Source organism: Symphodus melops (genome assembly GCF_947650265.1).
Source record: "Symphodus melops genome assembly, chromosome: 13".
NCBI lineage: Eukaryota > Metazoa > Chordata > Actinopteri > Labriformes > Labridae > Symphodus > Symphodus melops.
Window position 1 is genome coordinate 410,150 of NC_136703.1, and position 62,712 is coordinate 472,861.

Genomic DNA, 62,712 nt, shown 5'->3' on the forward strand with positions numbered 1-62,712 from the left:
TCCTGTGAGGTCTTCAGATTCTTTGGAAGATCTGGAAAGAAGTGGACCGAAGTCTTCTTCAGACGTGTTATCATCCACACAGTGTGCAAGGTTGCTGCTCACCTCCTCAAGGATCATCTTGACTGCATTAAAGGATCACATGTATTTGCTTTTCACAGAAAATGATTTCTTCTTCTGATCAGTTGGACTGTGTTCAATGTCCTCATCAGAGTTGATTCAATTTATATTTTATGTATAATTCTACTATATATTTTATATTATAACAGAATAAGATGTTTCTATTGATTTCCAGAGGAAGTGAAAACTATTTGGTTCTACTTTTAAAGCTTTTATTATTTTTTTGAAAGATTTATTTTTGGCCTTTAGCTAAAGCTTTTATTTTGAAGGGCTCGAAAACGAAAGCTGAATTTGGGATCGACGCCATTTGGTGCTTGAAGGTAACGGTCCGTGTTTTTCTCACCACATTTAAAGTAACACTTTGAAGGATTTAGAGATTATTTAATTTATACTTAAAGATGAAAGTAAAAACTACAAGAACATTATAAAGAAGTGTTTAAGTAGATCGTTGTTGTGTTAAAGTTCAAACTTCCGGATCTGGAGACACTCTCAGTCTGTGTGAATGTCCTCAAACATCAGGACAGACATGATGAACACAACAACAAGACTCTACACAAAGTTAAAGATATTACTGAACATCAAGTTTCCGTCCAGAGAAGCTGAGTGTTTTTCTGAAACGTTGCGCGTGCTCATGTTCACGGGAGCGCGCACAGAGATATCCCTGGTCTTTGTGTCTCTGTGAGTCTGTGCACTTCATCACTGTTGGATGGTAGATTAGTTAATGATTAGGAGAGTGTTAAACGTACCAGTCCCCAAACTAATTTACAAACGACAGAATTAAAACTGAACGAACGTCTCTCATTGGACGCTTTTAGGAGGAAGCAGACCACGTGACTGTAGTTGTTTTCCCTGATATGTCTGTGAATGATCCTGACGCACACTTGAAGATTAGTTATTTGTCTTTTAAATGAAGCTTAAATAAAGAATTCAAAAAGGGAACAGACCACATGTCAGAAGTGACTGATCGAGGGGTCTTAATAAAATATCTATACTTATAATCTGTTTTATTGATGACAAGACAATGTACAGAAGAAGAACAGAAAGGATAGAGAGACTAATGTTGGAGTGATCAACACATAAAATCTGACATGAGGACGAGGTGCTGGAGAAATAACACAAACAGGCATGACACATGAAAAGAACTCAAATATATCTGAATCAAGTTTGTCGGCCTTTCTGTTCTTTTCTCAGATATTTAAATCATTTATAGTTATTAAATAACAGAAAAAGAGGGCTTGATGTTTTTTTCCATTTACAGGTATGAAAATGATATTTAAATCAAAGGTGTCCATATAATAGGTGATGTCTTTATAAGATAATGTAGGAATGGCTCTTTGATTGACTTCAGACCAGGAGAGACGGGAACACACGGACTCTATGACAAGTTATCTTGGCAGGGTTTATTTTCTAAAGACTGAAGTGAGACGAACACACTCACAACTTTTTTCTTATTGGACACTTTTTGAGTTAAATTTGGTGAAGATCACCTTTTTGTTTCCTTTCACTTCCTCTCTTTTCCACCTCCAGTGTGGACACTTCCTGGTTTGTCTCCTTCTCCCTCTTGATTGGTTGCTGTTTGCACTCTGCGCTCAGGTTCAGATCTCCACATGGGACAGAACTTCAGCGCTGCACTGATGTTTTCTGTTTCCCATCCTTAAAGACTGATTGGAGGAAATAAACCTGTGAACATTAAACTCAAGTTTCTTTGTTGGAGTCGTGCGTCCTGACCCGACCGACGCCCACGATGATGGTTTCTCCTCTTTGAACCGTTCTTAACAAACATGCAGTTAAAAGAAAATAAGACGGGATAAAGGGACATGTCCTATAAATGTCTTCATGTTGACATTATTCCCACTGTTTCTCCTCTGTCAGGTATTAAAGTGATTCCTCTTCATCAGGTACTTTCATCTGCTCTTTGTCTTCACAGATCAGACTCAGATCAATGATCCATGCTGTGAGAAGTGTCCACCTGCTGAGATCCAGCTCTGAGGCGTTTCCAGCTGCTTCATTAGTCTTGGTCCTGAGTGTGCGTTGGTGGACTTGAAGCAGACGATCAGTGTGTGCTGCTCTTCTGTTAAAGAGACGATGAGAGCTGGATCAGCTGCAGCCTTTCTGGTAAATGATCTGATTGGATGATCTGAGCACACATTCACATCTTCAACATTTCTTTCTGTTTGTTCTCAATGATTCTTCTTCACATTTACAAACAGACAAACTTCAACTCTTTCCCTCTTCTCTCTTACATGGACTGGACCATGAGTTCACATTTCTCTCTGTGTTCATTTACACTTTGTCTTCACAGATTCTCCTGATGAGTGTCCTCTCAGCTCAGACTCTGACATGTCGTCCATACCAGTATGAGATAAATGATCGATGCTGTGCTAAGTGTCCAGCTGGTAAGATCACATCCTGAATGTTTTGATTTAGCTTGGAATATTTAAGTGTGTACTAAACGTGCTGTTAGGACACAAATGTTGGGACTCAATGAAAAACGGTGATTACGCCCAAATCTATTCTTAAACTGTTCAAACTGGATTCTGAGGTTCATCAATATGTTCTGACTTGAATCAGATCTTACTCTGTGAAAGAAGTTCTTCAGACTGTTTTCACACACAGGCCTCCAGAAATCTCCTGATAATCTGTGTGGATTATCTGGAGGGGAGGTTGGTGGCTGCTGAGGCCTTGACATGAACACATTTATAGAGTAGCTTAAAGTCATCTTTCATTTGGCAGCTTGCACATTGACTACTGGTTTCATTTCTCATATCAGCATTATTTACACACTGAGGTAAGGTAGGCCATTACAATTCCACAAAACACACTCATTGATACTCATCCAATATAAAACAAAAGTGTTTTTTTTTAACTGTGTATTCAAAGTCTTACTAATTTACCTGTAAACAGAGTCCATTCATCTATCCTTCATTTTTCACTTCAGTGTTTGGTTGAACATCCAGTTTTGAGAAATCTGTAAACTTAGATATAAAATCTTCCTCTTCCACTTTTAGTTGGAGATTTAAAAATAAACAGACTCTGATTGTAGTGAACTTAATTCTGCATCGAAGAGGAGCAACATCAAACCAAGCATGAACTCTTAACCACTGTTGCCAAGTCTGCTTATTATAAGCGACTTGTTTTACTGTAAAATCTCTTGCAAATATCTTCAGTCACGGGTTTCAGTTTTTTGGGCGTGTTTTCTAAAGTGTAGTTTCTTATTTGAGCTTGCATGAACTCCTCCTGATTCTCTACAATAAAGAGAAACGTGGTATTTAGTTTGTCTTTCTCCAGGATCTGTCTCATGTCTACAACCCCGTTTCCATGGTTACTATGCACGCCTGACCCGGCACCATAGAGGTCTATGCCCGGCACTCTCTCACTCACTCACTCACTCACTCACTCACACTCTCTCTCTCTCTCTCTCTCTCTCTCTCTCTCTCTCTCTCTCTCTCTCTCTCTTTCACACACACACACACACACACACACACAACAGAGTGACAATGCCCATCAATAAGAGGGGAAAATATGTTAGAAAATATAATAAAGAGTACGAGCAGATCGTCTCAGTGTTGAAGCAGAGAGTTCACCTTTTCTATCAACATTTAAAGTTAACAACTTTGTGTACTATTAACAAACAGTAAATATAATTAAATCAACAACTAAAGTCTATAGCTAGCTATCCAGTCATGGCAACCTCACAAAATCAAGATTTCCACAAATGTGTCGTCATCAGCCTTCAGAGGGGTCATTTATTCCTGTGATAATTCATAAGTTGGTAAAGAAACTTTTTGACTGCAGTTTGAGAGCAGACGTGACTAGGAGTGAAAATGTAAAAGACGTTTCAATTTAATATATCATTCAATGCATAACAGCAAAAAAACCCCAACCTGTATAAACAGAAGAAAATCCGTTCAGCTTCACTCAGTAGAAGGAGGAAGAAAGCAGAATCCCAAACAAAGAGAGTCCATGAATGGGAGAAGCTCAGCGCACACTGCCTCCTGCTGGCCACAATGAAGTGTAGTGTTATCTGGTTATTATAGCACATCAGTGATAAACTTTCCTGGTATCATTATTTCCTAAATAAAAACTTAGACTCATTACATAAAATGTGACAACACATGTTGTGGGTGTCACCGTAGTCAGATACATAAAACTCTGGATCTCTTCTTAATGAAGCTGTCAGCATTGTGTAGCTGTGTGCTGGTGCATGAAGTGTACCTTCAGGCATCTGATCAGGATCCTTCTGGACGTCTTTCTCTGAGGTTCTCTGGGAAGAGACCCAGAGTTGGCTGGAGGGATTATATATATATCCTGTCTGGCCTGGGAACACCTCAGAACCCCCCAGGAGGAGCTGGAGAGGGAAGTCCAGGTTGACTTACTGCGCCGCCAACACCACGACACAACAATGATAAGCAGAAAAAAAATTCACTAACATGTTTGATGAATATCTCTTATGCTTCTAGTAACCACAGACTTTATGTCATGTATCATCAACCGGCGCAAACCATCGGTTTTATGGCAAACTGCCCCAAGGTGCTAAAATGCTAACTTACTTCCTGGTTTTAGAACTCATTTGACTGTCTACAGGGCATGAAGCGAGATAGTACACCCAAGCCCTTCCAGAGAGGGGGCGTGGTCATACACAGCTCATTTACATATTTAAAGCTACAGACACAGAAACAGCCTGTTCTGAGCAGGGCTGAAATAGAGGGGTTTATAGACATGATCAAATACAGGATCAGAGTGGATTTACAACAACACACTTCACACACATGATGAAGAGGAGCGAGGACACTGATTTCACCTGAAGAAGAGGAGGAGATCATGTGACCTTTAATAGTTGTCAGCCCCCTGGTGGTCTGGGGCTCTATGCAAAGTCCTGCTACTCCAGATGACAAGCAGCACCTCTGTTACTACAGGAAGATTAAGAAAATCAGTCTGTTCTGATTGTTAAGAAAAATAAACACAAAATTAACTTCTTCATGTTGTTTCCAACAGGAGGTCGAGTTCATGCAGACTGCACAGAGGACAGAAGTACTCGCTGTCTGCCCTGCCCTGAAGGAACCTTTATGGACCAGATGACTTCCCGTAGAGTGTGCTACAGCTGTTCAGAGTGTGATGAAGGTAGATCTGTCTCTTTATTGATCAAACTAAATAAAGATCAGAACATGTTACTAAACAGTGGTCAGTCTAAAAGCAGCTTTCTAACCTTTGATTCACTTCAGCAGAACTCAAACACACAGATGATCCTCAGAACATCTGACCACTTCTTCTTTTCTTCAACTCTTCTTTAGATTCTACTTCATCAATAACCTCTGTGTTTGTGTCCACAGCTTCTGGTCTGAAGATGAAGACGTCCTGTTCCATCATATCAGACTCAGTCTGTGAACCTCTGGAAGGATTTTACTGCTCAGAGTTTAGAAAGAACGACTGTTCTAAAGCAACGAGACACAGACGCTGTGCTCCAGGAGAATACATCAGACAGAAAGGTTAGTTCATACCTGTAATTCTGATACTGAACACCAAACTACAGCATGCTAACACAAGCTAGCCGCCAGGCTTTGGGACCTGCCTGTCCAACAGAAAGCAGATCAAAGGAACTACACTACATCCATCATATTTCCTAGTCTAAATGGCGTCCAATCACTGAGCTGTATCCATTCCTAAACTCGCCTGCTGCGCTGTCATTGGCTGGAGGAAACACACCAGCCCCGCCCAGAAGCATCCTGAGTCCACCAGAAAAAATCAGAAGAGTGAAATCCAGTGTAGGGACCTCACAGGGGCGGCACCATTATGTTGGGGTTTTCAGGAGCGAATACCTGACCAACGATTAGGTTGGGTTTTATGATGTAAAATTTAGTTGTCAAATTAAATTTAATAGTTAATTTTACTTAATTATTAATAAAAATCAATAATTATTATTAAACTGAGTTTAATAAAAACTCGGGGCACCACCCTGTAAACAGGGAACAACCAAAATATTACAACTATCAGTCTCAAATTGATTAATTAAATACCACTATCATTAATTAATTAATAATCTGTATTTAATTGAAGGTGTGAAATCCGAACACAAAGCCCTTTCATCCAGCCTGAGTCACAATGCAAATACACAGTGATCACAAACAACTGCTCTTTAAATTATAACAGAATTTATTTAACAAAGAAACATCAAGTTAATCAATGAAACTCAATCAAACAAACAACTATTATAAACTAAACTACAGGTAACAAACATAAACAAACAAGCATGGCACGTATGTGTGTATGTGCGTGCGTGTTTCTCTGAGAGTGAATGAGTGAGTGAGAGAGAGAGAGGGGGGGGGGGGTGGATGGATGGATGGTCAATCTCAGCCTGGAACTCACGCACAACTCAGAGCATAGTTTACTTCACTACCAGAAGCCAGCGGCCGGATTTGTATCAGACGGCGGTCTGATACAAATCAGGAATGGGCCCATTGGGCTTGCTGCGCACCAAAACTTTTAAACAAAGAGAAGCAGATGGTATTGCGGCTATATCGGCCTTTGCAGGTCGTCACAAAAAAAGGGTGTCACGAGGGACTAAACACGGGAGGAAAGGCTATGACGCACTGTCGTTATGAATGACTCTCCATCAATATGCTTTCAGTCATTTATTCGTCCCAACAATCAAAAACAGACGAGACACTGACTGCGTAAAAAGCAAACTTGTGCGGTATGGTGTATGGCGGTCAACAGAAATTTTCCGCTCCCATGCTCACCCCCCTCTATCCATCCAAGACAATCAACCAGGTGAACAGGTGAGTGCAGCCCATATAGTGTCGGCAATCACCACAATGATTTCCGGTAAACACACCCACCACCAGAAACAATAAGATTGCAAACAAACAAATAGGTAAACAAACCATTAAACCAAACACACAACCAACTTACATTTATGGCTCCTACAGAGGGGTATCCTCGGACGTCGCCAGACGACATGTGAAAGAGAGTGAACAAGGGGACACGACTGGTTTTATCCCTCCCAAACTTCACACCTATGTGTTTGGTGTGGCAATGCATTCTGGGAGTACCTGCAAGGTCTGCTGGGATAAAGAGTCTTTTGTCATTGTTCTCGAAAGGGACACAGCCTGAACTTTGTCATCCTGGCTGGATCCAACACCAGTCCAGATATTATCCTGGAAAAGCTCCGTGTTAGACTTCATTTTCAGTTCCTCCTAAAAATGAAGTGAAAACAAACTGTTCAGTTTATCCAACATGAAACTGTTTTCCTGGTGACTGAAGGGAAGCTGAGAGTCAGTTTACTGACCAGAGGATCATTCCCTTCAGGCTGCATGAAGACAGACTGACTTCATCAGAGACCTTTTGTTTACACAGAAAATAATTCATATTTAACTGTGTCAATAATCCCAGTGTGTTGTGTCCTTCCTGCAGGAACGTCCTCCACAGACACCGAGTGCTCCACCTGCTCTGATGGAACATTTTCAGACGGGATGTTTACATCTTGTCAGAATCACACACAGTGAGTGAAGCTTCATATCACACATGGACACACCTGAGTTCATGATCCTCCACATGTTCCTGTAATAACTGTCCCTCTGTCATTACAGATGTGAATCAGAGGGTCTACAGCTGCTGAGAGCAGGAACTAAGACAGAGGACGCTCAGTGTGGACAGAAATCATCAGACTGGACTGGACTGATAGTCGGAGCTGTTGTGATTATTTTATTCATTGGATTGTGTTATTGCTGTCGCAGAAGGATAAAACGATATCTACACTCAGGTAAGGTTTTTACTTTATTTTATAGATATTATGGTCTGTCTCATCATTCATTTGATTTTTATTTCTAACATTTTATTCCAGGAAACGGAGGAAGAGCAGTACACTTCTTGGTATGTTTTAAACTCTCTTTACTCTCAATCTGTTTTATGTTTAATGATTTAATAAAGTCTCACTTATTCATGTTTAACGTACAGGGAGGTGTGAAGTCGACCCTGAAGATTCTGAAGTCAGAAGATCCAATCCTGAAGATTCTGAAGTCGGATGATCCAACCCTGCAGAGTCTGACGTCAGAAGATCCAACCCTGCAGAGTCGGAAGTCAGAAGATCCAACCCTGCAGAGTCTGGAGTCAGAAGATCCAACCCTGCAGAGTCTGGAGTCAGAAGATCCAACCCTGCAGAGTCTGGAGTCAGAAGATCCAACCCTGCAGAGTCTGGAGTCAGAAGATCCAACCCTGCAGAGTCTGGAGTCAGAAGATCCAACCCTGCAGAGTCTGGAGTCAGAAGATCCAACCCTGCAGAGTCTGGAGTCAGAAGATCCAACCCTGCAGAGTCGGAAGTCAGAAGATCCAACCCTGCAGAGTCTGGAGTCAGAAGATCCAACCCTGCAGAGTCTGGAGTCAGAAGATCCAACCCTGCAGAGTCTGGAGTCAGAAGATCCAACCCTGCAGAGTCTGGAGTCAGAAGATCCAACCCTGCAGAGTCTGAAGTCAGAAGAATCTGAAGAGGCGGAAGTTGAAAGAAGAAAAGAGTGTCAGGTGAGAGAGCAGATGTTTGGTGAGATGTTCACTGACTGACTGAGATCAACTCTGTCCTGTTTTTACAGCTTTACTAAATGTTTGCTTTAAACTAAATCTCTTTTCTCCTCAGGTTCAGACGGGTCAGAGTGAACCATCTCCAGGATCCTGTTCTGGTCCAGCTGCTGGACCCTGACACACATCGTTCATATCTGTGTATATATGTGTTTATATTCTAATATATATGTTTGTTTTTATATCTGTCCCATCTGAAGGGTCGGGGTTCGATCCCCAGCTCCTGCAGCCTCATGTTGATGTGTCCTTGGATAAAACACTGAACCCCATATGAGTGGATCAGTGTGACCTGTAGTTTTTATTGATCAGCATGTAAAGAGCTCAGAGCACAGATTGGTTGTTCCCTGTGTTCATCCAGCTATAAAGAAACATGTTGAGCCTGAGGTCAAAGGTCAAAGGTCTCAGTTCTGTTTGTTGAAGTAAAGAAACGACACAGTTCAATGTGCAGGACTTTTCAGTAGTTTCAGCAGACTGAACTCTGGAGGTCATTGTTTGAGTCCACATCAGTAGACTCAACATGTCAGTATGGATACTCACTTCCTGCTTTTATGCAGCATGGATCAGATGCACCCATTCAGGAAATGATTTGTATTTTAACTCCCACAATGCTTTGCAAAATTAACTGTAAAACATCCCTTCACGTGCGCCTCCAAATGAAAACAAAGGAGCATGGATGAATTTAATCTGGAGTTAAAGTCCTTTGAATGAACAACAACAAACGTGTGCAGTATTCTAAAACCTTTCCCCCTCTGTGGGAAGAAGGATTTCAGATTCACGTTTGCATCTATATTGGTTTAATTGACTTCAAGGTTCTTTATTCGTCAATTCCAAAATATGTCAGACATACAGTGAAATCGAAATTACGTTTCCCCCCTCCCCACGGGGCAATGTAGATAAAAAGGGTACTTTATATTCAGTGTATTATTTCTTTCATGTATGTACTGTATGCTATTTTATTATTGCTTTTTTTCCCACTTTATTTAAGGTGATATTTAAAGTCCTTTGAATGAACAACAACAAAGGTGTACAGTATTATAAAACCTTTCCCCCTCTGTGGGAAGAAGGATTTCAGATTCACGTCTGCTGTCATGGTTCAGTTTGTTTCAGGGTTTTGAGTTCGGGTTTATTCTTCCTGAGTGTTTTGTGTTTCTTAGTTCAGTCTTTAGTGTTTCCTGTTTTATTTTGTAGTTCTGGTCCTCAGTGTTGTTTCCTTCCTGTCTTGATTACTCTGATTATTCTCACCTGTCTCATTAGTCTCACCTGTGTCTGATTGACCCTCTGTGTCTTTGTAGTTTGTAGTTTCTCTGACAGTCTGCATCTTTACTGGTTTATTTCACTTTATATTCTGTATTTTATTTTACTTCCTGTATGTTTTATTTCATTTGTTCTTCACATTGTTAAGAAGTTACTGGATCTTTTAGCTATTTTTTTATTTTTATTTTTTATATTTTGATCTAATTGAATTTTAGTGTGATTTTCTGCTCTCCTGCTTTGCTGCTGTATCACTGTACATCGATGTACATTTCTCAGTGAGATGAATAAAAGATCTTTTTGTTTACCTGACTGTATATGTGCATTACTCTTTTTGAACAAAGCTAAAACAAAAGAAATGGAGGATGAGGAAGAGTCTGATGTTTGAACATGATACTGAAGCACACGTGTGATCATGTCTCCTGCAGGATTCATCTGAGGGATTAACTTTCTGAGTCCAGTCGAGATCATTTCCTCGACAGTAGGTCCAAACAGCACAGACAGTAGGTACTGACAGATGGAGGAGGCACTTTGTAGGAAGAACTCTGAGGTCAAAGGTCAAAAGTCTGAGGATCAGTTCTGTTTGAAGGGAGATTATAAAAATAGTTGAGAGTATTAACTGTGGATTAGGAGCGCCCTCTACTGGCCAAACTACATGATGACACCATTTCTAAATAATCCTGTTTGTTTCTGTATGAAAGATTTTGTAAATAAAGTTTTGTTTTGATATCAGCTGAAATAAATGAAAAAGCCCCCTCCATTCATCTCGACATGTTCTTCAGTATATCTGAGGTCAGGTCTCTGTGGCTGCAGACAAAATACATGAACCCAGACTTCCTTCAACATTTCCCAGCTTCTCCTGGGGGATTCAGAGCGGTTCTCCATCCCGTGCTTTCCCTTCCTGACCCGTCAACAGTGAAAGTCCTTCTCTGGAGCTGAGACACAAAATGAGGGCTGTGAGAAAGGTGTGTCCCGCCCACCTGAGGAGCAGCCGTGGTGTCTCTACGTTTACAGAGGTTAGTGTCAGAACTCCACTTAGACTGGAAGAATCCTTTCATGCCTCTTTTGATACAAGACGCCTTTTCAGAGTCTCAGTCACAATCTGTCTGTGTCAGCAGGCTGCTCCAAAGCCACCCTTCACCAAACTGCTGGCACACATCTTTGTGCACCTTTCTGATCTTCTTCTCTTGTAAATCAATGTCAATGCCAAAAGCTCTGACTTCAGCCAAGAGCATGTTTTTCAAAGTTTCTCCAGTGGCTTTGGACATCATGGGACTCACTGATGGGAACATGTTTCATGTGTGTGTGTGTAACAGCTCTGACACCAGGATATCACAGTTCATCTAACTCCCAGAGTGTGGAGGCTTCTTCTTCTTCTTCGTCGTCTTTATCCTCTGTCTCTGATTAAATCATAACGACCTCCGACTCATCACGAGCTGATGCTGCCTCACACTCTGTAGTTTTAAATGTGGGGGCGTCTTCTTCACACACAGCTTCCTCTGCTGGCAAAATCATCATTTCTGATTCCAGAGTTTCTGGATCCTCTGGCAGAGAGTACACAAGCTCGCTCAGAGCCTGGTACCTTTGTGCCTGCTGTTTCAGCCAGGTCCACATCCTGTTCATGAAAGACTCGACCTCAGGCTCAGTCTCCATCTTCATGTCTTCACCTGAGACTTCTCCTTCTTCTCCTGCTGATTTCAGGTGATCACACTGAACATCTCTGAGATCCTGAGCAACCATCTTGTGTTGCTGGAAATGTCGCTGCCGATCTTCTCGTACAGGCAGACCTCATCTGTCCCCCAGTTTCTGTCTTCAGCATCAAAGATCATCTATTGCACCAGGAGATCCACGTTTTCAAAGAGCTGCTCTGTTGAAGTTTTTCTGTATTTTGTTGGCTGATTTGAAGTTTGTTCTTTAAAGTCGCCTTCATGTTCAGGATTGCTTGCTGAGCATGTACGGACACAGGGAGCCTTCATGTTGCTTGCTGTCCTTTTCATTATTGAAGCTTTTGGTGATTCCATCTCTGATTTGATCTCTCCATCACGTTTAACATCCAGGTCCTGTTCAGCTTCATTAGTTACAGTTTACAAAATCTCCCCTGTGAGGTCTTCAGATTCTTTGGAAGATCTGGAAAGAAGTGGACCGAAGTCTTCTTCAGACGTGTTATCATCCACACAGTGTGCAAGGTTGCTGCTCACCTCCTCAAGGATCATCTTGACTGCATTAAAGGATCACATGAATTTGCTTTTCACAGAAAATGATTTCTTCTTCTGATCAGTTGGACTCTGTTCAATGTCCTCATCAGAGTTGATTCAATTTATATTTTATATATAATTCTACTATATATTTTATATTATAACAGAATAAGATGTTTCTATTGATTTCCAGAGGAAGTGAAAACTATTTGGTTCTACTTTTAAAGCTTTTATTTTGAAGGGCTGGAAAACGAAAGTTGAATTTGGAATCGACTCGATTGGTGCTTGAAGGTAACGGTCCGTGTTTTTCTCACCACATGTAAAGTAACAATTTGAAAGATTTAGAGATTGTTGGACCTCATGTGTCTGCAGTGACTCAGCAGTTCCTGTAAGATGAAATGGACCGACCCGCCCGTTCCCCAGACATCATGTCTCCATCCACCAACGCCACCATGCAGCACAGACTGTCCAGGAGGAGGAGGATGCTTTAGTCCAGGTCTGGGAGGAGATCCCTCAGGAGACCATCCTCCACCTCATCAGGAGCATGGTCAGGTGTTGTAGGGAGGTCACACAGGCAGGTGGAGGCCACACACACTACTGAGCCTCATTCTGACTTGTTTTAAGGACATGACATTGTTCTGTTGTTTTTAAGTCACCTTGTGCGTGTTGGTTTTCTCAGAGAAGGAAGAGAAGACACTCAGGGTCAAATTGAACAAACCAGAAGGTTTAATGAAGCAAGGAGATACAATGCACATACTGAGAGTTATTCTCAGCTGAGAGGTCCACCTCACTGACAAACAGATCAGCCACCAATCAGAGAATGGACCTCGACTGTTAGAAGATGATGTAGTTATCAGTTAGGTACCTCCTCTGCTGTGTCAGCAGAAGTTTTAGCAGAAGGTGTCAGATGTTCAGTGTCTGGTAAAGAAGGTGTCCTTGAGGTGTTGCAATATGAGGACATTCAGTACACAGTCAGTTCAGTGCTACAGAGTTAGGACATTGAAAGCGGAGGTACATTGGCCTAAGTGAATAGCTTTAGCAGTACAGTAATTTGGTAAATGTTTATATTACATCAAAGTGTGGTCTGCCTGTAGACCCCCTGCTGGTTTGGAATTGTTGTGGATTTTTTCTGGTCTCAACTCCCCCATCACGCCACTCTTCTGAGCGATGAGCTGTTCCTCAGCACACTCTGGTTTTCCATCTTTACCAATTATTTAGCTCTCCTGCTAACACCTGCTAAATAAACTATGTATGCAGATGATACTGCAGTTTAGGCATCAAATAGATAGATAGATAGATAGATAGATAGATAGATAGATAGACCGGAATCCCTAAAACAACAGCTTCAAACTTTGGGATTACTCCGCGAGCCAGTTGACCCCCTGGAGAGGAGACGTAAACGCAAACGGTGCGAGCGAAAACAAAAAAGAGGTAAACGTGGAGGCATAAAAGCGAGGCTCGCTAAAATGCCCTACAGGACCGCTCTTCCGACTCTTTCACTGGCTAATGTCAGATCTTTGGACAATAAAATGGACCACATAGAGCTGATGAGAGCTGCGCACCGCGACGTTAGGGACGGCTGTGCGTACATATTCACGGAGACATGGCTGAACGAACACATCCCGGACTCCGCTGTTCAGCTTGAACAATTCACATGCTACCGTTCGGACAGAATCCTTATTAAAGGAGGAAAGAAGAAAGGTGGTGGTGTCTGTGTCTACATCAGGGATGCTTGGTGTCGGGATGTAGCTGTGGTATGTAAACACTGTTCACCGCTGGTGGAGTTTATGATCATAAGGTGCCGTCCTTTCTATCAACCGAGGGAGATTACAGTGACCCTGCTCGTCGCTGTGTATATCCCCCCCACTAACAACAACGCGGATAGAGTCGATGCACTTTGGGAACTTTACAACGCCATCAGTGAGCATCAGACAGCCCACCCAGACGGATTTTTCATCATCGCGGGGGATTTTAAGCACGCAAATCTCAAGACGGTTTTACCCCACTTCCACCAACACGTGAAGAGAAGGTAACACCTTAGACATGATTTACACATCTGTTAAAGGTGCTTACAAGGCGTCACCCCGCCCCCAGATTGGCCACTCTGACCACATCAGTGTAATGCTAATGCCAGCTTACAGACCCAGGGTTAAAGTCACCAAACCGGTTCTGAAGCAGGTATGTGTGTGGCCAGAGGGGGCTTCTGCTGCACTTCAGGACTGCTTTGAAACCACAGACTGGGAGATGTTTAAGCAGGCAGCCACCTACAACAACCACACAGACATTGAGGAGTACTCTGACACTGTTACCTCCTACATCAGCAAATGCATTGATGATGTCACCACCACCAGAACCATCACCACCCGGGCTAACCAGAAGCCATGGCTGACAGGAGAGGTACGCGGGCTACTGAGGGCCAGGAACATCGCCTTCAGAGCTGGGGATGCAGCGCCTGAGAACAGCGAGGGCCAACCTGTCCCGTGGCATCAGGAAAGCTAAACACAGCTACTCACTTAAAGTAACCAGCAGAGACGCGCAGAGCCTGTGGCGTGGTATCCAGACCATCACGGACTACAAACCCAAGCCACAGACCTGTGACAACAACACCTCTCTGCTGAACGACCTAAACAGCTTCATTGCCAGGTTTGAAGCAAACAATAGCATGCCTGCACAGAAGACCACCCCTCCTCCCCACGACCAGACCCTGTGCCTGACTGCAGCCAGCGTGAAGAGAACCTTCTCCAACATCAACACCCGCAAGGCTGCAGGTCCAGACAACATCCCTGGCCGTGTGCTGAAGGACTGTGCAGAGGAGCTCAAAGATGTCTTCACAGACATTTTCAACACTTCTCTGAGGCAGACTGTTGTTCCAACATGCTTCAAAACGACCACCATCATACCCATTCCAGAGAAGCCATCACCATCCACTCTCAATGACTATAGACCCCACTGACCCCCATCATCATGAAGTGCTTTGAAAGATTAGTCATGGCCCACATCAAATCCTCCCTCCCCTCCACCCTGGACCCCTACCAGTTTGCATACCGGGGCAACAGATCAACCGAGGATGCAATCTGCTCTGCTCTTCACCCAGCCCTCACCCACCTGGACTCCAAAAACTCATCCGTCAGAATGCTGTTCATAGACTTCAGTTCAGCATTCAACACCATCATCCCTCAGCAGCTGATCAGCAAACTGGACCAGCTGGGGCTCAGCACTTCCCTGTGCAACTGGCTGCTGGACTTCCTCAGCGAGAGGCCTCAGACTGTGCGGGTTGGCGGCAACACATCAAAAACCACCATCCTGAGCACCGGGGCCCCCCAAGGCTGTGTGCTCAGCCCCCTGCTCTTCACGCTGCTGACCAACGACTGCACGCCATCCTTCAGCAGCAACCACATTGTGAAGTTCGCGGACGACACAACAGTGGTCGGTCTCATCTCCAACAACGATGAGACGCACTACAGGATGGAGGTGGGCCGACTGGCCACGTGGTGCAAAGACAACAACCTCTTCCTGAATATCGACAAGACTTCCGGAGGGCCCCCACTCCCAAACCCCCCCTGACCATCGACGGTGCTGCTGTGGAGAGAGTGAGCAGCACCAAGTTCCTGGGGGTCCACATCAGTGAGGATCTCTCCTGGACAGCCAACACCACATCACTGGCCAAGAAGTCCCAGCAGCGCCTCTACTTCCTCCGTAAGCTGAAGAGAGCACGAGCACCCCCCCCCATCATGTGCTCCTTCTACAGAGGCACCATGGAGAGCATCCTCACCCATCATGTGCTCCTTCTACAGAGGCACCATGGAGAGCATCCTGACCCATCATGTGCTCCTTCTACAGAGGCACCATGGAGAGCATCCCCACCCATCATGTGCTCCTTCTACAGAGGCACCATGGAGAGCATCCTGACCCATCATGTGCTCCTTCTACAGAGGCACCATGGAGAGCATCCTGACCCGTCATGTGCTCCTTCTACAGAGGCACCATGGAGAGCATCCTGACCCATCATGTGCTCCTTCTACAGAGGCACCATGGAGAGCACCCTGACCCATCATGTGCTCCTTCTAGAGAGGCACCATGGAGAGCATCCTGACCCATCATGTGCTCCTTCTACAGAGGCACCATGGAGAGCATCCTGACCCATCATGTGCTCCTTCTACAGAGGCACCATGGAGAGCACCCTGACCCATCATGTGCTCCTTCTAGAGAGGCACCATGGAGAGCATCCTGACCCATCATGTGCTCCTTCTACAGAGGCACCATGGAGAGCATCCTGACCCATCATGTGCTCCTTCTACAGAGGCACCATGGAGAGCATCCTGACCCATCATGTGCTCCTTCTACAGAGGCACCATGGAGAGCATCCTGACCCATCATGTGCTCCTTCTACAGAGGCACCATGGAGAGCACCCCCACCCATCATGTGCTCCTTCTACAGAGGCACCATGGAGAGCATCCCGACCCATCATGTGCTCCTTCTACAGAGGCACCATGGAGAGCATCCTGACCAGCTGCATCACTGTGTGGCTGGAGGGACCCTGCAGCGCACAGTGAAGGCGGCTGAACGGATCATCGGTGTCCCGCTCCCCTCTCTTCTGGACCTCTACGGCCCCCGTCTCACCCGCAAAACAACCCGCATTGTGAGTGAGCCCACCCCCCCCTCACACAGCCTCTTCAGCCTCCTGCCATCGGGGACACGGTACCGCAGCCTGCGGGCCGGCTCTACCAGACTGAGAAACAGCTTCTTCCACCAAGCTGTCAGGAAGCTGAACTCTCTCCCCTCTCTCCCCCCTGCCCCCATGAACACTGAACATTGGAACCTCCTCCTGTTTGAACATTGAAACAGAACCCTGGTCACTTATTGCACATTGCACGCATGCACAAGTTTCACTTTTCTTAAATCTTGTTTTATACTCCATTTTATTTAACTTTGTACTATTGCACATTTAGGGTTTATTAATGTAAATATTATTTATCTTTTTTACCTCGTTTTATTTTATTTACCGTACCCTTTTTAGGGGAAGGGGGGAAACATAATTTCGATTTCACTGTATGTCTGACATATTTTGGAATTGACAAATAAAGAACCTTGAACCTTGAACCTTGATCATGTGATAGCAAACATTACGTTAGCCTGATGTTCCTCTGTAGCTCTGCTGTTGTTGTTGGATCTTAGCGCTGCTTATGGCGGCGTAGACGACCACATACGATTGGTCAGACTCAGGTCAGGTGTTCTTGTCTTTACGATCTCTGAACGATCTCAACATGTTTTATTTAACATCAGTCTGAGTCCTTCCACAGAGGTCTGTCCTGGGTCCACAGCTGTTTACGCTCAGATTTCTGTTTCTCTGTGGATTCATTCATCGTCACGCAGATAATTTGTAGTTTTTCGGTCTGTCGACACTCCGCCACGTTAGCAGAGCTGGTTTTCACTTAATTCAGTGTGTGTGCTTCCACTGACTCCGTCTCAGCAGATCAGAATTCTCTGCTGCAAATACACAAGGCAATTTACCACAGAACAGACTGAGGGAGACAGGAAGTCAGTGACCGAAACAACATTAACACATCTGGTTTATGGGGGGCGCTGGTGGCGCGTCCCCATGTACTGAGGCTGTAGTCCTCGTCCTTCTTTAAAAAAAAAGCAAACAAACATCCGGTTTATTTTCAGAATAAAACACTCTGTATAGACGGTTCCTTACGTGTTTGTTTAGATTTTTTTAAAGGTTATTACACCACATATATCGTACTCACACTGTCCTGAGTCAATCTGTAAAACTAGCAGGAAGTCCTTTCCTGCCATGGGACGCAGCCTGTGGGTGTTGATGGATCAGGATGCACGGAGCTGAGGATCTCGATCTTTACCGCAGACACTCACAGTGGACAGAAACATTCTCACCTTTTAGAAATGAAATCAGATTCATGATCTTACCGACGGGACACATCGGACAGCACTCGTTACCAAACTCATATTCTGTGCGAGAAAGAGAAAGATTCCTGAGTGATGAAGCTGATCAGGAGCATGAGGGGATTTCCATGAACTCCATGTTGGCGCTGTAGAAGTGCTCCATCATGGTGTTTGGCAGGTTGAACTTCTTCAGCAGGAAGTCCCTCCTCTGCTGTCCTGTCTTGATGGGTTCAGCTCCCTCTGGAGGTCCTGGGTGACCTCAAGTGGGTATATTCAGTTAGGCAGCAAGGTTCTAAAAGTTATATAATTTGTTTGCATATTATTTTTAATTTGTGTGTAAATGTTATAAACATCGTCATGTTGCAAGTATACACCGCTGCAAAACCAACATTTTTTTTATTATTCTAAGACCAGTAAGAAGAAGCAGCTGAAGTCATGCTCGTCTGCTCTCTGAGGTCTCATTTAGGAGTTCATCAATAAACCTGATTAAATGTTTTACATGATACAAACTTCACTGGGAGTGATTCACACAGGAGGAGGGTTTATAACGCTGGACTTGGTTCTCTGGACGTCTCTGTGACGTCATCTGTGAAGCGCTCAGCCTCTCCCATAGTTTCAGTCTTTGGTCTCCATGTTACAAGGTACGTAGCTGTTTGTTCTCTTCACATTTTCTTTAAAAGAGTCAAACAGAGCAGCTGAAAACTCGCGTACAGTCTGTTGTCTGTATGTTAAAGTCTTCAGGAGTTATAGCGACACATTTGAAGCCTGTGTTCCGGTGTTTACCGAGAGACGTTTGTCCGTTGACACTGCTGCTGTACTTTGAGACCAGGAAATGTCTTCCTCTCTCTGCGGCCTTCTCTGTTTCTGTCTCTGTGACTCCTCAGCGGTCAGGAAGTCAGGACTCTGTCCACACCGTCTGTAAAGGTTAATATACGTTAAAGGGAAATATTCAGACTGTTCACATGATTATATTCACTAACACGAAGCTTTACTTTAGAGAAGGCTTTTTATTTCAACCATAAAGTCGTGCACACTTTACGGGAGCGTGCACACTTTATGGGAGCGTGCACACTTTACGGGAGCGCGCACACTTTATGGGAGCGTGCACACTTTACGGGAGTGTGCACACTTTACGGGAGCGCGCACTCACAGAAGAGATAAGTGCTGATTAAACATGTAAAATGATCTTTGTTGGCTTATTAAAGATGATTAAAAATGAAAAGTGTGAGTTTGAAGTAAGTTCGAAAACGTTCACAGTAAAAATGTTTCAGTTTGAAAACAGTGAAGGAGATTTCTGCTCGACTCTGTCCTGTAATAAACACATGATTAAAGTCTAAAAGGAAATATCACATAACCTGTTCTCTATGGTAAAACCTCATGATGAATCACATGGAAATAATCCTACATCCCACATCCTACATCCTCCTACTGCTGATACTGAAAGAGTCTAAACTGAAAGAGTTTAGACTCTTTAAGTTTAGACTCTTTCAGTCTTTCAGAGAAAGGAGGTGAACTTTGCAGTACAGAAAAGAACGATTTTTTTTTTGCATTAGCTCGTTGTAGTGCAGGAGAATGTTTACGTTTACAAAATCAGGTGCAGAATGTTTATGTTTACAAAATCAGGTGCAGAATGTTTACATTTACAGAAGAAGGTGCAGAATGTTTACGTTTACAAAATCAGGTGCAGAATGTTTACATTTACAAAATCAGGTGCAGAATGTTTACATTTACAAAGTCAGGTGCAGAATGTTTACATTTACAAAAGAAGGTGCAGAATGTTTACATTTACTGAAGAAGGTGCAGAATGTTTACGTTTACAGAAGTAGGTGCAGAATGTTTACGTTTACAGAAGAAGGTGCAGAATGTTTACCTTTACAGAAGAAGGTGCAGAATGTTTACATTTACTGAAGAAGGTGCAGAATGTTTACATTTACAAAAGAAGGTGCAGAATGTTTACATTTACTGAAGAAGGTGCAGAATGTTTACGTTTACAGAAGTAGGTGCAGAATGTTTACGTTTACAGAAGAAGGTGCAGAATGTTTACATTTACTGAAGAAGGTGCAGAATGTTTACGTTTACAGAAGTAGGTGCAGAATGTTTACGTTTACAGAAGAAGGTGCAGAATGTTTACATTTACTGAAGAAGGTGCAGAATGTTTACATTTACAAAAGAAGGTGCAGAATGTTTACATTTACTGAAGAAGGTGCAGAATGTTTACGTTTACAGAAGTAGGTGCAGAATGTTTACGTTTACAGAAGAAGGTGCAGAATGTTTACGTTTACAGAAGAAGGTGCAGAATGTTTACATTTACAGAAGAAGGTGCAGAATGTTTACATCTACAGAAGAAGGTGCAGCATGTTTACATTTACAGAAGAAGGTGCAGAATGTTTACATTTACAAAAGAAGGTGCAGAATGTTTACATTTACTGAAGAAGGTGCAGAATGTTTACGTTTACAGAAGTAGGTGCAGAATGTTTACGTTTACAGAAGAAGGTGCAGAATGTTTACGTTTACAGAAGAAGGTGCAGAATGTTTACGTTTACAGAAGAAGGTGCAGAATGTTTACATTTACAGAAGAAGGTGCAGAATGTTTACATTTACAAAGTCAGGTGCAGAATGTTTACGTTTACAGAAGTAGGTGCAGAATGTTTACGTTTACAAAGTCAGGTGCAGAATGTTTACATTTACAGAAGAAGGTGCAGATATAAATAGATCTAAAACAAGAGCTATGGATAAATTCACTGTACAGATAAATATATTGCACGTTTCTTGATGTTATATGTTATATTGTAACCCAGTTTTGGGGGTTTGAGGGGGAATTGAGGGGATTATTTTGATGTGTTAAAGAGTCTTTTGGCCTGAGGGAAGAAGCTGTTACAGAACCTGGAGGTTCTGCCTTGGAGGCTGTGGAACCTCTTTCCAGAGTCCAGCAGTGAAAACAGTCCCTGGTGGGGTGGGACGAGTCTCTGCTGATTTTCTGAGCCCTGGTCACACAGCAGCTTTTTGCGAAGAGAAGTCCTGATGATCTTTTCTGCTATCCTCAACGCTCTCTGCAGAGACTTCCAGTCTGAGGCACTGCAGGCTCCAGACCAGACAGAGATGCAGTTGGTCAGGAGGTTCTCTATAGTTCCTCTGTAGGAGGTGGTGAGAATGGGGGAAGGAGCTGGGCTCTTTTCATCCGATGCAAAAAAGTGCATTCGCTGCAGTGTAGGGACCAGGTCAGATTGTCACTTATCTGCAGCCCCAGGAACTTGGTGCTGACTTCTTTATTCTCAGTTTTTCAACATGTTTTGGATGTACAGAAGAATCGAAAAGACGTTTCTCCCTGAGCCAAATGAACTTTATACAAAATATGTATAAAAATCTAAAGGATAAAAATCCAGATTTACAAAAGGAACAGATGTTCTTCTTGATATAAATCCAGAGTCTTTTTAAAACCAGAGGTCAGCTGGTTGGTTCATGTGCTTAAAGAAATGTAATGACGCCTGGTGGCTCTGTGGCCTCTTTAGACAGGAGAGTCTTTAAAGTGAACTCTGAGGTCAGCCTCATTAACATCTACAGTCAGAGAAGTCCTGAGGCTTCACGTCTCAGGTACAGAAAACCTTCTTCATCATAGAGTCGTATCAGAGATCGTCTTCATTCAGTCCAACACTTTGATGGATTTTCATTTCAAACCTCTCAAATATTGAGCTTTAAGGTTGTTCCTCATGTATCTGAAGCCTCTTCTCTCTGATTGGTTCTCAGTTGATCATGAACTTGATTAATCATTTATCTAAAAACGCTCTGGATCAAAGTCCAGACTTTATTCTGGACCTTGTCCTGTCCCAGTCACTCACTGGTTTCATGTTTCTGCAGCACCAATCTATATGAACTGGTTCTATGTTAAACCTGGACTCTGTGCTCGGAGGTCTGGATTCAGGTTTCACAGGGATCCAGTTTAAAGACTAAGTTAGGACAGTCCAGCTCCTATCAGTTTTGAGATTTCCTGACCTCCTTGAATGCATCATAGATGAACAAACCTGACTCTGTGTGTTTGATGAATCAGCTTCATGAGGTTTTTATTTCTGTGACCTTCAGACCTGTTAACATGAGGAGATGAAAGAACAGTTGATGTTTCAGAAGTGATCCAGAGTGAAGCCTCTGGGCTTTTTGTTTGTCTTGTGACTTGTTTCACTCTTCCTTTTGTAATTTGAAGAAGTAAGCCTTTGACTGCACATGTCATTGAAGAAGAGAAAGTATGAAGGTGATCATGTTTCATTTCTGTGTTTGTCTTTCTGTTTTCAGATGATCTGAAATCTGTAAATCTGAGAGAGATGACGTCTTCAGTCCCACAAAACTTTGATTCTAAAGTTTAAAATGAAGTTCAGAATAAATCCTGGGTTCACCGCTTCACTGCTGGTAAATGATCTTCACTCTGCATCAGTTCAGACCTCGTGTTCCTGTTCATGTTGTTAACCTGTAGAGTTTCCTCTCAGTGGGAAGGTGAAGTGTATTTAAACCAATCAGCCCACATTCAGATAAGTTAAAAATGATTAAAATTAAAAATATATTTGTGAGTTCATGTTAATCCCCTCAAACTCCTGATCTCACAGGAATGTTTTTCTTTTTGTCTTCACAGATTCTCCAGATGAGTGTCCTCACAGATCAGACTCTGACATGTGGTCGATATGAATATGAGATAAATGGTGGATGTTGTCCTAAGTGTCCAGCTGGTAAGATCCTCTGTTCAACTTAAATTAAAGTGTATCAGGTCAGTCCCTCTCAGGTGTCGGGGCGCGAGAGGCATGGGCAACCTTCAGTATCGAGAAGTTTCTGACAGGAGTGAAAAGAAAAACAGAGGAGGTGTCAGAGTCAAGAAAATCAAGGGACGATAACCGGCATAATCCGATTAAAACCAGGAAATACAACATTAATTTGATAATCAGGTTATTGCAGGGTCTGAAAGTAACACCCACCATGAGCCAAATACGGGTAGATTTTCTGTTTGGTGAGTACATTTCAGGGCTTTCTGCCACGATTACTCCCCTCCAGATGAAATCATGAAACCAAGGTGTCCTTTGGGCTGCAGGCATTTATTTACATTTTCATGCTGTGAGCATCAAATACACAAAACATAAATGAGAGAGCATTGTCACAGAGAATAATCATCAAAAACATAACAAACACAAACTGACATATTCACACAATGTTGATAACATTAACTTCAACTGTCACGTTGTCATGATGTCATTCTGTTAGCTAATTAGCTTCACAAAAACACATTAGCGATAAGCTACAAGTAGGTTATAATATATAATCAACAAATATACAGAGAGTTTACCTCATTGGCCACATTAACCAAAGCAGGTTAAAAGAAACCTTGCTTGTTTATTATTATTATTATTATTATCATTATTATCATTATTATCATTATTATTATTATTATTATTATTATTAGTCAGTCTTCACCACTCTATCTACCCGCCATCTTGGCTGGTGAGTCAGAAACGGACATTTTGGACCCTGGGTTATTGTATGCAGGATTCTGGTGCCAGCAACTTATACAGTGGTTTGTACAGATCAATAAATACGTTTCGATTCAGGGGGGGCGTGAGTAATTTTCTGTCCCCTAGGGGGCGCATGACAGAAAATTATTGAGAAACACTGAGTTTGATGAACATCCTGATCTTCTGTCCCTGTTTATAATATATATAATATAATATATAATATATAGAATATGTTTGTTTTTGTTACATGTACAGTGATGAACATATCTGAACACTCTGTGATGAGGCAAGTTCTCCCATTTAGAAATTATGGAGGGTTCTGAAATTTACATCATAGCTGCATTTTTCCACTGTGAGAGACAAATTATATAAAAAATAATAATAATAACATCGTATAATTTTCAATAATTTATTTGTATTTTATTACTCCAACACAGTACTGCCTGGCCAGTTGACGAGCAGTCTCCCTCTCTCTCTCTCTCTCTCTTTTTCTCTCTCTCTCTAATAAATAAATAAAACTTCTTCATGTTGTTTCCAACAGGATATCGAGTTTATGCAGACTGCACAGAGGACAGAAGAACTCTCTGTAAGCCCTGCCCTGTAGGAACCTTTATGAACCATCCGACTTACCGTACAGCGTGCTACAGCTGTTCAGAGTGTGATGAAGGTAGATCTGTCTCTTTATTGATCAAACTAAATAAAGATCAGAACATGTTACTAAACAGTGGTCAGTCTAAAAGCAGCTTTCTAACCTTTGATTCACTTCAGCAGAACTCAAACACACAGATGATCCTCAGAACATCTGACCACTTCTTCTTTTCTTCAACTCTTCTTTAGATTCTACTTCATCAATAACCTCTGTGTTTGTGTCCACAGCTTCTGGTCTGAAGATGAAGACGTCCTGTTCCTTCGTATCAGACTCAGTCTGTGAACCTCTGGATGGATTTTACTGCTCAGAGTTTAGAAAGAACGACTGTTCTGAAGCAAAGAGACACAGATGCTGTGATCCAGGAGAATCCATCAGACACGCAGGTTAGTTCATGTAGTTTCTGACGATCCTTTCTCTGCTGTTTGTGAGTCTCGCTGTGGCTGTAGAGTCCAGTCCGTGATCAGGGGAGTCCAAGGGGGGTAGGTGCGGTACTGGCCTTTGGTGTTTCTGGGTCCGTCGTTCCTCTCGGTCCTCCTGCAGTCTGGGCACTCCTTGGTGCCAGAGCTTCTCCAGGTGGAGCGTTGGGTGGCGGTGCCCTCCAGCTGGGTTGGGTTCAGCTTGCACCTCTTCATCAGGGTTTTTAGTTGGTCTTTAGACCTGCTGAGAGAAGGCTGAGGTGTAGGTGGCCGTAGAGAACTTTGCGTGGCAGGCGATATTCAGGCATCCTGACGACATGGCCACGCCAACACAGATGGTGTCGCGTGACTGTGGCCTCCATACTGGTGCAGCTGGTCTTGCGAAGTATCTCAGTATGGGGGACCCGGTCTTGCCAAGACATCCCCAGAATGCTTTGTAGGCATCTGATGTGAAAAGCAGCCAGAGATGTCGGCTGTACAGTGTCCATGCTTCACAGCTGGAGAGGAGCGTTGTCAGGACAGCTGCCTGGTAAACACCTGTTTTGGTTTGGAGGTCTTTATTCTGGAAGACTCTGTGTCTTAGTGGTCCAAAGAAGACGATGCCTGCTTGATCCGGTTTGTATTTCTCTTTCAATGCTGCAGTCATCGGAGATATTTGAAGGATTACTCTACTGCAAGGGGCTTATTGGAGATGGTGAAGGGTGGTGGGTGTGATAGGGTGGTGGAGCCCGCCATAGGCACTCGCAGCAGCTGTGAGCACAGTCATCAGCATATTATAGCTCAATGATGTGCTCAGATGATATTTTCGTGACTGCCTGGAGCCTTCTGATGACTGTGGATAAAGTCCACAGTAACTCCACCATCCGTCTTGATCTTGGTACGGAGCAGCAGCGTCACACAGAGAAGGAAGATCTGGAGCACGGACGCACCCCTGACGTACGCCAGTGGTGACCTTAAACGTCTCTGATTTCTGACCTCCAACAGTGACACGTGCCATCATGCCCTCGTGGAACTGTTGAAGGAGTTTGACAAACTTTCTTGGGCAGCCAAACTTCAGGAGGATACTCCATAACCGCTGCCTGTTGACCTGTCAAAGGCCTTGGACAGGTCAATGAAAGCCATAAAGAGATCTTGGTGTTGCTGTGATGTAAACACCATGTCCACAGTGCTTCTTTTCCTTCTGCGGTTTCTCTCATGACTTTGGCCAAGACTTTGCCAGCAACTGGCAGCAGTGAGACTCCCCGGCTGTTGCCACAGATGGACTTCTCCCCCTTCCCTTTGTAGATGGTCATGATATTCCTCCCCTGTTGAGGGACTGTTTCATGCAGCCATACGTCCTTGATGAAGAGGAGAAGTGCACGGGTGCAGAGGTAGCTGAAGATCTCTGCAGGGACACGATCAGGTCCAGCGATCTTATTGCACATTGAAGCTCTTCAGAGGTTGGTGGGAGGTCAAAGTCCTGGATGGTAGGATGGGTGTCCAACTCGCCCAGGACTAATGGGTCTGTTGGGGATGGCTGGTTCAGGAGGGCTTCAAAGTGCTGGTGATGAGCTTGTGATCCTTGATGAGTGCGGTGCCATCAGCAGACTGAGCAGCTTCTTGGACTGTAGATGTTTTTCACTGCATCATGGAAGTTGTGCATATCGTTCTGATCGGCATAAGATTGTATTTAATTTGCCTTTGATATCCACCACTCGTTCTTCAGGGATCACAGTTTAGACTGCTCCTGGATGTTTTCCATCTCTGGAGTAGAGTGGATGTGTGGTTATTGAGTAAAGCCGTGTGTGCTTCATGCTTTTGTTTGAGCATGGAGGTGATCATGCCTGTATGCCAGACAGAGAGGTTAATATCCCCTCCCCCCAGAAGCTGAGGGTGAAAGTGAAACAAACATGAGTGCTTTGTTTATAGATAAGGAAACACTCCCTGAATGCTTCAGGCTGCAGACTGACTGGTTTTCTTTAAACTGAAAATATTGAAAGCAGCTGATCTGATCTGAGATCTCAGGTTACACAAGAACAGCTGCTGAATGTCCACCAAAGATAACCTGAAGGACACTCCCTCTCTCTCTCTCTCTCCCTCTCTCTCACTCTCCCTCTCTCTCTCACTCGCCCTTTGTCTCTCTCTCTCTCTCTCTTATCTGGTGGCAGAACTTGTTTCCTGAGTCCTCTCCACAGCTCGCTGATATAAATAAAGTTTGTCATGTGAGGAATAAAAGTTGTTCACATGTTCTGTTTGAAGCTGCACAATAATCGTTTGATGTTACACTTTTTTACAGACACAAATATTAGTGAACTGATTCAGAGTCTCTGATTGGTTCATTTGTTTAGTTTATTTATCTGCAGAAGATGAGATGAGAAGTTATTAAAGCTTGATGTTAAAGTTCAGACACTTTCTCTACATTTCTCTGTTTGCAGCTCGTCTCTTCATTCTTCTGAACTTCAAACTAAAAAAGGTTTTCAGCTGTTTTTCTGAGATTCTGCTTCAAAGATCTCATCATGTGTACTTTAATATTTAACTGTGTCAATAATCCCAGTGTGTGTCCTTCCTGCAGGAACGTCCTCCACAGACACCGAGTGCTCCACCTGCTCTGATGGAACATTTTCAGACGGGACGTTTCCATCTTGTCTGAATCACACACAGTGAGTGAAGCTTCACATCACACATGGACACACCTGAGTTCATGATCCTCCACATGTTCCTGTAATAACTGTCCCTCTGTCATTACAGATGTCTATCAGAGGGTCTACATCTGCTGAGAGCAGGAACTAAAACAGAGGACGCTCAGTGTGGAGGACGACTGTTAGTCAGGAATGTACTGATAGTCTGTGCTGTTGGTGTTGCTGTGATTCTTTTATCCGTTGGAGTGCGTTGCATTCGCAAAAAGTACTCGGGTAAGGTTTCCACTGTGACAATGAAACATGATCATGTTTATGTTATAGATATTATGGTCTGTCTCATCATTCATTTGATTTTTATTTCTATGTTTTTATTCCAGGATACAGAAAAAGTGAAATAGAACTCAGACAGGTATGTTTTAAACTCTTTTTACTCTCAGTCTGTTTTATGTTCAGTGATTTAATAAAGTCTCACTGATTCATGTTTAACTTACAGGGATTTTAAGAGAAGTGAATCCAGAATCCAAAGTGTGAAATAGAGAGTCAGGTGAGTGAGCAGATGTTTGATGAGACGTTCATGTTTCCTGTCTGTTTGTGTTGTGTTCCTTGTTTTGTGCTACATGTTGCTTCTCTTTTGTTCAAAACAAATTTCTCCTTCAGGAGACGAGTGTTGGTGTTTTCAGGAGTGAATACCTGACCAACGATTAGGTTGGGTTTTATAATGTAAGATTCAGTTGTGAAATTAGCATTAAATAATTAACTTTATTTAATTATTAATATAGATCTATAATTTGTTATTAAACTGAGTTTAATAAACCTCGGGGGCACCACCCTGTAAACAGGGAACAACCAAAATATTACAAATATCAGTCTCAAATTGATTAATTAAATACCAATATCATCAATAATTAATAATCTGTATTTAATTGAAGGTGTGAAATCCGAACACAAAGCCCTTTCACCCAGCCTAAGTCACAATGCAAATACACAGTAATCACAAACAACTGCTCTTTAAATGATAACACAATTTATTTAACAAAGAAACATCAAATAAGACGCTCTTCTTAGAGATGCGTTCAAATGGATAATCTAAGCTTGGTATGCTTCAAGGCAAATTCGACCTCCAGAGTGGAATGAAACGAATACAGGGGGGCGTATCGCAGCCATGTGATCGGAGCGAACTCTCTGGCTGCAATGACATCACCACACCTCCCCCCATACATGTGGACATGCACAGTAGTCCAGAACAAACATAAACAACAATGGCGGCGGATTCTCTTGTGCTCTGAGCTTCAGCAGCTCGTTGTATAAACAGAACCTTGATATGAGACATCGTGTGTGTCGTCGCCCAAAGAGCATCGAACACCTGCAGCAAACAGTTCAACCTTTACCCGAGCACAGGGCGACCATACGCAGGGCGACCATACGCAGGGCGACCATACGCAGGGCGACCATACGCAGGGCGACCATACGCAGGGCGACCATACACAGGGCGACCATACGCACAGGGCGACCATACGCAGGGCGACCATACGCAGCGTTTAGGGAAGACTTGGGAGAACTCGCCGCTAAACAGGATGTTGTGGAGGAAGTGGTTGTACTTTTTTTTTTTTTTAAATTTCGAAGCTCTATTTGTCCCCGTGGGGCAATTAGCGCACCAAGTGTTCGGCCACAGGAGCCCTGACAGAGCAGGGGGAGCAATTCAGGGTTAAGTGTCTTGCCCAAGGGCACATCGGACATGTTGCTCATAGGAGCTGTGGGTCAAACCCTCGATCTTCCGGTTGAGAGACGATGCCTCTACCCACTGAGCCACAGCCGCCCCGTACTGGTGAGCGTCACGTTGTAAAGTTCCACTGCCCACTACTGGCCGGCCGTGAGAACTACATCGTTTTCACTCAGGCAAGACCTGCCGTGTAGACGGTCTGTAGTTCCAATCCGGAGTGGCGTCGTTTCGATGCGTTTCTGTCACAGCGTCTCCGTGTAAACGGGGCCTAAAGCATCTAACTGACTGACTGAGATCAACTCTGTCCTGTTTTTACAGCTTTACTAAATGTTTGCTTTAAACTAAATCTCTTTTCTCCTCAGGTTCAGACGGGTCAGAGTGAACCATCTCCAGGATCCTGTTCTGGTCCAGCTGCTGGACCCTGACACACATCTTTCATATCCGTGTATATATGTTTGTTTTTATATCTGTTCCATCTGAAGGGTCGGGGTTCGATCCCCAGCTCCTGCAGCCTCATGTTGATGTGTCCTTGGATAAAACACTGAACCCCATATGAGTGGATCAGTGTGACCTGTAGTTTTTATTGATCAGCATGTAAAGAGCTCAGAGCACAGATTGGTTGTTCCCTGTGTTCATCCAGCTATAAAGAAACATGTTGAACCTGAGGTCAAAGGTCAAAGGTCTCAGTTCTGTTTGTTGAAGTAAAGAAACGACACAGTTCACTGTGCAGGACTTTTCAGTAGTTTCAGCAGACTGAACTCTGGAGGTCATTGTTTGAGTCCACCTCAGTAGACTCAACATGTCAGTATGGATACTCACTTCCTGCTTTTATGCAGCATGGATCAGATGCACCCATTCAGGAAATGATTTGTATTTTAACTCCCACAATGCTTTGCAAAATTAACTGTGAAACGTCCCTTCACGTGCGCCTCCAAATGAAAACAAAGGAGCATGGATGAATTTAATCTGGAGTTAAAGTCCTTTGAATGAACAACAACAAATGTGTGCAGTATTATAAAACCTTTCCCCCTCTGTTGGAAGAAGGATTTCAGATTTACGTCTGCATCTATATTGGTTTAATTGACTTTATATTCAGTGTATTATTTCTTTCATGTATGTACTGTATGTTATTTTTTTTCCCACTTTATTTAAGGTGATATTGTTTTTGTTTACCTGACTGTATTTTTTCATTACTCTTTTTGAATAAAGCTAAACAAATGATGTCACTTCCACACTGAAGGAATCAGACGAAGTAGGAACAAATATCATCCTACTGTGTCTGTAATGACTTCGGTCACGTGTGAGTTGTGTCAGTCAGACCTGATCCAGTTCAGCTTTGTCGAGCCCTCCTGGGGTCTTTGGGTCAAATTGACCCGTTTGAAAATGTCAACATGTATGAAAAGTACATTAAAATGTTTTTTTTCCATATGAAACTTCTTCTGCTTGGCTTATTTACTGTACTTAACATGTGAAAATGGTACATTTCATGCATTTGCTACCCCCCCCCCCCCATATCAACCTAAAACACTCGGGGTCTTTGGGTCAATTTGACCCGGACATCGAGAGTTGAGGCTAAAATGGGTTAGAAGTGAAATTTAGACCCTTTCTTTCTTTGACAATGTTAGACATATTCATATTTTCTAGTAAACATTACATTTTGTTCACACATACTGTCTTTCTCTAAATGGAAGTTTACATTTAAATAGAATTTCTCTACGGATGTAAAGATAAATAGTGTTAAATTAATTTAAAGTTGTCAAGGTTCACATTAGTTTTTCCGGATTGCTAAGACATGGTGGACTCAAGTTGGGGGTGTGCTGGTGGAATTGGGGGATGATGATGTGACGTGACTCAGCCGTCTATAATCACCTCATCTGTTTTACACCGGCTGGTGATTCCTGCCCAGACTGTTTCACCTCCTTCACCAAAGTGAACCCTGTGGACCGTGTTGACCTCGGCGTATCGCTCACCTCGCTTTCTCCAGCAACACTGATGACCATCATTTCAGTGCAAGGTGACCCGACACTCACTGCGCCTCTACTGCATTGTCCAGGTCACACAGTCTTGTGCCCACTGCAAACGGTCACAGTGTTGTCTTGGTCATCTGGCACCAAGTTAAAGCGCTGGAGTTGGTTGTAAATGGTCTGTCAGGAAACCCTGGTACCCCTCACTTCTGGTAAACAGGCCTGCAGCTGTGTGACAGTAACAGTGTGTGAGTGCAGAGGTCCTTAGGTACTGGTCTTCATTGAGGTCCATCACTCCTGAGTCTGTCATGAACACTGTCAGTAGTTCTGCTGATGACACTTTGAGACACACCAAGTTCATGAACATGTGACTGCCTGTTACCGACCTGAAGGCGTGCTATGGCCAGGTGGAGCTGCTCGTCTGTAAAGTGACGTCATGGGTTCATGACTTCCGGACCGTCCGAGGAGCCCCTAAAGGCAGCACTCTACTTCCGCTTTCTCTTCTGTGATTAATGCTACAGGTTACCTGTCGCAGGTGAGTAGTATGACAAGCACCTTCTTTTTTACATTTAATTTTATTAAAAGTCTGGCTTTTGAGTTGGGGGATCACAAGGTAGGTAACCTAGATGTTTTACTCTTTTAAAAATAGTAGTTAGGCCTAATTTATCACAGGTCAAACTGTGTGAAAGTGTGGAGTCTGTATGCGAGGATAAAGTTGTTGAACCGGTGAAGGAATGGAGAAATGACCCGGAGGCTTTTTTCGTCTCTGAGGCTGAGTGGTCAACCCTGCAGCACCCTGCTGCTGTGCAGGAGGTGAGTCAAGGGGTGGTGATGTCCCACCTCTCCGAGGGGATGTCGGGGTCCTGAGCCACTCGTCTCCCTCTAGGGGGCAGCTGGACCCTATACATGACCTCCCCCAACCTCTCTAGCACTTCACAGGGCCCCAACCAATGACAGTCCAATCTTGGACACCGTCCTTTCTTCCTGTTCGTGGTGTACACCCACACCAAGTCACCAGACCTGAAGTCCTTCCCCCTGGACCTCAGATCGTAGTTTCATTTCTGCCTCATCCCTGCTTTTCCAAGCTTGCGACGGGCAAAAGCAAGAGCTGACTCCATCCTATCTTGGCGCCTCCTGGCGTATTCCGGCCCTGGTGGAACTGCTGGTGTGTCCGGGGGGTTTCCAAAAACCATCTCTGCTGGGGTCCGCAGCTCCCGACCCAACATGAGCAGAGCAGGTGTGCAAGAGATGGAATCCTGCACAGCAGACCTGTAGGCCAGTAAGACAAGGGGTAGGTGCATGTCCCAATCGCGCTGGTGTTCTGCGGTGATTATTGCCAGCTGCTTTGCCAGAGTCCTATTGAACCGCTCGACGAGTCCATCACTCTGTAGGTGCAGAGGTGTGGTCCAAGTCTTCTCCATTCCCAGGCACTCGCACATGGCAGAGAAAACTGCTGACTCAGAGTTCCTTCCTTGGTCGCTGTGGATAGTCTCAGCTGCCCCGAGACTGGCGAACATGCCCCCCACCAGCATATCAGCAACAGTTTCTGCCTCCTGGTTCGGTATGGCGTACGCCTCTGGCCATTTCGTAAAATAATTCATGGCAACCAGGACATAACGGTTCCCCCTGTCTGTGCACGGGAATGGGCCCATTATGTCCACGGCTACTCTCTCCAGAGGGGCTCCCGCTGTCAGCTGTTGAAGCTGGGCACGGGATTGGTCGGGGGGGCCTTTATGCGATGTGCAGAGGTCACAGTGGCGACAAAAGTCCTCCACGTCCCGTCTGAGCTGGCCCCAGTAAAAACTCTGCTGCACCCGGCGAAGGGTTTTTGAGACTCCAAAATGCCCCGCTCCAGCTGTGCCATGACAGGCTTTTAGCACATCTTCTCTTAGAGCTCTGGGGACCACCACCTGCCACCTCTCCCCTCCTGTAGCTGGCACTTTCCAGGCTCTCTGAAGTACCCCGTCCTTAAGTCGAAGAGCTGAACTTAAACTTCTCGTAGAGTCCCTTTGTGGCAGGGGAGAACCCGGCGACCTCATTCCGATAGGGCCTCCTTCCGGACTCCACCCACAGCAGGACTGGTTGGAGATCGGCATCTTGCTCTTGATGAACTCTCCATTCTGATGACCCAACAATCTGCACTGCTTTGCAGACTAGTCCATCCTCGCCGAGCACAGGGTTGTGCCCCTCCTCCGTGCAGAGCTCCACCTCCCGAGCCTCCCTCTTTTCGCAGTACCGACAGCCATCAGAAGCACAGGGGCGGCGGGACATAGCATCAGCGTTAGCATGGCGAACTCCAGCCCTGTACTCCACCTGGAAGGTGTATGGCGCCAGCTCCTCCAACCAGCGTGCAATCTGCCCCTCTGGTTCCTTGAATGACATCAGCCACTGGAGGGCTGCATGGTCTGACCTGACAGTGAAGGGCAGGCCGCAGAGGTAGTACTTGAAGTGGCTTATCGCTCTCACGATTGCTAGGAGCTCTCTGCGTGTCACACAGTAGCGTCGTTCAGCTTTGTTGAAGGTCTTGCTGAAGTACGCCACCACTTTCTCTCCGTCTGGCCCTTTCTGGCTCAGCACAGCACCCATCCTGGCATCACTGGTGTCTGTGTCGGCTGGCCAGGATCGGGGGGGGGGGGGTGAGTACAGGGGACTCTGTCAACGCCTTCTTTAAAGAGCTGAAGGCCTGCTCACAGTCTGCTGTCCATACAAAATCAGTGTCTTTTTGTTGCAGGTGGAAGAGGGGTGCAGCTTTACAAGAAAAGCTGCGAACAAACCGCCTGTAATAGGATGCCCGTCCAATGAAGCTCTTGAGCTCCCGCAGGTTGGTGGGGGCCGGCCATTCATTCACTGCACGCACCTTATCCTCCAGCGTGCTGATGCCGTCTCCTCCAATCCTGTGTCCCAGAAACTCCTTGACTCCTTCCTCATGAAGCAGCACTTGTCGGGGTGAAGCTTTAGTCCTGCTGCTGATATCCTCTGCAGAACCCGCCACAGGGCTTCCAAGGCCGCTTTGAAGGCACTACCATGGACCAAGATGTCGTCCAGGTAGACAAGGCACTTCTGCCTGGGGACGTCAGCCAGCACCTTCTCCATTAGGCGTTCAAACGTATCGGGGGCGTTGCACAGGCCAAAACTGAGGACCCGAAACTGCCACAATCCTCTGCCGGTACAAAAGGCAGTTTTCGGCCTGGCTGAGGGGCTGAGGGGGACCTGCCAGTATCCGCTGCGCAGGTCTAGTGAGGAAAACCAGGATGAACCTGACACCATGTCCAGCGACTCATCAATGCGGGGCAATGGATGTGAGTCTTTCTTGGTCACGCTGTTCAGTGGTCTATAATCAACACAAAACCTCAGCTCCTCTTCTTGTTCACCATCACCACCCCTGAGGCCCAGGGGCTGTTAGAGGGCTCAATTATGCCGGCCTTTAGCATCTCATCGATTGCCACCTCTGCCGCTGCTTGGTGTGCCATGGGGAGACGACGAGGGTGTGTCTTGATGGGTCGGGCATCACCTGTGTCAATTCCGTGCTGTACCAGGTGTGTCAGGCCCACCTCTTCCTCTGTAAGTGCAAACATGTCCTGAAACTCGAGCAAAACCTGCCACAGCTCTTCCCGCTGTTCAGGTTCCAAGCCGTCACAGCTGCGCTTCCATATCTCCCTCACTGCAGCCAGTCTGACCGGGGCAGAGAAGAAGGGGGGTTCAGGGGTGAGAGCAGAAGCTTGGAGTGCGGCTTCTGGCCAGCTCTTGAAGCTTCCAGCTGTGACCCCAGGGCCGGTGTGGGGTGCATCAGTTTCACAATGGGGCCCTCCGGGAAAGTGTGAGGTTGAGGGGATTCTCAACTCAAAGCCCCTTGGTTCTGCTACATCTGATGTTACTGATCCGGACCCTATTACACCTCACCACAGACCAAGTGGGCATGATTGTTGACCCGCAGTTGCCGAGAGCTCTATGGCCAGTTGGGCGTGTCACCAAAGTGATCCCAAGCAATGATGGCAAGATACGGTCAGCTGAAGTGAACATAAAAGGAACAATCTGCACCCGTCCTGTGGTCAAGCTCATCCCACTCCCTGCAACACCTGATGAGTGACGGCCACCGCGATCTCCAGCAGGGACATTTGAAGGATTACAAACTCACTCTGTGTCTTTGGGGACGGCTGTGCAAATTCCCTGCTCCGCGATGCTGGCTTTCGCGAGATTGTCATTAAACGCACCTCGAGGACCATGACGTCCTCGACATGCGCACCCGACCTGCTCCGTTCAGAGTTGTGCTGCGATGCAAACAGGTGGTTTGTCGCTGTTGTTGTTGGACTTTCCAGCAGTCGTGCGTCTATAAAACTGTGAGTTTTGTTGTCTACATTTATGTAGGGTTTGACTTTTATGTTGTTGGCGTTTGCCACACTTTTATATTTATGTTAACAAATCGTTATTTGTTATAATGTCAATTTAGCACTAGCTTTGATAACACGTGCTGTGTTCTTTGTAGTAGGGAGACCTCTGCTGGACATTATGCTGTATTGTTTGGTCACATGTATGCCTGTGATTTTCAGTTTACTGCACGTGATCTATTTATGTTTGATTGTAAACAGCTTTTGATTGACATTTGTTTTCCTTGTTTATTTCCTTTAGAAAACCGCTTATTAAGCAGCATTGAGATTTTGTATCATGTTGGATTACAATTTAAGAAGATTGAAGAAACTCCTGGATTGCTGCAGTCTTTCTAACAGAAGACTTAAGCCAGACTTGTATACCCCAGCATACTAACAACATTCACAAAGTCCATTGACCCATTCTGTAGGCTCGTTTACTTTGGTGATGATGCCGTTTCGTTTCCATGTCGTCAAGCTCCTGTTTTAGACGGTCTTTTAACATGAACGGTATTCTCCATGGGGGGTACACGACTGGCACAGCTGTGGGGTCTACATGCAGAACTTTCCTATCCCTTTGAAAACATCAGCAAATTCCCCCATGATGCTCTCGGTGGCACTAGTGGGTTCTACTGACATGACTAACTTGACAAGGTTAAGGTCAAGGCATGCCCTTAGCCCTAGAATTGGAGGGGCTGCTGTGTTTACAATGGATGGTGACTGCCTTTTCTGCTGCATTTCAGCTCACATGTGCCTTTGATGTCTAGTCTCTCTCCACCATAGCCTGATAGAGCGCGTGTGGCTGGTCTCAGTTTGATGTGCTTGAAAAGTCTATTGAAGAGCTGAACAGGGATAATGTTGGCGGTAGCTCCAGTGTCTACTTTAAATCGGATACTGTGTGACTGTGAGTCTACCTGCACATCTGCAAAAGCCTGTTCGTTGTTTTCCCCTTCATTTGTTTTAGTGATAGAGTCAATAAACAGCTCATCTGTGCCACTTGAATTGTGTTGTTCAACTGTGTACACTTTGTTAGACTTGTATTGTGATGACTGACAAACCTTGGCGAAGTGATTCATTTTTTGACACTTTTTGCACTTTAGCCCTTGAGCAGGACACTCCTCTTTATCACCGTGCTGCAGCGCACACCTCCCGCATGTTTACTTCGGGTAGTTACTGCTGCCTGTCTTTGGGTTTTTCTGCACAGTGTGCCTCCGCTTTGTGAAAATAGCATGTGCTGCCGAACTTGGACGTGGGGCCACCATCGTCTTTAGCTGAGTTTGTAGTGTCAACAGCTTTCTCCAGCGTAAGGTCTGAAACTTGATTGAGCAACTTCTCCCTCACTTGGGGCGAGTTCGTGGTGAACACGATCCTGTCGCGCACCATCTCATCACTGTTAGCATACCTGCATTGCTTCACGAGTAGCTTCAACTCTGTAACAAAATGTTCAAAGGGCTCCCCCTCGCTTTGCAGCCTCTCATTAAACTTGTATCTCGCAAATATAGTGTTCGATTTGGGCATGAGATATTCCTCAAATGTGTCGAGCTTTTTAGCTTCATCAGTGGTCGATGTCCAAGTATTAAAAATATCTCTGCCTCGTTCTCCTACCCACAAAAGCAAATAGCTGCATTGGGTCGCTTCCTCCTTTCCCCGTAGCGGTCCTGAAAACATGAGCTTGACTTGCTGCACAAATCGGGGAAGTTCGCCGAATCCCAATCCACCTGCGGTGTAGGCGCTCCCGATGGATTCATCTTGGGCTCTTTTTAGAAGCGTACGGTCCGACGAGTCTCTGACACCATGTAATGTTCTCTGTTGCATTAATAATGACACCTTTGTGGAGATTCACGTTGCACTTTATTGCCGCTCACTGTCGCCATCACATACCATTGTAGACTGTCATACCAACAACAATACCCAGCATGCCAGTATGGACATAGATAGATACTTATTGACCCCGAGGGAAATTCAATAGTATTGAACTAAGTTCTTTTGCAACATTCGACCAGAATCTAGATATTAAAGGACACAACCAAAAACAATGATAGTAAGTTCCCGCCTCTTTTTTACACATAATGCACATGGCAGAGACCTGGGGATTAATGTTGTTCAAGAGGGAAGGGGTGCACTGAAGTCTATGTAATACTCTATACTGATTTTCTCTCAGTCTGTTACACAAAGATAATTTCTTTGCAGATTCAAAAGCATCACACCAACTGTTGTAATCCAAGTCGATCCTGAGTTCTTTAGCTCTGATGACTCTGACGCTGTCACAAGAGAATCATTTACCATAAAAAAGAGAAATAAACTTTTTAAGTTCACGTGAGCTAAAATCTAACAGAAAGCTTTCAATCGGATGTTTAATTGGTCGATCCAGTGGGAGTGAGCATAAGGACTTCACAAAATGCCAAAAAATGGGCAGTGTGGGATCCTGTATTTAATTTGAAGTTGTGAGAATGATGTGACATAAACATTGTCAAATAAATCAGCCACAAATCTCAATCCCTTTGAATACCAATCATTAAAGATGGTCACACTCAGACCAGGGGGAAAGCTTTATGTTGAATTAATGTCTGTAATGCTAATGAAAAACCTTGTTGGCCAGCATGTTTGGTAATATCTCGGCATGTTTTTTTTTATATATATATATATATATATATATATATATATATATATATGTATGTGTGTATATGTGTATATATATGTATATGTATGTTTGTTCCAGTTTTGTTTTTCTGAGATGATGATTGAACACAAACAGGTTACATGTCCTGTGGACACTTTATGTTTTTAATTCTGTTTTCAGAAACTTAATCAAGTTAAAGTTTAATAAATATATTTTATACTTTGTAGATCAGCTTGTTTTGGTCTCATGAAGAGAAGCTTCAGTGTTTGTTGAAGTGGTCGCAGGTTCGACTCCTTTTACTGATTGAAAACGACCAAAAGAAAAATCCTCAAAGCAGGTCAAAGGTCAAAGAAGAAGAGAGAATGAAATCTATTAAATAAACATCTGCAGAGACTTCAAGTTTAAACTATGACTCTTTATGTTCCTTTTTTAAAGAGCGATGAATAAAACAACTGGACTAAATCAAAGTGTCTGATTCATGAACAATAACATCAAATTGTTGTGTGCTGCTGACCTCTGGTGGTCAAAAAGAGAAGTGTCTGTTATTTTCATTTCAACACGAGGAGCTAAAAGTTAAAATATTTCAGATCTTTTCAGTGTAAGTTAAAGGAAAGTAAAAATGAACTCTGAGGTCAAAGGTCAAAGGTCTGAGGCTCAGTTCTGTTTGTCTGAAGTAAAGCTCTCTGTTTAATACTGAATAATTACCTGTTTTAAGAACACTCAGGTCAAATGTCTGAGGCTCAGTTCTGAGACTTGACTTGTTGACAAATCAACCAGCAGGTGGCGCTAAATGACAGCATTACAGAGCAGGTCTGGAGCTTCAGGTGAGTGAGTTTGATTTACTTTTCAAAGGTCCCTGGATCACGAATCCAATAATTAAACATGTAAATAATAGCTTACGCTTTTTTTTTCTTAAATAATAAATATTTAGGCAGTAAAAAGTATGATTATGACAAAAAACATGACGTTAAAATAGAGATATAGAATATTTTTAAACAGCACCTACAAAGGGATACAGCTGTTCATATTATTAAAATTAATTTAACCTGCATTAAGTTTGTCAAACAATAAAAAATAAACCGGATATGAATCCAATCATGAACATTAAAAACTGTTCGGTTGCGTTATGAACAAGCTCCGTTTGAAACAAATCTGACAGGTGAACGTGGCCTCCGGTAACCATGGTGACGGATAAGAAACCGTCAAGTTAGAACTTAGTGACGCACTCCAAAACGAGGTTTCATTTCAACATTATTTCACACACCTGTGGAATAGCTGCCGGATGTGTGAGGGGGTTTTGGGTCAGCTGGGTCAGTTACAGTGAGGCAGCACGCCAAGAACGTGATGACCTCACACTTATTGCACGTTTAGAAATTAATCATAAATACATTTTTAAATTGATTTAATTATAAGACAAAGGTGAACATATAAAAAATGAAGAAAAAAAAATAATTACACAAAGTGGAAAGTATTATTCATACTAATAGTTTTGGACACCCCTGGGTTTGCCAGATATGAGAGCAGTTATCAGGTGAACAGGTGTTGCAGCGATGGAAGCGGGCAGTGGAACTGCTTCAGATAGAAGTGATTGTACCCGAGCTAAAAAGCCTCTGCATGTTTCTAATAAGCTCCAGCAGCAGAAAGCTGCTCAAACTAGGATCAATGTTGGAGATGAAACATGGAGAGAGGTTAGAACGCAGAAAGCTTTACAGACCCATGCAGAGCTGGCTAAACACTGAAGCTACAGTGTCCACCACATGCAGAGCTGGCTAAACACTGAAGCTACAGTGTCCACCACATGCAGAGCTGGCTAAACACTGAAGCTACAGTGTCCACCACATGCAGAGCTGGCTAAACACTGAAGCTACAGTGTCCACCACATGCAGAGCTGGCTAAACACTGAAGCTACAGTGTCCACCACATGCAGAGCTGGCTAAACACTGAAGCTACAGTGTCTCTACATGCAGAGCTGGCTAAACACTGAAGCTACAGTGTCTCTACATGCAGAGCTGGCTAAACACTGAAGCTACAGTGTCCACCACATGCAGAGCTGGCTAAACACTGAAGCTACAGTGTCCACCACATGCAGAGCTGGCTAAACACTGAAGCTACAGTGTCTCTACAGGCAGAGCTGGCTAAAAGAAAGATCAGCTGACTGAGGCTTCACTCAAAACTTGTGTTCAGAAAAAAATCCAACCACCACTGGTGTGAATGTGTGAATCACGCAAGAGTCGCAGGTTCCAGTTATAATGGTTTAATAAAAAATCCTGAAAGGGTGTACATACACAGGAATGTGTAACATCTCTTGGTTGTGTATGTTTATGAGTATGTTTGTGTGTGTGGTTTCTGAAAGGAAATAAACAAGAGAAATATACAAAGTGTTAAGCTAACAAATTCCTTTCAGTATAAGAAACTAAATGACATTATATTCCAACATAACATGCTTAAGATAACAAATAATGTTGGAAAGGTGCACTAAACAATTCAATGAAGCAATCAAATAAGCAGAGGCTCATTACAAACTTGAAAACTCTCTACGTCAACTCACGTGATCATAAAGATCCATATAAACATCAAACATCAAGTGGCTAACTCTCACTTTCGATGATTTAGCATTGATTAACTTTTAAATATACTCACATTCAGTGGACGCACACAAAACGTGAAAAAGAACAAAGCAGCACCCTTTCTGTTACATTGTCATCCTTGCAACTAAACTTCAAACTCTCCGGTCTCTCTCCGTCAAAACACTGACAGACACTACGGAGCCGGAACCTACCACTGTTGTAGGGGAGGTTTGGAACAGTCCAACTTGAGCTGGCCTTTTTAACAGCCGCCCCCAGATTTCTGTAGGAAATCTGAACAATACAAAAAGGCAATAAGCCACAGTCTTGATCTTTTAGTCTGGCAGTTTTGGAAGACTGACGATGCGGGCTACTGGTCTGGTGTAGGAGCGATCACCCACTTTAATGTCCACAGTCCTTACTTTACCATCAGGGGCCGGAACAGTATGAGTAATCGTACCAATAGGCCATGAGGCCCGAGGAAGCTGCGGGTCAACGATCATGACACTGTCTCCAACTTGCATGTTTTGGGAGTCAGACCACCACTTCTGCCGTTTCTGGAGGTCAGGCAGGTAAGATCTAACAAAACGCCTCCAAAAGTGGTCAGCCAACAGTTGACTGTGTCGCCACCGCCGTCGACTGAGGAGCTCTGACTCTGGGTAAACCACCTGTGGCAGTGATGCATCTGGCCGCCCCATCAGCAGGATGTTGGGGGTAACAGGATCAAGGTCTGCCGCATCAGAGGAGGTGTAGCCTAATGGTTTGGAATTGAGGATCCCCTCAATTTCCACGAGCAATGTTTGGAGGACCTCTTCCTTGAGGGACTGAGATCCAATGGTGACTCGGAGGGCTTGCTTGAGTGATCTTATCTCTCTCTCCCAACAGCCACCAAAATGGGGAGCACTCGGTGGATTGAAGTTGAACTTAATCTGCTGGGGGGCGAGTAGTGCTTGAAGTTCTGGCTGCAGTGAATGGAATGCCTCTTGTAGTTCACGCTCTCCTCCTTTAAAGTTAGTGCCCCAGTCGGAGAGTAACTCATAAGGCTTGCCACGCCGTGCCACAAACCTCCTCATAGCCATGAGGAAGGAGTCTGCATCAATGCTGGAGAGGAGATCCAAATGCACTGCCCTCGTGGTCATGCACTTGAAAATGATTCGGAGAGTGACTGCTGGGTGCTCAATGGGGCGGTGCTTGTAAGAAAGCATGTCTAAGGAGCAATTCCAGAGGAGTCCAAGAGCTAGTTCAGAGGTGTTTGGTTGACCTTGAGTTATCCACAGCTCTGTCTTCTCTGATCTGATCTCAGTTGGGAGATGAGATATAACAGAAGGTCTATTACTAGCCCACTGCCTCAGTTCAAAACCACCACTTGCTAAAGTGTCCTGCAGTTTGTCGACGAGGGCTTTGGCTTCATCCTCTGATTTCAGACTTCGTAGACAGTTGTCAACGTAGAATGACATCAGGACTGCCTCTCTGATGTCCTCACCTTCAATACTGTGATCAATGGCATGTTTCTGGAGAGCAAACGTGGCACAGCAGGGAGAGCAGGTAGTGCCAAATGGGAGTACTCTCCATTCGTAGATGTTGGGCGGCTCTTCGCATTTCAGGTCTCTCCACAAAAATCTAAGAAGGGGTTGGTCTTCAGGGAGCAACCTGACTTGGTGAAACATGCCCCGAATGTCGCTACTGAGTGCAACAGCATGTTCGCGGAATCTTAGTAGCACTGCCAACAAAGAGGGTCCCAGGGTTGGTCCTGGGAGTAGGAGCTTGTTCAGGTTTGTGCCTTTAAACTCGAATGAGCAGTTGAAGACCACTCTGTGTTTCCCATTATGGGTTACCATGTGGTGGGGGATATACCAACTGGTTGGAGTGTCTTCAGTGCCATGTTCCAGCTTCTTGATGTAGCCTGCAGTGGCCAACCTTGTAATTTCGGCGTTATAGGCCTCTGCTTTCTCTGGATCTCTAATCAGTCTTTTCTCTGTGGCTCTGAGTTGAGGCAGGACTGCCTCCTTGGGTGCCTTGACTGGAGGCATGTTCTGAACACGCAAGAGAGGAGTGGCATATCGCTGGACACCTTCTATATTGACTCTTACGGTTTTGCTCTCCAGAAGAGCTATGGCTTCCTTGTCCTGTTGTGAGCGGGTGCAGGCCTTTTCACTTCTCCAGGGCAGGCTGTCCAGTTGCCACAGTCTCTCAACATGACTGTAGATGTCTGCTTTTGGTGACAGAATAGAAGTGAACAGGCACTGCTGTTCAGACAGACAGTGTCTTAATCCCGGTGCTGGGCCTTGGAGAGTCCATCCGAGGCGGGTCTTTACTGCTGCAGGGCCTCCAGGGGGGCCAAGGTGTACTGGTTCTATTGGTGTGATCAAATGAGGGTGATCAGAGCCTATCAGCAAAACGGGTTGTACAAGGTGCAACGGCTGCAGGGGCAGATCTCTCAGGTGCCTGTACTTCTTCTGCAGGGACTCAACTGGATGTGTGTGTTCAGCTAACCCTAGGCGTTTTGCAGTAAAGGCTTTGCTGATGGAAAACACACGATTTGGTTCCGCTGCGGGGGAAACAGTGAAGGAGACCATGGCACCATGTAGAATCTGGAGCTCTTGTCTGACAGTTCTGAGAGGGAGGTCCTCAGGTTCTCCTCGGAGGCCTAGTTGTCGGGCTGCTGACTGGAGGAGAATAGTACGTTCAGAACCATCGTCCAGAATGGCATAGGCATCCAGAGTTCTATTGCCATTCCTCAACACCACCTTGCTGATTTTGAGAAGGACCTTGCGTCCCTCTAATGGTCGATCTATGTACAAGATTTCTTCCGTGGCCGTGCTGAAGGGTTCTTTCATGCGCTCCATCTTCCCTGAAGACTGCTCTTTACCGTCTTTGGCCCGGTTGTTGATGTCATGTAGGGCTAGGAGGTGTCTACTGTTACAGCTTTTGCAGAGCATCTTGAGATTACATTCAGCCGCCCGGTGGCCTCTGCCACAGCGCCAGCAGCGATGGTTATCCTGAATCCAGGTCTGTTTCTGGAAGGAGCTGAGCATCTTAAAGTTAGCACAGTTATTGAGGGAATGTTTACTGTTATCACAGTAGGGGCAGTATTTATTACTTGTCTCTGTGGAGATTGGTAGTGGAGCTGCCACCTTCTGAGGCATAGCTGCGGTGTTCATAAGAACTGCTGAAGGCCATGAAGTAGACTTGGAGATCTTCGGTTGTCCTTTGGTCTTTGTCTCCTTCTCCCTTGATGAGCTACTGCAGAATCGGGTGTTGTCTTCCTGCACCTGAAGTTCAAATTCGAGCCAATCAGCCAGGTCAATGAGAGTGGGCACAGGCACCCTGTGGGGGTGTACGGAACGGCGGAAATTGGAGCGAAGATCATGTGGGAGTTTACTCAACAGTCGGGAGACATGTGAGCCACACTCTAGTTCAACTGAGCCTTTTCTTCCAAGTTGCTCCAACATGCTCACTAGGGAGCGCACACGCAGGGCAAACATTCTAAAGGCACGTGCATCGCCACTTGCAATGTTAGGCCCATCCATCAGTTCAGCAATGCGTTGTAAAGCTAACTGGTGGGGCTGTCCATACTGCATCTTGAGGGCTTCCATGGTATCGGTAAATGGATATTTGGAGCTGCAGTAGGAGTCAGCAATTAACTGTGCCTCTTCAGTCTTAAGGTGGTCAACAAGTATTTGATACTTGAATCTCTCAGAAGCATCTCGAGGAAGAAGATTGTCTAGGGCAATACTTAGCCGGTTGAACTCTCGGGGGTTCGGGTGGCTCATGTCAGGGATTGTGGGTGTTGGGCCCCTGTAGGTCCGCTCCTGTCCACCTACTGGGCTTGGCGTTCGGTGACGGGAGTGACGAAGCCTGTGGGGTGTACCCAGCCTCCTGGTTGTATCATCGCCCTCACGTGGCGTTAAATCTCTGCGTGGTATTGTCCTGTAACGACGCTCTTCGCTTTCCTCACTATCTGAAGAGCTAGGGTAAGACTGTCTATGTGTTTCTACACTGATGGGTTCGCGTTTGCGATTTTGCGTCTGCTGCTCTATGTTAGGAAGGCTGGTTGACTTTAGCTGTTGAGAAGAGCGGTCCGACTGCAGCTGCTGGATCAGAACTCCTAAGTGTTCTACTTGTCTGTGGAGCTGATACGAGTCATGGGAACTCTGATGGCTGAGCTGCTCTAGCTTAATCTTACTGTGCTCCTTTTCATAGCGAAGTCTAGCATTCTGCAACTTAAGCTCCTCTAATTCATTAAAGAGTGCTGTTTTCTCAGGATCAATTGTCTGATAGTCTCTTTTAGGAGGCCATTGATCTTTAACTTCCCACCGTGAAGAAGGAACTTCTTCCTGACTGATAGGTGACAGTGAACGCTCTCCGCCACATGCATTGTCTTCATCAATGTCCTCTTGATGAAGAGGAGTAGCAGCTGAAGGAGGAAGGTTCTCTGCATGCTGGATAGGGAATCCTGAGAGGTCATAATCTTTAAGGTGTGCAGGGAGGGATGACTTCCTCCTGACACGCACACTGCGCTGTTCTTCTGGCAACCTGGACATCTTTATCAGTGGTAGGATGGAAATCCGGCTCGAAGGACCATAAAAGAAAGATCAGCTGACTGAGGCTTCACTCAAAACTTGTGTTCAGAAAAAAATCCAACCACCACTGGTGTGAATGTGTGAATCACGCAAGAGTCGCAGGTTCCAGTTATAATGGTTTAATAAAAAATCCTGAAAGGGTGTACATACACAGGAATGTGTAACATCTCTTGGTTGTGTATGTTTATGAGTATGTTTGTGTGTGTGGTTTCTGAAAGGAAATAAACAAGAGAAATATACAAAGTGTTAAGCTAACAAATTCCTTTCAGTATAAGAAACTAAATGACATTATATTCCAACATAACATGCTTAAGATAACAAATAATGTTGGAAAGGTGCACTAAACAATTCAATGAAGCAATCAAATAAGCAGAGGCTCATTACAAACTTGAAAACTCTCTACGTCAACTCACGTGATCATAAAGATCCATATAAACATCAAACATCAAGTGGCTAACTCTCACTTTCGATGATTTAGCATTGATTAACTTTTAAATATACTCACATTCAGTGGACGCACACAAAACGTGAAAAAGAACAAAGCAGCACCCTTTCTGTTACATTGTCATCCTTGCAACTAAACTTCAAACTCTCCGGTCTCTCTCCGTCAAAACACTGACAGACACTACGGAGCCGGAACCTACCACTGTTGTAGGGGAGGTTTGGAACAGTCCAACTTGAGCTGGCCTTTTTAACACTGGCTAAACACTGAAGCTACAGTGTCCACCACATGCAGAGCTGGCTAAACACTGAAGCTACAGTGTCCACCACATGCAGAGCTGGCTAAACACTGAAGCTACAGTGTCCACCACATGCAGAGCTGGCTAAACACTGAAGCTACAGTGTCCACCACATGCAGAGCTGGCTAAACACTGAAGCTACAGTGTCCACCACATGCAGAGCTGGCTAAACACTGAAGCTACAGTGTCCACCACATGCAGAGCTGGCTGAACACTGAAGCTGATGTATGTGTGTGTGTGTTCTGACTTGTGTGTGTGTTAACAGTGTGGAGCAAAGCCTGCTGGGAAGCAAGCTGTCTCTGCTCCAGCTTGTCAGAGTCCAACACACACACTCACTCACTCACACACTCGCCATAAACACACACACACACACACACACTCTTGGGAGTGTGTTTCAGAGGTCTATACTCTGAAGCAGGATTTGAGCTTAGCGAGGTCACTTCAGGGTTAACTCTGGGTTTTCAATCCTACGAGGGTCGATGACTTTTTACCTGGTTATATCACCATGGTAACTGATGCTGAACACCTGAGGTCTATACTACGAAGAGAGTTCAACATATCAGGGTCTCTGTGGGGGATCTGGTTTAACAAACTCTGACATCAGAGATGGTGATTATCAGTCCTACGATGCCGGTTATCAACCTGATCCATCAACCCGGGTTACCAAGAGCGCCTTCACGTAAAAGGGGCGGAGTTAGTGTCATTTAACCTAAAACACAGACAGTAAATATTCACAGCTGAGTGACGTCACTCGTCTGTTCCTGCAGAGAGCACAAAGGTTGAAATCATAGCCGACCTTCAAACACTCTTATCAGGGCGTGATTATTAAATAAGAGTGTGTGTGTGTGTGTGTGTGTGTGTGTGTGTGTGTGTGTGTGTGTGTGTGTGTGTGTCTAAGTGATGTAAAATCATGATGGACTCATGAAGTGTCCTCCCCCCTCTCCATCAGCTCCAGGAGCTCCACCGTCTAAAGATCTGATTGGTCAGTGGGCGGAGCTTTTTACAGTTTGATCTCTTATCTCCAACATAACCTGCTCCGGAGCAGGTTATGTTGGAGATAAGAGATAAGAGATCAACATTTTCCATTAGACTAAAGTCCGTTTAGTTAATGATTATGTTTCACTGATATCCTTCAACAGAGACTGAAGAAAGCTCCGGAACATTTCAGTTAAAGATGTAAAATAATGAATGTTTTCTTCTTCATGTTGAATGTGTCCTGCTCTGTTTGTGATGAGCTGCAGTTTAACCACTTTAAAGAGTCAGAGCAGCACATTGAGTTCAGAGACCAGTTCTTAGAGTCACTTCTAAGGTGAACTAACCACGGGACAAATACAAGCTGACCTTTGACCTCTGTTTACTTTGTTTTGTCCTTCCTGCAGCTGTGTCTCTCTGCAGCCTGTTTGTCTCATTTATATCACTAATATAGTTTGTACTTTGTGTAAATATGTTTGTAGATATGATGATCTGCTGACGGCAGACATGGTGATGATTGTGATTGGTTAAATGATGCTAACTCCGCCCCTTTTTACGTGAGCGCGCTCTTGGTAACCCGGGTTGATGGATCAGGTTGATAACTGATAATCACCATCTCTGATGTCAGAGTTTGTTAAACCAGATCCCCCAAGGAGACCCTGATATGTTCAACTCTCTTCATAGTATAGACCTCAGATGTTTTACAGATTTAAACACACACACAGACCTTCACTGTCGTCATGTCTGATAATTTACCCCCCCCCCCCCCCCACACACACACACACACACACACACACTTAGACACACACACACACACACACACACACACACTCTTATTTAATAATCACGCCCTGATAAGAGTGTTTGAAGGTCGGCTGTGATTTCAACCTTTGTGCTCTCTGCAGGAACAGACGAGTGACGTCACTCAGCTGTGAATATTTACTGACTGTGTTTTTATTCCAAACCCTTTTTTTTTTCCAAACCGTCCACTACACCCTCGCCCCGCCCACGACCCCTCCGTTTGTGCGTCCACACGGAGGGCCTGCCATATTAAGTCCGTCTCAAACCACTGAGCGGGGAGTGATAGTGGGCCATAAAACCCTCCAGAGAGTCTGCACCGAGGCCCACTCGATGATCACGTGTAACGCCTATTGTGTCCGGTCGTCACAGAAGGAGTGACCTGTACTAAAGTCAGTTCAGTGTGTTCGTGTTTGAACAAACCAAAACACTGCTCCAACTAAGATGGACATTTAATCTGATCATACAGACGTGAACAACTTCACCTGTTTATTGTTTTAAAGGATCAAATAAAAGCCTCCTCTTCTTTTCTTCCTTCTGTTCACCTGTTTATTTCATTGTATATTTAAAGGGACTGTTGCAAAAACTAAAGAATATTAAATCATGTTACTGATAACTTCTCACTGTTATTTATTTATCATTGTTCTACTTTTTGCTGCTGTGATGTTCATTTATAGTCTCCTTGTCTGCTTTCATTGAAGACAACCTGTTCTTTGATATAATAAATTAAACATTATAAATGACAATAAAGATCGTTTGCTCCATCTGAACGTTTTGCTAAAAGTCTACGCTAATATAAGTTTACTAAAAAATATAATAAAATAAATAATAAAATAAGATAAGAAAATAATCTACATAAAGACTTTTACAGAATGTATTACGTAATAATAAGCCGTTCCCCCAGGATGCCGCTCAGTAACCATGGTAACACACACTTCCTGTTTCCACCTGAGAGAGTGAAGTTTGTCCCAAAGCCTGCTGCTGTATTTCTACCCTCCACCTGGATGGAGGGGACTTCATTCAGCTGAGTGTGTGACGGAGGGGGAGTGTGGAGGGGTGGGTTTGAAAAAGGCCCCGGGTCGACAGATCCGGTTGATGACCAGCTTCGAAGGACTGATCAGCACGACCTCTGATGTGAAGCCAGACCACCCAGAGAGACCCTGGATGTGGTGAACTCACTTCGTGCAGACCTCTGAACACTGAGGACAACTACAAACTAAAACCTGCACCAAAAACACAACCTAAACCAGATGGTACAAAATAAAACAGGAAACACTAAACACTAAACTAGGAACCTAAAAACACAAGTAACACAGGAAATAAACTTACAGGCAACATAGAAGGACACAGAAAAACACTAACGACTAAAACAAACCACACTAGGAATCATTCAAACACAGAAACAAAACCAGACAACCACCATGCCCGTACGACTATATACTTTAGATTATAACGGAATAAGATTTTTCTATTGATTTCCGGAGGAAGTGAAAACTATTTGGTTCTACTTTAAAGCTTTTATTTTGAAGGGCTGGAAAATGAAAGTTGAATTTGGAATCGACGCCGTTTGATGCTTCAAGGTATGTGTCTCACCAAATTTAAAGAAACAATTTCAAAGATTTAAAGATTAATTTATATTTAAAGATGAAGGTAAAAACTAAAGAACTTTATAAAGAAGTGTTAAAGTAGATCGTTGTTGTGTTAAAGTTCACACTTCTGGAAGCTTCCGGATCTGGAGACACTCTCAGTCTGTGTGAATGTCCTCAAACATCAGGACAGACATGATGAACACAACAACAAGACTCTACACAAAGTTAAAGATATTACTGAACATCAAGTTTCCGTCCAGAGAAGCTGAGTGTTTTTCTGAAACGTTGCGCGTGCTCATGTTCACGGGAGCGCGCACAGAGATATCCCTGGTCTTTGTGTCTCTGTGAGTCTGTGCACTTCATCACTGTTGGATGGTAGATTAGTTAATGATTAGGAGAGTGTTAAACGTACCAGTCCCCAAACTAATTTACAAACGACAGAATTAAAACTGAACGAACTTCTCTCATTGGACGCTTTTAGGAGGAAGCAGACCACGTGACTGTAGTTGTTTTCCCTGATGTGTCTGTGAATGATCCTGACGCACACTTGAAGATTAGTTATTTGTCTTTTAAATGAAGCTTAAATAAAGAATTTAAAAAGGGAACAGACCACATGTCAGAAGTGACTGATCGAGGGGTCTTAATAAAATGTCTATACTTATAATCTGTTTTATTGATGACAAAACAATGTACAGAAGAAGAACAGAAAGGATAGAGAGACTAATGTTGGAGTGATCAACACATAAAATATGACATGAGGACGAGGTGCTGGAGAAATAACACAAACAGGCATGACACATGAAAAGAACTCAAATATATCTGAATCAAGTTTGTCGACCTTTCTGTTCTTTTTCAGATATTTAAATCATTTATAGTTATTAAATAACAGAAAAAGAGGGCTTGATGTTTTTTTCCATTTACAGGTATGAAAATGATATTTAAATCAAAGGTGTCCATATAATAGGTGATGTCTTTATAAGATAATGTAGGAATGGCTCTTTAAAGACAACCAGCTGTGGATCTCAGTCTAAAATATCTGACTGTCTGAGCAACAAATGAAAGTTCAGACGTTTATAAAGCAGAGAGATCCACTTCAGACCAGAACCTTTAAGTGTGAAACATCAAGAACTGGGTGGAGAGTTTCTCTGAGCGTAGGAGGAAGTGGGCGTTCCCTCAAAGTGACCTGCAGATCTCAGATTGACTTCACCGACTGTCAGACCAGGAGAGACGGGAACACACGGACTCTATGACAAGTTATCTTGGCAGGGTTTATTTTCTAAAGACTGAAGTGAGACGAACACACTCACAACTTTTTTCTTATTGGACACTTTTTGAGTTAAATTTGGTGAAGATCACCTTTTTGTTTCCTTTCACTTCCTCTTTTTTCTACCTCCAGTGTGGACACTTCCTGGTTTGTCTCCTTCTCCCTCTTGATTGGTTGCTGTTTGCTCTCTGCGCTCACGTTCAGATCTCCACATGGGACAGAACTTCAGCGCTGCACTGATGTTTTCTGTTTCCCATCCTTAAAGACTGATTGGAGGAAATAAACCTGTGAATATTAAACTCAAGTTTCTTTGTTGGAGTCGTGCGTCCTGACCCGACCGACGACCACGATGATGGTTTCTCCTCTTTGAACGTTCTTAACAAACATGCAGTTAAAAGAAAAGAAGACAGGATAAAGGGACATGTCTTATAAATGTCTTCATGTTGACATTATTCCCACTGTTTGTCCTCTGTCAGGTATTAAAGTGACTCCTCTTCATCAGGTACTTTCATCTGCTCTTTGTCTTCACAGATCAGACTCAGATCAATGATCCATGCTGTGAGAAGTGTCCACCTGCTGAGATCCAGCTCTGAGGCGTTTCCAGCTGCTTCATTAGTCTTGGTCCTGAGTGTGCGTTGGTGGACTTGAAGCAGACGATCAGTGTGTGCTGCTCTTCTGTTAAAGAGACGATGAGAGCTGGATCAGCTGCAGCCTTTCTGGTAAATGATCTGATTGGATGATCTGAGCACACATTCACATCTTCAACATTTCTTTCTGTTTGTTCTCAATGATTCTTCTTCACATTTACAAACAGACAAACTTCAACTCTTTCCCTCTTCTCTCTTACATGGACTGGACCATGAGTTCACATTTCTCTCTGTGTTCATTTACACTTTGTCTTCACAGATTCTCCTGATGAGTGTCCCCTCAGCTCAGACTCTGACATGTCGTCAATATGAGTATCTGACAGCTGCTGGATGCTGTGTTAAGTGTCCACCTGGTAAGATCCTCTGTTCAACTTTAGTTAAAGTTTATCAGGTCAGATGAACATCCTGATCTTCTGTCCCTGTTTATAAGTTTGTTTTTGTTGCATATTAATAAACAGGAAGTTGCTTTTTAATGAGCTCCAGAGAGAAAGGTTCAACAGAGTTCTCTCTCTCTCTCTCTCTCTCTCTCTCTCTCTCTCTCTCTCATATATATAAAAAACTTCTTCATGTTTCTAACAGGTCGAGTTCATGTAGACTGCACAGGGGACAGAAGTACTCTCTGTAAGCACTGCCCTGAAGGAACCTTTATGACCCATCCGACTTCCCGTAGAGAGTGCTACAGCTGTTCAGAGTGTGATGAAGGTAGATCTGTCTCTTTATTGATCAAACTAAATAAAGATCAGAACATGTTACTAAACAGTGGTCAGTCTAAAAGCAGCTTTCTAACCTTTGATTCACTTCAGCAGAACTCAAACACACAGATGATCCTCAGAACATCTGACCACTTCTTCTTTTCTTCAACTCTTCTTTAGATTCTACTTCATCAATAACCTCTGTGTTTGTGTCCACAGCTTCTGGTCTGAAGATGAAGACTAACAGCGAGCTAACGTATTAGCAGTTTAAGCTAGGTTACTTGTCAGGTATGATTTATCTTTTTATTTTACTTTTTACATGAGCAAACCTAATAACTGGCATGATATGTTTCTTGATATTGTTATATCGTTGTTGTGAGTGGAATTGTATTTAAAACGAAAACATGGTAATTAAAATCAGCTGATAGATGCCGTTCATTGACTGTACAGTTATGTTTCAGTAAATAATAAATAGGTCTGGTAAGGTTTTTAACTATTCATTCAAAAGATGAACGGAAAAAAAGAGAGGCGGTTTTTCTTATAAGCCACATTTGCTTTTTGTTATTTTTAGATTAATCTGCTTTAACTTTAACATACTGTGCATTCATTTGCCTCTTTCAAACCTGTATAACCCACAAAAACCTTAAATACTGCCTCCATCTAACTGAACAACCAAGTGAAAGAAAATATCTTAAAATACCACACTATGTTTTTAAGCACAATCTGTATTTGTTAAAGTTACAAGACTTGTGTTACATTTCATGTGATTGAATAAAATATAATAATGTAATTGCCTTCTCAGTCGTGTCTGTATCATACCACTCTACTGTCTTTATGTGCATGCTGTCTTTAACACTAACATGCATTAAATGTTCAGCACTCGAGTGTTGAAGTACTTTTAAAGCTGTTTGTTTCCCAGCTGTGACTTCTGTCATTACAAGAACATGAGACATTCTATGTTTTTACAGCTTAAAACAGGTGAGAAAAGGTTTAAATCAATGAATACTTTATTTGATTTATAACACATTGGCTGAACAGTGGTTCAGTTATAAAAGTGAGGAGGTTACTGGTTTGAATCCCTGTCTGACAGGAGTCTCTCTGTGAGGAGTTTGCGTGCTCTCTTCCCTCCACAGTCCAAAGGTGTTCACCCAGAGGAGAACAAAGTAAGGGAGACCATCAGGTGAGCTGGCAGGGGTGTCTGTATCAGCCATCTTTCTTCTTCCTTGGGTCTAAATGCTAATGCTAAGTCTAATGCTAATGCTAACTGCACAGGTTTAACCTGTAATTATATTTACTCTTAGTCACATAGGGGCTGCTAAATCTTGTTTGGGGGATTTTTGTATACAGAGGGGAGGGGGGACAGCGGGTGTGTATTATAACTAATGTCTTGTGTCCTGCCTGTCTGTATACTGCTACTGGATGCCTTGAATTTCCCTCGGGATCAATAAAGTATCTATCTAAAATGAGGATAATAAAAAACAATGAGATAAACATGTTAGACAAGGAAAAGAACCAGAGAAAAGCAGAAACCTTAATGAAACAGATTCATTTACCAACTCCACAGTTATGCACAGAAACACATAGACTCTGTAAATGTACATAGAACTGAAGTAACTACTGACAGCAGATATAACTTTAGTACTATGTGCATCACTACTTTCTATCATATAACATATTTTCACCAGCATATGTTCGATCTGTACACAGCTTATGTTGCTAACTTAGCTGAAATAGTTTGAGTTCGTTTTTGCCAAAAATAAAAGGTTTAATAACCCACAGAGTTAAAGACGATATATAGACAGATAGATAGATAGATAGATAGATCCCGAGGGAAATTCAAGGCATCCAGTAGCAATAAACAAGACATACAGGACACAAAAATTCAGTTTAAATTCAATAATTAATATAAAAAGTGTGATTTTCTTAATTTCTGAATGAACTACGTTTAGATATTTGACTTGAAATATATGGTGGTTTTGTACTCGCCTCTATGGTAGGTAGATAAAGATTCTTAAGTTCTTGGCGTAGCTGGGCTGCGTAAGCTATCAGAGCGGTACACTAAATGGGCGGGGCGTGTTGCCAGGGCTCCTCTCGCCGGACCCTACTGCGCAGACTCTGGTTGTAAATGACGTCAAAAATTCCATGATGACAGCGCCCATGACGGCCGTATAAAAGCTTCACGAACGTAGAACGGAAACAGCTACAGTCCACACCCACTGCTTGAAGGTAAGAGTCCGTGTTTTTCTCACCACATTTAAAGTAACAATTTGAAAGATTTAGAGATTGTTTAATCTATACTTAAAGATGAACGTAAAAACTACACGAACATTATAAAGAAGTGTTAAAGTAGATATTTGTTGTGTTAAAGTTCAAACTTCCGGAAACTTCCGGATCTGGAGACACTCTCAGTCTGTGTGAATATCCTCAAACATCAGGACAGACATGATGAACACAACAACAAGACTCTACACAAAGTTAAAGATATTACTGAACATCAAGTTTCCGTCCAGAGAAGCTGAGTGTTTTCTGAAACTTTGTGCGCGCTCATGTTCACGGGAGCGCGCACAGAGATGTCTCTGGTCTTTGTGTCTCTGTGAGTCTGTGCACTTCATCACTGTTGGATGGTAGATTAGTGAATGATTCGGAGAGTGTGGTTGTTAAACGTACCAGTCCCCAAACTAATTTACAAACGACAGAATTAAAACTGAACGAACGTCTCTCATTGGACGCTTTTAGGAGGAAGCAGACCACGTGACTGTAGTTGTTTTCCCTGATGTGTCTGTGAATGATTCTGACGCACACTTGAAGATTAGTTATTTGTCTTTTAAATGAAGCTTAAATAAAGAATTTAAAAAGGGAACAGACCACATGTCAGAAGTGATTGATCGAGGGGTCTTAATAAAATATCTATACTTATAATCTGTTTTATTGATGACAAGACAATGTACAGAAGAAGAACAGAAAGGATAGAGAGACTAATGTTGGAGTGATCAACACATAAAATATGACATGAGGACGAGGTGCTGGAGAAATAACACAAACAGGCATGACGCATGAAAAGAACTCAAATATATCTGAATCAAGTTTGTCGACCTTTCTGTTCTTTTCTCAGATATTTAAATCATTTATAGTTATTAAATAACAGAAAAACAGGGCTTGATGTTTTTTTCCATTTACAGGTATGAAAATGATATTTAAATCAAAGGTGTCCATATAATAGGTGATGTCTTTATAAGATAATGTAGGAATGGCTCTTTAAAGACAACCAGCTGTGGATCTCAGTCTAAAATATCTGACTGTCTGAGCAACAAATGAAAGTTCAGACGTTTATAAAGCAGAGAGATCCACTTCAGACCAGAACCTTTAAGTGTGAAACATCAAGAACTGGGTGGAGAGTTTCTCTGAGCGTAGGAGGAAGTGGGCGTTCCCTCAAAGTGACCTGCAGATCTCAGATTGACTTCAGACCAGGAGAGACGGGAACACACGGACTCTATGACAAGTTATCTTGGCAGGGTTTATTTTCTAAAGACTGAAGTGAGACGAACACACTCACAACTTTTTTCTTATTGGACACTTTTTGAGTTAAATTTGGTGAAGATCACCTTTTTGTTTCCTTTCACTTCCTCTTTTTTCTACCTCCAGTGTGGACACTTCCTGGTTTGTCTCCTTCTCCCTCTTGATTGGTTGCTGTTTGCACTCTGCGCTCAGGTTCAGATCTCCACATGGGACAGAACTTCAGCGCTGCACTGATGTTTTCTGTTTCCCATCCTTAAAGACTGATTGGAGGAAATAAACCTGTGAACATTAAACTCAAGTTTCTTTGTTGGAGTCGTGCGTCCTGACCCGACCGACGACCACGATGATGGTTTCTCCTCTTTGAACCGTTCTTAACAAACATGCAGTTAAAAGAAAAGAAGACAGGGATTCCTCTTCGTCAGGTACTTCAACTCTTTCCCTCTTCTCTCTTACATGGACTGGACAATGAGTTCACATTTCTCTCTGTGTTCATTTACACTTTGTCTTCACAGATTCTCCAGATGAGTGTCCTCTCAGCTCAGACTCTGACATGTGGTCCATACCAGTATGAGATAAATGATCGATGCTGTGCTAAGTGTCCACGTGGTAAGATCCTCTGTTCAACTTGAATTAAAGTTTATCAGGTCAGATGAACATCCTGATCTTCTGTCCCTGTTTATAAGTTTGTTTTTGTTGCATATTAATAAACAGGAAGTTGCTTTTTAATGAGCTCCAGAGAGAAAGGTTCAACAGAGCGCTCTCTCTCTCTCTCTCTCTCTCTCTCTCTCTCTCTCTCTCTCTCTCTCTCTCTCCCTCTCTCTCAAATTAAAAAAAACTGCTTCATGTTGTTTCCAACAGGAGATCATGTTCATGTAGACTGCATAGGGGACAAAGGTACTCGCTGTCTGCCCTGCCCTGTAGGAACCTTTATGGACCGTCCGACTTCCCGTACAGCGTGCTACAGCTGTTCAGTGTGTGATGAAGGTAGATCTGTCTCTTTATTGATCAAACTAAATAAAGATCAGAACATGTTACTAAACAGTGGTCAGTCTAAAAGCAGCTTTCTAACCTTTGATTCACTTCAGCAGAACTCAAACACACAGATGATCCTCAGAACATCTGACCACTTCTTCTTTTCTTCAACTCTTCTTTAGATTCTACTTCATCAATAACCTCTGTGTTTGTGTCCACAGCTTCTGGTCTGAAGATGAAGACGTCCTGTTCCATCATATCAGACTCAGTCTGTGAACCTCTGGAAGGATTTTACTGCTCAGAGTTTAGAAAGAACGACTGTTCTAAAGCAAAGAGACACAGACGCTGTGATCCAGGAGAATACATCAGACACAAAGGTTAGTTTAACAAACACAGTTCACTGTTGTTGGAAGTGTGTTCTCTCATTGTCACCATGATTTACAGACCACTGATACAGAAATGATGTCTGGTGTCTAATGACTCTGAGTCCTCATGATGTAAATCCAGAGACAGATTTAATCAAACACATCACATTAATAATGATCCACAGGTTGATGCAAATGTTCCACATGTCCCGCTGTATTATATGTGATAATAAAAACTCTAACCTTTTGATTGACACTCCATTTAGCCAATGAGGAGCTTCCATTCAGTTTCCAGCCTTTAGCCAATGAGAGCCTGAGTTGCCTTTAACAAACATTTTGGTTTATTTTTAGCCAAACTAAACTGAACATTTACGTCCACTGTGTCCTAAAGAAGAATATTAACATGGACATTCATGTCTTCTGAAGGATTTCTTTAAGACGTCACATTTCTGTGGATTTCCTCTTTCAGGGATTGAGCTCCTCTCCAAAGTGAACTCACTGCTAACTCACCAGAGAGAGAAACGATGGGTTGATTTATGTTGTAGACCAAAGCTACAGACGTATTGTCTCAAAGGATGGTTAGAGAGTAGAAGCCTTTAAGTTTATTTAACCTGAAGACAAAGATCCCTCTGTGCACGGGTACGTGACCTTCAGAGACCGGCAGGTTTGAAACCACTCCAGAGGAACACTGAGTCTGTCTGATCTATGATGACCTTCAAAAAGGAACCTTTGTTGGAGCAGATTTTAGATCCAGGAGACGCTGTTAAAGACTGAACTGTGACAGGAACACTTTGTAATGTTAAATAATAAATGTAAAACACTGTCTTATAAATCCAGAAGGTTTGGACACTTTGTACATGACGTTAAAAAAAAGTCGTCCATTGAAAGTGAAAGCACGGACAGTTTAGAGCTTTTCATCATTCATTACTCTTCTCTGGAGTTTGGCCTTTAATTAGCTCAAGTTTGAACAGCTGATTATTTTATGACATCATTTTATACGAGTTTATAACATATATGATGGTTTGTGTTTGTGAGTCTAAATCAGCCTCAGTGAAATCATGTGTTGTGTCCTTCCTGCAGGAACGTCCTCCACAGACACCGAGTGCTCCACCTGCTCTGATGGAACATTTTCAGACGGGACGTTTCCATCTTGTCAGAGTCACACACAGTGAGTGAAGCTTCACATCACACATGGACACACCTGAGTTCATGATCCTCCACATGTTCCTGTAATAACTGTCCCTCTGTCATTACAGATGTCTATCAGAGGGTCGAGAGCAGCTGAGAGCAGGAACTAAGACAGAGGACGCTCAGTGTGGAGGACTACTGTTAGTCTGTATTGGACTGATAGTCGGAGCTGTTGTTAGTTTGATTTCAGTATTCATTGCAGTTGGACTGTGTTATTCCAGACGCAGAAGGATAATAAGAAGTAAGGTTTCCACTGTGACAATGAAACATGATCATGTTTATTTTATAGATATTATGGTCTGTCTCATCATTCATGTGATTTTTATTTCTATGTTTTTATTTTAGGAAACGGAAGAAGAGCAGCACCCTTCTTGGTGTGTTTTAAACTCTCTTTACTCTCAGTCTGTTTTATGTTCAATGATTTAATAAAGTCTCATTTATTCATGTTTAACTTACAGGAAGGTGTGAAGTCTAACCTTATCCCTAACCCTAACCTTAAGTCAGAAGAATCTGAAGAAGAGGAAGTTGAAAGAAGAAAAGAGTGTCAGGTGAGAGAGCAGATGTTTGGTGAGATGTTCACTGACTGACTGAGATCAACTCTGTCCTGTTTTTACAGCTTTAATAAATGTTTGCTTTAAACTAAATCTCTTTTCTCCTCAGGTTCAGACGGGTCAGAGTGAACCATCTCCAGGATCCTGTTCTGGTCCAGCTGCTGGACCCTGACACACATCGTTCATATCTATGTATATATATGTTTGTTTTTACATCTGTCCCATCTGAAAGGTCGGGGTTCGATCCCCAGCTCCTGCAGCCTCATGTTGATGTGTCCTTGGATAAAACACTGAACCCCATATGAGTGGATCAGTGTGACCTGTAGTTTTTATTGATCAGCATGTAAAGAGCTCAGAGCACAGATTGGTTGTTCCCTGTGTTCATCCAGCTATAAAGAAACATGTTGAGCCTGAGGTCAAAGGTCAAAGGTCTCAGTTCTGTTTGTTGAAGTAAAGAAACGACACAGTTCAATGTGCAGGACTTTTCAGTAGTTTCAGCAGACTGAACTCTGGAGGTCATTGTTTGAGTCCACATCAGTAGACTCAACATGTCAGTATGGATACTCACTTCCTGCTTTTATGCAGCATGGATCAGATGCACCCATTCAGGAAATGATTTGTGTTTTAACTCCCACAATGCTTTGCAAAATTAACAGTAAAACATCCCTTCACGTGCGCCTCCAAATGGAAACAAAGGAGCATGGATGAATTTAATCTGGAGTTAAAGTCCTTTGAATGAACAACAACAAACGTGTGCAGTATTCTAAAACCTTTCCCCCTCTGTTGGAAGAAGGATTTCAGATTCACGTCTGCTGTCATGGTTCGGTTTGTTTCAGGGTTTTGAGTTCGGGTTTATTCTTCCTGAGTCTTTTGTGTTTCTTAGTTCAGTCTTTAGTGTTTCCTGTTTTATTTTGTAGTTCTGGTGCTCAGTGTTGTTTCCTGCCTCTCTCTGTTTCCTTCCTGTCTTGATTACTCTGATTATTCTCACCTGTCTCATTAGTCTCACCTGTGTCTGATTGACCCTCTGTGTCTTTGTAGTTTGTAGTTTGTCGTTTCTCTGACAGTCTGCATCTTTACTGGTTTATTTCACTTTATATTCTGTATTTTATTTTACTTCCTGTATGTTTTATTTCATTTGTTCTTCACATTGTTAAGAAGTTACTCTATCTTTTAACTATTTTTTTATTTTTATTTTTTATATTTTTATCTAATTGAATTTTAGTGTGATTTTCTGCTCTCCTGCTTTGCTGCTGTATCACTGTACATCGATGTACATTTCTCAGTGAGATGAATAAAAGAAGATCTTTTTGTTTACCTGACTGTATATGTGCATTACTCTTTTTGAACAAAGCTAAAACAAAAGAAATGGAGGATGAGGAAGAGTCTGATGTTTGAACATGATACTGAAGCACACGTGTGATCATGTCTCCTGCAGGATTCATCTGAGGGATTAACTTTCTGAGTCCAGTCGAGATCATTTCCTCGACAGTAGGTCCAAACAGCACAGACAGTAGGTACTGACAGATGGAGGAGGCACTTTGTAGGAAGAACTCTGAGGTCAAAGGTCAAAAGTCTGAGGATCAGTTCTGTTTGAAGGGAGATTATAAAAATAGTTGAGAGTATTAACTGTGGATTAGGAGCGCCCTCTACTGGCCAAACTACATGATGACACCATTTCGAAATAATCCTGTTTGTTTCTGTATGAAAGATTTTGTAAATAAAGTTTTGTTTTGATATCAGCTGAAATAAATGAAAAAGCCCCCTCCATTCATCTCGACATGTTCTTCAGTATATCTGAGGTCAGGTCTCTGTGGCTGCAGACAAAATACATCAACCCAGACTTCCTTCTCTTCAACATTTCCCAGCTTCTCCTGGGGGATTCAGAGCAGTTCTCCATCCCGTGCTTTCCCTTCCTGACCCGTCAACAGTGAAAGTCCTTCTCTGGAGCTGAGACACAAAATGAGGGCTGTGAGAAAGGTGTGTCCCGCCCACCTGAGGAGCAGCCGTGGTGTCTCTACGTCTACAGAGGTTAGTGTCAGAACTCCACTTAGACTGGAAGAATCCTTTCATGCCTCTTTTGATACAAGACGCCTTTTCAGAGTCTCAGTCACAATCTGTCTGTGTCAGCAGGCTGCTCCAAAGCCACCCTTCACCAAACTGCTGGCACACATCTTTGTGCACCTTTCTGATCTTCTCTTGGAAATCAATGTCAATGCCAAAAGCTCTGACTTCAGCCAAGAGCATGTTTTTCAAAGTTTCTCCAGTGGCTTTGGACATCATGGGACTCACTGATGGGAACATGTTTCATGTGTGTGTGTGTAACAGCTCTGACACCAGGATATCACAGTTCATCTAACTCCCAGAGTGTGGAGGCTTCTTCTTCTTCTTCTTCTTTATCCTCTGTCTCTGATTAAATCATAACGACCTCCGACTCATCACGAGCTGATGCTGCCTCAAACTCTGTAGTTTTAAATGTGGGGGCGTCTTCTTCACACACAGCTTCCTCTGCTGGCAAAATCATCATTTCTGATTCCAGAGTTTCTGGATCCTCTGGCAGAGAGTACACAAGCTCGCTCAGAGCCTGGTACCTTTGTGCCTGCTGTTTCAGCCAGGTCCACATCCTGTTCATGAAAGACTCGACCTCAGGCTCAGTCTCCATCTTCATGTCTTCACCTGAGACTTCTCCTTCTTCTCCTGCTGATTTCAGGTGATCACACTGAACATCTCTGAGATCCTGAGCAACCAAATGTCGCTGCCGATCTTCTCGAACAGGCAGACCTCATCTGTCCCCCAGTTTCTGTCTTCAGCATCAAAGATCATCTATTGCACCAGGAGATCCACGTTTTCAAAGAGCTGCTCTGTTGAAGCTTTTCTGTATTTTGTTGGCTGATTTGAAGTTTGTTCTTTAAAGTCGCCTTCATGTTCAGGATTGCTTCCTGAGCATGTACGGACACAGGGAGCCTTCATGTTGCTTGCTATCCTCTTCATTATTGAAGCTTTGGGTGATTCCATCTCTGATTTGATCTCTCCATCACGTTTAACATCCAGGTCCTGTTCAGCTTCATTAGTTACAGTTTACAAAATCTCTCCTGTGAGGTCTTCAGATTCTTTGGAAGATCTGGAAAGAAGTGGACCGAAGTCTTCTTCAGACGTGTTATCATCCACACAGTGTGCAAGGTTGCTGCTCACCTCCTCAAGAATCATCTTGACTGCATTAAAGGATGACATGTATTTGCTTTTCACAGAAAATGATTTCTTCTTCTGATCAGTTGGACTCTGTTCAATGTCCTCATCAGAGTTGATTCAATTTATATTTTATATATAATTCTACTATATATTTTATATTATAACAGAATAAGATGTTTCTATTGATTTCCAGAGGAAGTGAAAACTATTTGGTTCTACTTTTAAAGCTTTTATTTTGAAGGGCTGGAAAACGAAAGTTGAATTTGGAATTGACACCTTTTGGTGCTTGAAGGTAACGGTCCGTGTTTTTCTCACCACATTTAAAGTAACAATTTGAAAGATTTAGAGATTGTTGGACCTCATGTGTCTGCAGTGACTCAGCAGTTCCTGTAAGATGAAGGCATAGATGCTATGGACCGACCCGCCCGTTCCCCAGACATCATGTCTCCATCCACCAACGCCACCATGCACCACAGACTGTCCAGGAGGAGGAGGATGCTTTAGTCCAGGTCTGGGAGGAGATCCCTCAGGAGACCATCCTCCACCTCATCAGGAGCATGGTCAGGTGTTGTAGGGAGGTCACACAGGCAGGTGGAGGCCACACACACTACTGAGCCTCATTCTGACTTGTTTTAAGGACATGACATTGTTCTGTTGTTTTTAAGTCACCTTGTGCGTGTTGGTTTTCTCAGAGAAGGAAGAGAAGACACTCAGGGTCAAATTGAACAAACCAGAAGGTTTAATGAAGCAAGGAGATACAATGCACATACTGAGAGTTATTCTCAGCTGAGAGGTCCACCTCACTGACAGATCAGCCACCAATCAGAGAATGGACCTCGACTGTTAGAAGATGATGTAGTTATCAGTTAGGTACCTCCTCTGCTGTGTCAGCAGAAGTTTTAGCAGAAGGTGTCAGATGTTCAGTGTCTGGTAAAGAAGGTGTCCTTGAGGTGTTGCAATATGAGGACATTCAGTACACAGTCAGTTCAGTGCTACAGAGTTAGGACATTGAAAGCGGAGGTACATTGGCCTAAGTGAATAGCTTTAGCAGTACAGTAATTTGGTAAATGTTTATATTACATCAAAGTGTGGTCTGCCTGTAGACCCCCTGCTGGCTTGGAATTGTTGTGGATTTTTTCTGGTCTCAACTCCCCCATCACGCCACTCTTCTGAGCGATCAGCTGTTCCTCAGCACACTCTGGTTTTCCATCT

At 43.4% G+C, this 62,712-nt stretch overlaps 1 protein-coding gene across 1 annotated transcript; it reads left to right on the plus strand.

Moving 5' to 3' along the window:
* The first annotated feature begins 49,041 nt into the window (after positions 1 to 49,041).
* LOC306833411 (tumor necrosis factor receptor superfamily member 5-like) lies at positions 49,042 to 59,469 on the plus strand. The gene is made up of 10 exons (XM_079358658.1): positions 49,042 to 49,110; positions 50,860 to 50,885; positions 55,751 to 55,844; positions 56,097 to 56,222; positions 56,432 to 56,587; positions 57,656 to 57,743; positions 57,832 to 58,004; positions 58,109 to 58,137; positions 58,222 to 58,311; positions 58,424 to 59,469. The coding sequence occupies exons 1-10, from the start codon at positions 49,101 to 49,103 to the stop codon at positions 58,484 to 58,486; spliced, it is 855 nt and encodes a 284-aa protein (XP_079214784.1). The 5' UTR covers positions 49,042 to 49,100; the 3' UTR covers positions 58,487 to 59,469.
* The last annotated feature ends 3,243 nt before the right edge of the window (positions 59,470 to 62,712 follow it).

Excerpts from the sequence above, each read along its gene's own strand:
- LOC306833411 (XM_079358658.1), top strand. Across the intron at positions 55,845-56,096 it reads CTGTGCTAAGTGTCCACGTG|GAGATCATGTTCATGTAGAC; the intron begins GTAAGATCCTCT and ends TGTTTCCAACAG. Across the intron at positions 56,588-57,655 it reads AGAATACATCAGACACAAAG|GAACGTCCTCCACAGACACC; the intron begins GTTAGTTTAACA and ends TCCTTCCTGCAG.